This window comes from Gastrolobium bilobum, unplaced genomic scaffold (assembly GCF_033153095.1).
Source record: "Gastrolobium bilobum isolate Gb01-03AN ecotype WA unplaced genomic scaffold, APGP_CSIRO_Gbil_v1 utg9052, whole genome shotgun sequence".
Classification (NCBI taxonomy): Eukaryota; Viridiplantae; Streptophyta; class Magnoliopsida; order Fabales; family Fabaceae; genus Gastrolobium; species Gastrolobium bilobum.
This window is the reverse complement of record NW_026897360.1, coordinates 55,465-127,553: the sequence shown is the minus strand read 5'-3', so window position 1 is coordinate 127,553 and position 72,089 is coordinate 55,465. Positions and strand designations below refer to the sequence as shown.

Below are 72,089 nucleotides of genomic sequence, written 5' to 3'. Positions count from 1 at the left end.
CAGTTACCAAAAGCAGAAAAATAAGTAACGTTGATCATTACAGTATTTTAGACAGAAGAAAATGCAGAAAGTGGTGAGTTTCTGAATAAAGTAGAAGAAGCTTAGAAGAACAATGTGGATATTTATACATAATATTTCTTACATAACTCATATAATATTATGGAAAATGAATTTGTGACCTTAAAATGACAAATGAATAATTATTATGTTAAGAAAAAGATAAATTATATAATATTAAAAAGTAAGATGACATATTATTCAATAAATTTATATTATCTTTTTATTTACATAATAATTATTCATTCATTATGCAACTTGACAAATGTATTTTCCTAACATTATTAATCAAAATCTTTTCTTCCTTTCTTTCTTCTTGTCTTTTTTTCCTCGTCAAAATTAATGACTCACAGAGTCACAATCCCTTCACATTCACACACGAGTTATAAATTATAAATATCTGTGCAGCTAATATAGCTCTTTCTAAAATTATATGTATTAATTACAATCATTATATATTCAGGTATCCATCAATTATGTAAGGTTATAACGTAATAAATATTGAATTAGCTATGAAAAACAAAACTTTTCAACATCGTTCTCTAGCTTTGGATCTATTTCGTACACGCTTTTCATCTCAATTGTCACCATCAATCAGTTAGTGATTTAATCATATAGTCATTTATTTATGGGGCATACATATTTTAAACTGGGAAGGTTTTCTTTTATAGACATCAATTTGGGCAGAAAAATAACAAAAGGTTTTTCTTTTCTTATGTTATATAAAATAAGGGTATATTTTTATTAGGATACGCGTCTGGATCCTAACGTATTTTTTTTTTTAGGCCAGGATACGATCATGTATCCTAATATTAATAATTTGTTGTAACTTTTCTCATCAACAGCGAAAGGAAAAATGACGAACCCATAAAGTAATATCTCTTATGTCATAGACATAATAATTGATTGAGCTCATCACTTATTAAAAAAATAAATCACTTATTTAAAAAATAAAAAAAAATAGCTCAAATTTTAATACCTCACAACATAATAAAGCAATTTCAAACAATATAAAAAAATAATTTCCCAATAACAAATGCACCATTAATAATCAGAAGGTTTCATTTTTCTGTCACCTTTAAAAAATGTGTTCAAGTTGAAAGGTGCCTCCGATAAATGGTATTAAAAATTTGTCATTGTTAACAACCTATTATAGTTTACAAATACAAGGCATTTTTTTTAAGGCCAAAATCTAGTTATCCCACGCACATATTATTTTAAATCTCATATCTACACTACAAGAAAATTTTATTTTTTTGAAAAACAAATATTGCAAAAAGTCAAAAACATTAAAATGTACCAAATAATAATACTTTTCGACGTGCCGATAAAGACCACATCAAAAATATAATTTGCCAGGGTTCTGTCAGTTAAAGGTGGGCACAGTTGGCTAAGAGTTTGGTCCATATCTCTCAAGAGCCGCTGGCCGATGTGAAGACTTTGTTGGTGGGTGATATGTAATCCTTTCCAAAAATCCTCAAAGAGGTTGGGGGTCTTCCCTGACCCTAGTGGAATACCGGTGTCTAACCCCGCTTAAAATTTTTTGTATTAAAAAAAAAAAATTGCCATGTGCTGTCAGCTAAAAATTTCTAATTTCTAAACTGTAGGAGTGATTTTTTCAATCGGACAATTCAAGCAAATTGAGACCACATAAAATTTTGGCCAAAAATATAGTATTAAATATGAGATAGGACATTCTTACTACCAAATGTTTCTATTACCAATTGATAAGACGTAAATTCGTTCCCATCTAAGCCTATTTTGATGGAAAATATCATACGTTCCCTTATCTGATGAGCAACTTCAGCATGAAAATTACTTGTTTTACACATTTGTGACAAAAACACAGTGGGGGAATGGATGGTAACGTGTTCCTTTAAAATATATTAAAAGGAGAACGGACTGAGAAGTATTTAATGCACCTGCTCCATTCATTTAATGCTTCTGTACACTTTGCAGGTAACGTAGAGTTAAAGACTTCTAAAAAGCAAGGCGGTGCACCTACTGAGCAGCTGGAAACGTGAAGAGCAGAGAATCAAGAGTTCTCATTGGCTGAAAACAGAAGCAAAACATGGGAAGGGAATTAGCTCCAAGGGAATCAAGAGTTCTCACCAAACCTTGTTCCATTCAGCAATTCACGCAAGCTTCACACTCTGCTGCCACTGTCCCGTCCCCTCAGTCAAGCAACTAGCTCCAAGGGAATTACAGTCTTGCCACTCCTCTTCTAGCTATAAATAGGACCACCCTCACACAAAAACATCATCGAATCCTGGAGGGTTTGCAGTCCGAAAGGAAGAGATCACTTAGGAGTAGTTAGTAACTTAGTTTAATTTTCAGTTGTAACTGTAGTTAAGTGACAACCCTTTTTCTCTTCTCTGTAAACAACCATCAAGACTCCTCACGAGCAAATACCCATTTTTCTCCATTTTATGTTTCTTTTTGTAAATTGTCTTTTAAATTAATATAAGTGTTTTTCTCTTTGTTCCAATCGTTATCTCTTGACTGAATCTCGGGTCTATGTGATCTCAGTTGAGAATAATTATGTTTAAACTATCAGCCATGAGCTGAACTATCTGTGGAACGGGTAAACTGTGAAACTCTTAAAGAACTGTTTTCAAAACTCTTGACCGAAGCTTTTTGTATTTCTTTGGCTAAGTAAGCTATATTCATTGTGCGCCAATGGAAATTGGTACATACTGAGAATGGAACTTCCGTAAGGAAGGGATTTCAGACAGCTTAGCCATTGGGGGAAGGTAGATGTCATGGCAAAAACGCTACTGGTCACCTTAGGAATAAGGGGCCAACTCGTCCATTTTAAGGTTCTGAACTAAGTACCTATTGGAGTCAAGGGAGCCATAGAAATATGAAAACTTGTGAGCCATCTAGACCATGACCTGAGGAATCAGAGTTGGCAGGCAAAGAAACTGGGACAAAGCCAAAAGGTGCTAAGTCTTGAGCAGAGAAAACAGCCCCTTTAAGAGTGAAGCAGTGAATCTGTTCCTTCTGTTAAACTGTTTTAACCACCACCATGTTGTCTCTTGATTATAGTTATTTCTGTTTTAGTAGTTTTATTTTATTTCATTTAGTACTTATAAAAACTCCAATGATTGTTATCTCACCTTCTTCTAAACAGGAAGGATCATATACATAACGCAGCGAGCAACTGTTTGCCATCAGATTGAACCTACTGTTCCTGAGGAACGTTGTCAAGACAGTAGGGAACGTTATACCTAACAGTTCATTTACTAACTTTTCTTCTCATTTTCACTCTTTATAAACAGTGATAAAACAATAATTAGCATTCTATCTTCGTGGGAACGATAATTTGGGCATTAATACTCCATTTATTACTTGATGCGTGCACTTGCGCACTTGGGTTGGAACTAAGGGACGAATCTGTGTTCTGCAAGAACAGAGGAACGTCCCCTATCAGAACTTATATTTTTCAACCCTCAGCAAACCACCCAACACTAATCTATTATCATTTAATCACCGTTGGATTCCACCTTTTAGAGATAATTTCTCTTTTTCTCTCTCTCTCTCTCTCTCTTCATAGATTGTCTGCTGAAAGGTGGAAACTAACGGTAATTAGATGATATATAGTAGGAATATTTGGTAGTAAAAATATCCTACCTCATTAAATATTAGCACCCGTGTGTAAATTATAGATGAAACTAAAAGGGTATTAATGTTTCTCACATTGTAGAAGATAAACATTTCTTATACACACATAAAAGTGTGCGGAGCTCATATGAGGCCATGTGAAGGGAAGAAAAAAAAATAGACCTCACACTTAGGATATAAAATTATCTCTTATAGCATGAGAAACACTAATCTCAACCAAAAAAATACAAAAAACTTGTTTTGAAGAAACAGACAAATAGAAACAGCACTTAAATATAATCGAACACACAAATTCTAAGTCCAATCGGAATTGTTCCCTTGAAGTGAATTTGTCCTCTTTACCGGTGTCAAAGAATAGTGGACAATCATCTCGTAAGATAGAATGAAATTGTAACAACCCACACCGTTAAATTAGAAAGAAAGTAAATTATTAAACAATTATGATTTTAGGAATTTATATAAGAAAGAAAGTATAATTATTTAAAGTAAATCACTTTTGGGGAAAAAGTGTAAATGATTTGTATTTCGCAGTAAAAATATGTACCGGCGAAATAACTCGCAACCTAAAAAATAAATTAGTGATTATTACTTGAAAAAATATTAAGTTAGTCAAATAAAATTTGAAAGAAAGATGAGTATTAGAGGTATTAGAACTAATACATGTGGATTAAGTGAGCACATTTAAAATGACTAAAACATTCTCTCCCCTCTCATTTCATGTTTTCTTCTATGTAGAACACCCAACACACACCTAGAGTTGCTCTTTCTTCCTCTCCAATCAAGCTTGAGTTTTTACTTATGGAATCATTCTAAGACTCTATCTTTCTTCACCTCTCTTCCTCTTTATCACATTAAACACTTCAAAGCTTGTATCTTGAGGGGGGAAATTGAGTCTTGGAGGATTTATGTTGTTGTCTTGGAGTGTGGGGAGTGATCCTTATTGGTTTGAGAGATTGAACCATCATCAAGCTTGTTTTGAGGCTCTTGGTGATGAAAGAACCAAGTTTTTCCAAGTTATTTTTGTGCAACCTCTGGACATAGTTATGAAGTGGGTCAAGAACATCAAAGCCTCTTCCTTTTTCTGTTTTGGAAGCCTTGGGTATATGTCTTAACCCTTTCTCTTGAATTTCCATGAAAAGATTGAGTCTTGGATATGTTTAATGAGAAAATTAAGTAAGCAATATGTCTAGTAGCCTAAACATGTATAAAAATGGTAGCTTAGACCTCTGTTAGTAGTAAAAACGTGTCCTTGAAGGATATTTTTGCATAAAATGCAATTCTCCATTTCTATCGAGAAATATCTGGATATTGATATCCGGATATGCCTTTGAGAAATATCTGGATATGTCTTCGATGAATACTCAGATATTTTACTATTTTCGAGTTTTATTATAACACCTCGCAATTCTAAATTATATATTAAAATATTAACCATGAATTAAAGGGAAGGATTAGTGAAAATTCTGAAAATTAGGTCAAATACAAAGGAAAGGTAAAACGGTAATTAGCCAACACGCAACCCTAGGAAGATAAAAATTGAGTAGAAGGTCTCAGATGATAAAAATAACCCTGGAAATGGATTCAGAACAAAAAATTGAGTGGTTAGGCAAGTTTCAGAAAATTCAGTGAATAGTATTTTTACCGGTAAAAGTATCGCGGTACGATTGCACCGTAAAACGTGCTGATTGAGCTTTGAGCTCTAGGTTTTAAATACAAGTTATAAATGGTTTATAGAACTAGGAAATATGATTTCTGATGAAATTTGACAAAAATTAGTAAGTTTGGGGAAGCGTGCCTGCGGTGCGTGCAACAGCTTAAAACAACATTTTTTCCGAACGACCGGAAAACTCAGGATTCATCTGATCAAGGGTAATTAAAGGACAATGGTTAATGTTAAAAATTAGAGTTTCTAAATAGGTTATGAATGTATGGACGTTTAGTAGAATCGGAGGGAATTTTGAATTCATTTGAAATCGCGTGAGGTGGTGGTGGGGCCCACCTCACTTAAGTCACTTAAGACATGTGACACCATTTCACTATTCTCTCATCTCCTTCCTTTCTCTCTCTCCCTACCTGCGGCCTCCATTGCTCTTTGTGTAAGTTTTTGCACAAAACTTGCTTAGCTCCTAACTCCATCATTTCTCCACCAAATCAAGTAAAACTTGTCACCAAACTTGTTGCAAATCACCATCCAAACCTATTGGTAGTAGTCTCAAGCCTTGAATCCCTCTAGATTTCGAGAAAATCCATCCCCTAGGACGCGGCTCATTGTTGGAGATTTGTGCTCATGTTGTTGATTGATGCTCCAATGGTTTAGTATGATGTAGAGGAGCCCTATACCTACCTTTTGAGTAAGTTTCCTTGCATTCCAATGGTTTGATTCATGGATTCCATTTCATGAACCCTAAGCTATGTTTTGATGATGTGTGTTGTTAGAGAGCTCAAATGGAAAATGTTTGTACATGAATATGTCTTAGAATGATGTGTAGGAGCCATAAATGCAATAAAAATTATTGGTGAAAAATGAGTTTTAACTTACGAAATTTTTGGATTGAGGCCATGACTTTGTGTTTTGGAATAGTGTTAGGATTGTGTTGGTGAGTTGTTGTATAATTGAATTATGTTATAATGGGATTGTATGAGGTGTGGAATGGTTAGAGTTGATTGAAAATACCTTGGGCTTGGCTTATGTTGAATTCGGCCATGTGAGGAAATGAGAGGAATTGATGTTCTAAAATTATTTGAATGATGTGTTGTGTATTGTGAGGTAATTAGAAGGGTTGTGTGGTGGTTGGAAGATTGGAAAACCAATGGAAAAATAATTGATAATGTTGAGTAGTGTAATGGAACCTAGAGCAAAATATTAGGCAAAACGATATTTGAATGACGTAAAATGAAAAGTGGCACTTGATATGACCTTTTGGTAACCTAAGGATGCCTAAGAAAATGAGAAAGAAAATTTAGAAAAATAAATTGTAAAATAACACTATGAAGGCCGAACCTACCTTGTGTGGGGGAGGATTTTTGACATTTTTCATATTTTGATAGATTTGTCGTGTATTGATGATTTGTACATGGTTGTTGTAGGTTGTCGTACGTAGATTTGAACCCCGAACCGTGAGTTCGGTGGATTGCCCTTAGTCTCGGACCAAGTGGAATTGAGGTGAGTAATTGGAACCATGCTTGTATAATTGGTAACTTGCATGTGTTTGTATGAATTGTAAGTAATTGGGAATGTCCTATGTGCAGGCATTTCTGTTGTGTAACGAGCTCGGGGAATATATTACCTTGGAGCTAATTAGAGAGGATTATACAGGTAACATCTTGGTACTGGGGCTTGATCCCCTTGTGTGTTCCACCATGCCCGTTGAGGGTGATGGTAGGAAGTGTATGTAAGTAATGTAGGATAACATGTTCATGCATTTATTATGTATGTTAGTGGTACACTGGATGTACCGAGTCTCTGGCCAGTAGACAGTTTGCCTTCGGGCGTTACAGACTTCCACTGGATAGGTCTCCGAGAGGGAGTTCCAGTTGACCTAGGGTCGTGGTGTGTGATCCGGATAGGAGTACACTAGGAAGTCACGGGTGTATATGGATAGAGGGTGCCTTGGTTAGATGTTCTAGGAACACGCCTTGGTTGAGACCCGTAGGCTTATTTGTCGAGCCAATAGGCTGGACGTTGCATGGTATTGGCATCGACCATTCCAGCTTCGTCGTATTTTGTATCCCTATGCTCCCTTATTTCACTAAATCTCTTGCTTTATCCCGTTTTCAAGATGTTATTGTATGTTATTTATGTGCATCGCAATGAACCATTGGGCGGAGTATTCTCCAGAACCTCTGGGTTACTGAGATATATTCGTATATCTCACCCCGTCTTGGGGGCATTATTTCAGGAGGTAGCAGTGGTGCAGGAGCGGTGGGCAAGAAGCCCGTAGGATGATTACCTGGAGGACTTTATATTTTGTATTTTGATGGCCATTGGGTCTAGGCTAGACTTAGGGCATGAACATTGCATATGTATTTGGGAGGTGATTCAGTGTCATATTTGTTCATGTCGTTTTGCCTAAGTCTAGTTACATATGTCATTTTAAGAGTTATTCTTTATGTTGTAATTGAAGATTATGAATTGTAAGTTGTAATATGTAATTAAGAAGTTGTAAATTGTACATGAATACTTGATGTAATATGGAAGCATATAATATGATGAAAAGACAATAGACCTATTTTAGGATTATGATTATGTGTATGTTTATAAAATGCTTGCAAATGGACCTTGATGATTGAAATGTGTTAAGTATTAACAAAGTAAGCGATGTGATATGATTTAAGCTATTTAATATAAACTGTGAAGGGTTGTAAGAGCCCCAAGGCATTGCTGGTCCTTGTGTGTGCCACCCTATGATTATTAGGTACAAAATGAGGTCTTAGATCACTTTGCAAATTTGGTGATTTTTGTAAAAACAAAGGAAACTCTGGCAAAATTTCTAGAAATTGGCATAATTTAGGAGAACTTCGGGAGAGCATATCTCCCTGCACAGAAGTCCGATTGGAACGTACCATACATCGTTTTAAAGGATGAGATGTCCTCTATCTTGTGGTAAAATTTGGTAAAAATATGGGTTATGAGTCAGCCAGTAGAAGGCAGTGAACACAGAATGTCTATTTGCTTACTGCACATGTGGTAGTTCTGGACCGGTATTGGGAAATTTATTCCCGCTTCTTTTCTTGGTCATATTAGGTGTATGATATATCAAATTTAAGGTTGAGGTGTCTATTATTTGGTATAAAAATTTAAGAGCAATTGGATGAGTGGATTTTCTGCAGTAAATTGTTTAGTGAAGGATGTTTGGAGCAGTTTTGGGGTTGGCTGGCAGATTTGCTTATCCAAATTCAAACGGCGATATCCGGAGCAAACGAGAACTTTATGACTCGTGTGATAGCTTCCTAGAAAGGTAATTGAGTCTAGAATAACATACTAAAAGATGAGGAGCGCGCATCATGCGATTTGTCTGCAGAAAAATAAAGAGCGATCCATATTCGAATAGGTAGAAAATGTAAAAGTGAGACTTTGGCTAAGTGGGTTTATTGGAACCCCTTAGTGACTTGAGAGATGTAAAATAAGTTATAAAAGTAGTTTAAATAATTATTCCGCAAAGAGTTTACAGTTACGGTCATAGCTTTTATTTATTACGCTTTTTATTATTTTAAACGTTCGCGTAATAAACGGAAAAAGTTTACCCTCATTTTTATAAATGAACTGCTGTGATTTTCACTGCGCTTAATATCATAATTAATGTTAACAATACCGGTGTACAACGGGCTGTTACATTTATGCTTTGTCCGAACAGAACCCTTGTAAATGACATAGGACCTTTAAATGAATAGTATGGACCCCAGTAAAATAAGTTTAAGTCAGAACCTAAAAATAAGTTTAAGTCGTGATCTAAGAGACTAAGTACTTGTGGTTTTTGAAAAAACCTTAAGTGTGATAATTAGAAATGAGTTAGAGTATTTTTACATATTATGGACTAGAACATATTTATTAATTGTATGTACACTGTGGAAACAAATTGTGATATTGTTAGATACCGTGTTGGTGATCTCTTGGACACCAAGATTTTGTTGGAGAACCAATCGGCGACAAGTAATCTTTCGGTTCTTAAGGTTAATCCTTTATTTGTTCCACCAAAACTCCATGAGAAGATAGTTTTGGTGTATGTGTGATATATTATTGCCTTGTTAAATTGAGATATTAAGCATGTATGTGAATGATTGTCGACTAGAGATATTATGCATGTGGTTATTGATTATAATTTGAGATATTAATATAATGCAGTCATATGTATGCATGTTGGTGTGTTACCATCCTAGGTGGTGTCCCATAAGTGTGGCATCACGAGATTGGGAACACCTAGTGTGGGGTATCAGGGGAATCCCAATACTTGTATGTAGCAAGACATTACGTAAATCATACAGTGTGTCCATGGCTAGTAGGATTTATCATTGCACACGCATGAGTATTACATTATGATGCATTATGATGTTTATTATTATGCACTATTTTATGATGATTATATTAATTTACCATGATTATATTTAAAGTGAACTTCGGGGGCGGAGGAATCCTTCGAGAACCCCTAGTTTACTGAGATTGTCATCTCACCCCATTGGATAATATTTTTCAGGTGCTGAGATCCATGAGATGGGTCCATGAGATGGGTGCATCTAGTGGCAAGAGGTCGGTCTAGAGATATTGATATGATGCATTGTTTGCATTTGATATTTATAGCCTCATCCGAGACATGATTCTTATTTCTTATATTGCATAAGTTTATATTGAATGTGAGCATAGGGGTTGTCTATGCCATGATTAAATAATCTTACTTATTGTTGATTTGAGAATCTGTATAAGCTTACACCATTGAGTATGGGTGTTGTCAGGATTACTTGATGTAATACCATGACTAGTCATGTTGTTTATTGATATGATACATGTTATGTATTTCTGGTTATGATGCCTTATACCATGGATGATTAGGCATGCTTGATTATAGCATGAGTATGTTATCATTACTTAGGTTATGCTTCTAAGAGCTTTCGACATTTATTTAATTAAACATGTTGTGCATAGTATCATATGTATGTTAATACACTAGTGGTCGACGAGGTGTTACAGGAACCATCTCGAGAACAATGACATTACTAATTATGAACCCTGACTGACACAACCATATGCTTGATGATTGAAGTATGAAAATTGCAAAAAAAAATTGGAAAAGTGATAGTATTGGGATTAGAAAAGTGAGTAAATTTTTTGAAGCCTTTGGCTTTATAAATCAACATCAAACGGTCATAAAAAACGCACCAGTTTTACAATGAAATGACATTGGCAATCCATCGCGTCCAATTGGTTTGAAAATGGCAACAAATTTATGACGGTTAAGGGGAAAAAATGTTAAGGGATAGTTTTGGAATTTCCAATTAAAGTAGGGGCATTTTGGACCAAAAAATATAATTTTTAAATATTTTTTTCCATGCGCGCAGACTGGTGGTAGTGGTGAACCACACATCACCTAGGTTCTTCCCCTTCATATAAATAGGATGCCCTAAGGGGATTTTTAAAGGGATGAGGCTAGGCTTTATATAACCTTCTTCGCCTCCCTCTCCCTCCTATATGGGACTCCTTAAATCTCACTTCCTTTATCTATTTCATTTCATTCATTTCCAACTTTCTATTCATCACCCATGGATTCTTACATTAAATACCTACAAGCTCTTTGAGATTTTACAATTATGATTATCTTTTACGTTTACTAATTGTAAGGATGACGAGAATTCTAGTAATAAAGATTTTTAAGCGATAAGTTTGATAGAAAGCTTCAATTCTATCTCTTATGAAGAGGTGAAAGAAAAGAAGATACAAAACTAGAAAGTAGAAAATTATACTACTAATAAAAAATGCGCATTTTTATATAACTTTTTCTAAAGAAGAAAGACTTGTGTGGATTAGTTAGGTATTAAAATAAAGACAGGAGCGAGTGAAACTTGGGCTTATTGACCTTTCTACGGTAATTTCATCATTTAATTGATAATTTAGGGTTGGTGGAGGGAAATATTTACCAAAGGAGCGGTTAATAGTGCATATCACCATGTGACATTACCTTTTTATTAAGTTTTTTTCATAAAAATAAAATGAATGTGGCACAGTCTAGTTGGCTCATTAATTTCCACAATCTACTTTTTGTAAAGTATCTTTTAGGAATGTGACTTATATACTCAAGAGCAGGTGAATTGTATATTACAAGATTTTAGCAAATGCCCCATTCTTGTTTCTAAATTATCATTTTAACCAAACTTTGATATACAATATGATTATTAATACATTCAAATAATCCATTATATATAATCCATGACAGTTGTACAACCTATATTAACACATACAAGATATCAAAGAACAAGTAAAGTGCTAGAAAATAAATAGCTAAGGGTTAGGAAGAATGTAAACTCTATTTATCTTGCTTCATCCAACATAACTTGTGACCTACATCAAGACTGCAACCACTCAAAAGTTTTCCAATATTTCACCAAGCTTTGATGGGTACTTGATAAACCACTACAGTCTCCAAGCTTCTGGATACTTGAAAACCTTAAAATCCACTAACCTTCACGAGTGCTTAGAAACCTATACACTTTCGGGCTTCATTACCCTCAATCCAAAATTCAATGGAAGAAGTGTTTGAATAAGGATTTACACTCTCAAAGTATGGATATTACAAGTCGAAGGGACTATGTGTATATGGATTTTCAAGATATGAGGTCAAATATGAGTAATATTTGAAATATATGAAAGAATATGAAAATGTTATGTAGAAGCTCTCAAATTATCTTTAAGATACGTATAAATATTGATCAAAATGTTTTTGAGCCATTGGGAATGTATATGTAGTGATTTTGCACAAAACAAGCCATTTATGGCCCTTTTTTATTTCTAGTTAGGAATCGATTCACAATATTTTCAGTATGAGGGAATTTGTTCTCGTCATGAGAGAATCAATTCCCAACCTTATTGAAGGTCAACAACTTTAGCTAAACTCATTTTTTTCCATCCAAACTTGTTTCTAACACTTAGAAACATAAAAATGACTACTGAAAATATGTTTATAAAATTAAAACATGTTAAAACATATTTTATCTATGTTTGAGAGCTATTTCCAAAACTTTCATTCAATTTGAAATATATAACATAAAAAATAATTTGATCTCACGAAATGCAATCTACCATATACCCTTACAATTATATCTAAGTTCTAAAAGTGTATTCTAATAGGGAATTCGACATGGCTTGTTAATTTCAATCTTGCATCTTGATTCTTCACTTGATCTTGATGTTTGACTTGTATATCAATAGTTTATATTATGTTGTACTTGATCCTATTTTTCCATGGTTTGTGACATTAGCTTCTCTTGAAGGTTGTCCATAGTTTGTTTTCATTCATCTTAGTTTTGTTCTTGATCCAATGCTCTTAACTCATTGCTTTCTTTCATCCAAGCTCACCCATGTTCTAGCCACTTTGTTATGTCATCACTCTTCTTGTGTGGCTACAACATGCATCTTTGATCTCCACACATGGTTAATATTTTTTTCTCTTGATAAAGGCTTTTTTTTTTGCCTATTTATTATCATCAAAATATATTTTTTATCCACAATATCCACATCCCAACACTTATTTATGAACTTCAAATACTACATAATTTAAATTATTAATTGTTATATTAACATTTATCAATCACTACTAATGACTGATTAGTTGTTAATAACTACAAATAATAATTATTAATCACTAATCATTAATAAATACTAACTTGGAATAATTTGGTTGGCACAATTCAATTTTTTTATGAAAAAAATGAAAGGAATGAAGGTAATATTCCATGTGGGATGCGTCACTCGTTTGATAAATATTCCCCCTACCTAGATTAACACTTAAAGGGTGAAGTCACCCTAAAGATATCAATGAGCCATGATACTTGCATAAAGAAAAGATGACGACAGTGAATGTACTCTAATATCACCATTGAAATAAAATTGTTAAAGAAACTTTAAGCTCAAAATCTCTTGATTGAAGTAGTTAACAATTAAAAATATAGTATCAAAATTACTTTGAGTTTCTATAAGCACTAAAAGTATGTGTGTAACATCCTCTATATCTAACTAGTATAGAGAATATCACATTATTTCTTAAACCATACCTCAACAATAAGAATAATTACATAGAGAATATAAACATCGATACCAACTTTCTAAGTTACTTTATACATGGTACAAAGTTAAGTACATATGTTTTACATTCAAACTATTTTACACAAGTTGTAACATCCTCTATATCTAACTAGTATAGAGAATATCACATTATTTCTTAAACCATACCTCAACAATAAGAACAATTACATAGAGATTATAAACATCGATACCAACTTTCTAAGTTTTTTTTTTTTTTTTTATAAATATACCAACTTTCTAAGTTACTTTATACATGGTACCATGTTAAGTACATATATTTTACATTCAAACTATTTTACATCAGTTTCTACTTCCTAGATATATTACATAAGACAAATACATATATTACATCTCAACTACTGAAGTCACAAGTTGTACACAAATTCAGCTTCATCTAATCTACTATATATATATATATATATATATATATATATATATATATATATATGTATATATATAGGTTTATACACAAATTCAGTTTCAACTTCCTGATTCCCCACCACAATATAAAATTTAGAACGATCTTTAAAGAAATACATGGATATCCCCCATCCTTGACCAGTGAAACACATGTTAGGCATGATGATTCTCGGGAAAGGTTAGCATAAGACAAAACACACGTGAAAAAATCTCAGTAATATTGAGGTTTTCTAACTGAACAAGGTGAAACATGTACGTTTTGTCTTATGATTCTCGGGAAAGGTTAGCATAAGAAAAAACACGTTAGCATAAGATATCCCCCATCCCCCAACCGTAATAACGAAAAATCTTATTCTGTTAAGTAGTTTCATAAAATGAAGTAATATCAGAAATAACAATAAATAGTAAATTGTGTAATATTTAACTGAAATTAATTAAATGCCCAATTTTGTAGGTCTATGCATGTGAAAAGTTTTATATGGCGGAGCTCAAGCCAAGCAAGGCGTCCCTTACAGTATTGTCATCTGAACCCAAATCTTTGTGAGTCAGTTCACATGAGAAACTTACAGTTAAAATTTACACATTCTAATAACATTCATTTGGTACCAAAAAAAATATTGGTTTTATGACCAACTTCATAGAAATAAAATTAGAAGATAAAACTAAAGATAAAAATAAAATAGAATAAAGCCAAGTAGAAAAGAACTCAAGAAGAGTTTGACAGGGTAGCATTACCATTACATAAAAATTCAACCTTAAATTATAAAGAAGAAAAATAAAAGAGTAAGTTAATCCATCAACATTACCTTTTCTACTTGGTGGTTTATAATTTTACTATTATTATGTTCTCATGAGATATGGAAGAATTAAATTTGGTATCATGTTCAAATTAGGCAAGTGTGTTTGGCCGCAAAATACCACCCCTACTATATACTTGAAATTTAGGAGGTTGAATGACTGCGACTAGGTAAAAGACATCTAGAGTATTTAGTTTTAGGGAAAATCACTTCTCGTGTTAAAGGAGAAGTCACTTATTCTGCCGTTGAGAGCTCGAATGTTGTGCCTTACTTTTTTTGTTTTTTGTTTTAAATGTTTCCCCCATTTTTGGTTCTCTCTGCTGGAATCTTATCACTTTTCCTCTTCTCCTTTGAAAGGAGAAATGTAAAGCCCTTAGTTTTATAATAGGTTTCTTAAACTAAGAGTTTTCAAATAGGTGAAAGCCCAATTTATAGCCATTAATTTAGGGAAAATCATACTCTCATGTCGTATGAGATTGATCGGAACAATGATCAAAGTGCCACGCTTCACCAAATTATTTACCAAATTGTCATGCCAACAGTAAAAATTTCCGAAATGCCACGCGACATAATTCCCTACAATGTGTAGCGAATTATGATTGCTGATGTGGCACGTCTCAATTGGAGGAATAATTCGCTACACAATGTAGCGAAATACGTGGTCAAAATGTCAGAGTGCAAAGTCAGCAACAGAACACGTGTCAAGCCAGCAATAATTCGCTACACTGTGTAGCGAATTATGCAAGATGATGTGGCAAAGTTCTGTTGGTTAAGTAATTCGCTACACAGTGTAGCGAATTACTGCTGGCTTAACACGTGTCCAGTTGCTGACTGTGCAATCTGACATTTTGATCACGTATTTCGCTACATTGTGTAGCGAATTATGCTGCGTGGCATTCCGGAAATTTTTACTGTTAGCGTGGCAGTCTGGTAAATAATTTGGTGAAGCGTGGCAAAATGGTCATTTTCCAGATTGATCTCTCATCTCAGATCGAAAAATGTGTCTTTTTTAAAATTGGTGGACCCCATTTATCTCTTTCTTAATATGAGAGAATTTTTCTCCTACTATACGAGAGAAGTAATCCCCTTAATTTAGACTTATATAAATTCATCTTGACAATTGTTTGTAATATTCTTATAAGTTATTGAATAATATTATGATCTTATATAAACTTTGGGTTCGCTTTTTCTGCAGTTAATGTAGATAAGTTATCTACATTGAGCTCAAACAACATTTTTTTAGGGCGGAAATTAAGGTATTTTGTAATTATAACTCATTTCAGGGTTATATTAGTCTATCTCATTATAATTTTTTTATTTTTCAACCTAAAACGATATCGTTCTGGAAGGGAATGTAAATAACTTATCTACATTCACTGTAGAAACATTAAACCCATAAACTTTTTATACTCATCCTATTAATTGTCTTTAAATAGTTTAAATTATGCATTTAAATATGTTTAAAAAAAATTATGCACTTACATAATCTGTATAAGTACTCTCTTTTTTAACTTTTTTTCAGTGCCTGTTTGGATCCTCTCTTTTTTAAGCTATAAGCTACTTATAAGCACAAGTAGGCCAAACAAGTTTTGAGAAAAACTCTTATAATGTAAAACTCTTTTTTTTATAATGAAGAAAAAAGTTGAAAGCTAAAAGCTCCTATGAGGAACTTTTTTTAAGCTTTTATCTATGTTTTCTTGAATTGTGTGTTTTTTAAATGAAGAGTTATAAAGATAGAGAGAGATAATTTTTCTGAAATATGTACTTTTATCCCATGAACAGGGATCCAATCTTCTGTATAACATGGAGATATCATCATAGACTGGAAAATAAGAAGAGTAGAGTTGTTGGCTACTGCATCTGGTTTCTAGAAGATTATTCTGACAGTTCCATCTACAGATTTTCTGAAACTCGCCTCATGAGACTGGATGGCCTTACTGGCTTTATGAATCTTTTCATAATTAGTCAGCCATTCTAAAGGGATTAATTCTGTCAATTCTTCACGAGATATCTTTCTCGGAATCTGGATGATAGAAGGTGTATCTTTTGGGTTTTTGGCTATCACAAACAAAGCATCATTATGGCTATTAGGAAACTAGGGAAGATCTACAGCATGATCTTGAAGCCTATAGATCATCTGATGGTGGAGAGTTGTTGCATACCCCTCAGATACTTGATCAGCTCCTGTAAGCTGTATCTGTACCTTCAACCTTTTTGGCAAGGTTCTATCTTTCAGACTTACATTATAATTAGGAAAGATGGTTGAAACCATACTTCCCGCATGAAGAGTTGTCAGCACAGTTCCAATCACAACATTTTCGTAATGGATGAAGCTAGAGTCTAGCAGAGCAATACAAGCTGTAACTGGCAGACCTTTCCTTCCATGGAGTGAAAGGATTAGTTTTATTGCACCAAAATGAAGTGCAGTATAACCTTCTTATCTCCAGTGAGTGATTAACTTAGTAGGAATCTCCAGATCTATGTACTATTCTTGGGAAGTAGCTTGTAGCTCACACTTATCCATTCTGAAAGACTGAACATATTCTTTCATTGTTGGTCTCTTGGTGGAGATCAACTTAGTGATATTTTTAAACACAGATCTTTGCCTTTTGAAGATATTATAGGGACTAAGCAAATATGGTACTATTTCAAGATTTTTGCATCTTCAGGGACATAAGAATACTCTATAAGGTTTTCTATTTTTGAAGATATTTTTGAAGAAATGTGTTTAGGAAGGGACAAGGAAGATTGTAGCATAATAGGCTGGGGATTTTCAGTGTTTGTGTTATCCATGGTTTGAGAAATTCCTCTCCTACTCACCTCATATAATATTATTACTATCTTTACCCTCTCTTTGGAAGAAACTCGAAGAGTTTCCTTAAAGCTGCCTTCATAAGGCAGGGAGCCTGTCATCGTAGTTGACACAGAGGTAGGCTCTGATACCAAGTGGTCGAGAGCCTCACAATCCTTAAGGAGCCATGAATTAGTCTTCCTTTTATCTGAGCATTTCACGGCACCCCTTAGCCTCTTAGCTCTTTCATCGGAGACTATCATTCATGAATCCTTAAAGATGAGAGGACCGTAAGACTAGATCATTACAGAGTCAGTTTTCTGATACACAGGATCCCTTTGCAGGGCAAGTGTAGAGCATACTAACTTTCTCATCCAAAGATTAGTAATTATAGTAAGAACATTATACTGTTTTCGGAGAGAAGAGAGAATTCTTTAGAAAATCATAGGGAAAACACATAAGCTTTTATTTTCTGTAAACTCGTTCTGAGAATACAAGCACACAAGGTTTCCTTTTATAGGCAAGGAAACATTATAACAACAAGCATAGTAAATTACAACTCACCAAACATAATTATACAATAAGACAATCAACTTTTCTAAAAGTTGAATTATTAGCACACACTTTAATTTACAACCGCACACGTGTCCTTCCACTTTAGACATCATCAGTAGTGTCGGTACTAATGGATAAGTTTAAAGCTTTCCTTTCTTCTGTGTGGACATCACCATACATTTCTTTCCACCAAGGTTTGTCTTCTTTGGCTTTTTCTTCAACTATCTCCATCATGACATCAACATTTCGATTCATGAAATCAGCACCTATTGGATCAACAATTAGATCAATTTGCATTGGGTCTAGGCCCTGTGAAGAGCTTGGGCCTGGGTCATACGAAGAGCTTGGCTGATCTTCTGGTTCTTCATACCCGTTAAGTTCTTGGACATGTTTTAATAGGGCTGTCTTGGACCAGGGATCTAATGGATAATCATTAAAATATCCCCAGATATATGCTATATTCGGAGACCAAATAATCCCATCGGGCCTTTGCCAATATGGTCTATGGATGATGAAAATGGAAATGATCTTTGAAATTTCTTCTCCTATTTTTCCTTCTTGTTCCTTTGACAGAATGATCTTGTGCAGTTCCTTTCTCCACCATGGCAATGGAGAATACCATTCTAGCAAGGTCCATAAAAAGTAATCTACAGCATCAGGAGTCATAAGAATCTCATAAGTTCTCTGAATCTTGAGAGCCAGAGGGACTGAATTATTAACTGTGAGACACCATATACTCCAGAGTGTTTTTCTGTAATGTCAAAACCTACACCACAAAAAACTTCTAAGATATGCAAGAAAGGAATTTTTGGGTTAAAGACTAAAGGGATGACATTTTTTGTCTTCATGGTTTCATGGGTGTAATAAAAATAAAAGTCTTTGGCAAACTTTTGGATTTGGTAGACTGAGGTAGGTTGACCTAATTCTAAAGGATAATCTCTTTTGTGCTTGGTTGCTATGGGTAATGGTTCATGCATGAATATAAGAGGAAAATGGACGGTAGATATATTAAAAATGACTTGAACAGGTCGTCTTGGTTTGGAAGGTCTGGATAGGAGGTCAGGGATGATATTGTGGTTTCCTTTGATATGTTTTACAGTGAAATTGTATCTAGAAAACCAATCTTTCAGTCTGAGGATTTGAGGGTCTGCTGGCATTTTATTTTTGAATTCCAAGATCTTTGAAAAGGATGAATTATCCATCTGAACTTCAAAATTGTGACCACGAAGATGGAAATCAAATTTCTTGATTCCATTTTTGACTGCTAAGGCTTCCTTGTAAGTGGTATGATAATGTAATTCTGCATCTGTGAATTGACCACTTGCATGTCCGCAATAATATTTCTTGTTGTCAACTTCTTCTATTAGAACAGCTCCCCAAAAATGATCACTGGCATTTGTCTGAAGAATTCTTTTACCAGTACTGGGAATTTTCAAGGCTGGTGGATTCTAAGCAATCTTTTTTAGTTCTTTGACTGCTTGGGTCTGTTCTGAACTCCAAGGAGGAGGATCTTTTCTTAGAAGCTTTGACAATAGTCTGGTGTACTTTGTTGCATATGGAATAAAATCTTTAACATAATTCACAATTCCTAAGAATTGTTGAATTTGTTTAAAAGTGAGATTTTCATCAGAAAAGCTGGTAAGTCCTTCTGCAATGTGTGGTTGTGGCTGATACATTCCTTTAGAGAAATGCATTCTCAAAAAATCAACTTTAGTTTGGGCAATGTGGATCTTTTTCTCAGCAAGCATGATCCCATATTTATCAGCTAATTCTGCTAACTGATTGATCAATTTTATGTGTTCTTCCATATTTTTGGGAAAAAAAAGAACATCATCAATATAGATAAGAACTGTATCCAGAATTGGATCAAAGATCCTTGTCATTGCTTTTTGGAAAAGGGAAGGAGCCACTTTGAGTCCAAATGGAAGAACTTTCCATTGGTACTGCGCATTTGGAATACAGAAAGTAGTCTTGTATCTGTCAGCAGGGTCTAAACCAAGTTGACAGAAACCTGATTTTAAATCAAACTTGGAAAAGATATGAGCATCTTTAAAAAGATTAGGAAGAGAATCAATCTTTGGAATAGGAAACTTATCGTCTTGCAAGAAATGATTCAGAGGCTTATAATCAATCACTAATCTTTTCTTGCCTTGGATCTTCTCTGATCTTTTTTCCACATAAAAGGCCTGACATGCCCAGGGAGATTTAGTAGGTTCTATCAAACCTTACTTTAAGAGTTCTTGGCATTCTTGTCTTGCCAATTGCAAATCTGAAGGAGACATTCCTAGGTGAGTTGTTTGGTTGGATTGATATCTTCATTGAGCTTGAAAGGAAGCTGTACAAAAAAAATCTTCATTCTTCCACAGAGGATTTGGATGAGAGAATCCTCCATGATTATCTGTACACAGAGGCTGAAATTTTTCTTTAATGTCCTCAAGTTCAGGAGGAGCTTCAGAAAGAGCATACAATCTCAAGGTTTCTAAATAGGACTTGAAGTCTCTTTTGAATCTTATTCCTTGAGGAAGTATCTGAAGTTTGTTAGCTTTGGTATAAACATCCATGCCTATGAGAATATCCTTATTGGGCAAAGGAGTCCCAATAACATTGGTCCAGACCACGCATTCAGGGAAGAATATTATCCCTATTGGTTGTTTAGTGACCAAGTAAGTTCTGAAGACCTTTCCATCATGTAACAGCCCGTTACGTATCAGTATTATTAATATTAATTATGATATTAAGCGCAGTTACAATCACAGCAATTCATTTATAAAAATACGAGTAAACTTTTTCCGTTTTATTACCCGAGCATTTAAAACAATAATTAATAAGGCGTAACAAATAAAAGCTGTGACCGTAACTGAAAAATCTTTACGGAATAATTATTTAAACTACATAAATATCATATAATACCTCTCTCAAGTCACTAAGGGGTTCCCATAAACCCACTTAGCCTAAATTTCACTTTTACGTTTTCTACCTATCCGAACATGGTTCGGTCTTTTAATTACTGCGGAGAATCCGCATGCCGCGAACCTCTAATATTTTAGTATGTTATTCTAGACTTAATTATATTTCTAACGAGCTATCACACAAGTCATAAAGTTCTCGTTTTCTCTGGATATCACCGTTTGAAGTTGGACAAGCAAATCTGCCAGCCAACCCCAACAGGGCTCCGAACAGTCCTCACTCTTTCAATTATTAGGGAAACTACACTAAACCAATTGCTCTAAAAATTTTATATAGTAAAATAGACACCTCAAGCTTCAATTTGACATATCATGCATCTAATTTTCCTAAGAAACGAAGCGGGAATAAATTTTCCAAAAACTGCCAGAGACAGCCCCATGTGCAGGGGCGTTCTGGACAGTCAGTGTTCACAGGCTTCTATAGACCAGCGTGATTCTCCTTTGGTTCTCAAATTTTGACACAAAGTAGTTGACATCTCAAGCTTTAAAAAAGAGTATGGCACGTTCCTATTGGACTTCTGTGAAGGGAGATATGCTCTCCCAAAGTTTACCTAAATTCTGTCAATTTCTAGAAATTTTGCCAGAGTTTCCTTTGTTTTTTCAATAATTCTCACTTTTGAAGGTGTGTTATCTAACCTCAATTTTGTACCTAATAATCATGGGAGGCACTCAAGGATCAACAATTCCTTGGTGCTCTTACAACCCTTCACAATTTATATTCAATTTGTTCAAGATATATAATCATTGCTTACTTTTTCAAAGTTAACTAATTTCAATCACGAGATCCAATTGCATGCATTCTTTGACATAAAACATAAATCAAATCCTAGAATAGGCCTATTGCCCTTTCATCATATAGCATGCTTCATCATTACATTAAGTTTCCATAATACAAATTACAAGCCTCTTTCCAAATATTACAACAATTCTCCAAATATACATAACGAGCCACCAAAATAAACCATGATAAATCAATGACTAAACTTAGGCAAAAGTGACATGAACAAGGATGACAGATAATAATCCTAACTCAATACGATGTTCATGCCCTAAGTCTAGCCTAGGCCATGTGACCCAAAATACCAAAATCCACCATAAGTCCATGAGCTCATCCTACGGGCCTCTCGTCCGCCGCTCCAACTCCACTGGCACTACCTGAAATAAAGTCCCCAAAGCGGGGTGAGATATACGGATATATCTCAGTAACCCAGAGGTTCTAGAGAATACTCCGCCCAATGGCTCACTTCGATGCATATCAACAACATAATATAACATTTAAAACAGGATAAAGCAAGGGATTTAGTGAAGTAGGGAAGCATAGCGAACAAAATACGATGAAGCTGGAATGCTCGATACTCACCTTAGGCTATGTGACGAGGCCACTAGGCCGGATGTTGCGTGGTATTGGCATCGAGCATTATTATGTGTCATGGACAATTAAGCAGAAATAACATAATCAGCTAAGCTCCGGCCTCCTGCCGCCTGAGGCATCAGTACCCATACTACCTGATCCTGAAATAAGCATTCTCCAAACGTGGGGTAAGATCTCTAAACTAGAAATCTCAGTAAGTCAGTGAGTCCTCAAGGATCTTCCACCCCAAGCTCACTTACATGTGCAATATAAGTTCAAAAGCAGTTTATCATTTATCATTTCTAAAACAATGCAATGCAGAAGATAATCATGTCATGTGTGTCAATACTAATCTACTGGCCAGAGACTGTGCAGGTATACGTCTATCACCTACACACCGTGCAAGTACCACTTGCATTCACCCCGGTACACCGTCTTGTATGGCGCTACATACTCAGGGTTCCCGTCAAGATGAAACAACACATACATATTAAAAGCCATTACATGTAAAGTTCAATCAACATATCAAATATCCAAAAGCATGTACACAGCATACATAAACCATACCCCCATGGGACATGGTGGAACCACAACATGGCTAAACCGAGAACACGAAAGCTTACCTTGCAAGCTAACTCCAAAAGCCAAGAGTCCACAGCTCAAAGTCCAAACACAGCAGATTCACAATCTGTTATGGACCAATACTATATCAATAAAAATGCAACACAAGCATAAAACTTAAAGACAACGTCTTTCCTTACGTTTAACGTATTAAGGCTCCATACCAAGCCATAAGTCCTTAATCACTTGATTCTGACTTAGTTTAATTAAAACAGAAGTTCAACTTCATCAATCTAGGGTCCCCAAACCCCCAATAGCCTACTGTCCTCACAGCTACTGTTCTACGAAATCCCAAAATATCCGGATATTCCTCGGGACCATATCCAGATATGCAATATCCGGATATCTCTCTGGACATATCCGGATATACAATATCCGGATATCTATTATCCGGATACTCAAAACCCATATCCGGATATCATATATCCGGATATTCATCGGGCACATATCCGGATATTTCACGACAGAATGCAGAAAATGCATTTCGTGAAGATATCCTTCCAAGGTTGGGTTTTTAACGATTTAAATCACCTAAACATGCATTTCTAGGTGTGTTCAACATTACCCAACAACAAGTTATCATCTTTAAGGCTTAACATGCATCAAGCTTTCATTTTTAAGCATTAAACTCATGATCAAAGGTGACAAGGCTTACCAAAGCTCAAACTCAGAAAAATGGTGCTCTTGGAGCTCACACAACAGCTCCAAGGTTCTGTCTCTCACAGAACACGAAAATACATACCAAGGAGGGTCATTTCTTCACAAAGGTTGCTCCTTGGAGCTCCAACAACTCAAGGAAGAAGCTCACACACTCCCACAAGGCAGTCCAGACTCCAAACAGCCTCCACACAGCCACCACACTCAGGAAAAGAGCTCCTTTCACACTCACAATGATCTCTCCCACTCACCCAAGGTACAAAGTGAAGAGAAAAAGAGGAAGAGAGGTCACAAAGCTCACAAAATGGTGGTAAAGCAATGTAACAGTGGAACCAGCAGCTGACCAGCCCCTCACCCACGTAGAGAAACTGTTTTCTAGGGCTTTGTGCCCTTAATAAGGGTATATATAGCACACTTAAAGATTAACACACAGTATTAACTTTAATGGCTATGCTTAGCATTTTAATCCCAAACTTTGGATTATGAAACTACATAATTTTCTAAGATTTAACATATTTTTCTTATAATTTTCTGAGCACCTTTCCAGTACGCGCTTCTCAAAGCCTGTACCGGTTTCTAGCACCAGTTCTCATTATCTGAACTTGAAACTTGTTTTACAAGTCCTACACATTATTCTAATAATTGTCATGCACTTATTATAATTTTCCGGGATACTTTTTTGGCACGCATTTATACCGACTAGCAGAACCGGTATCTGCACTTTTCTTCCGAAAAGCGACTTTCAGCATTATTACTCACTTACTATAATTATTAAAGCCTCATAATAATTATTAGAGTCAATTATGGAATCATTTTCTAATTTCGCATAATTAATTAATTAAATACCTTAATTAACGGTGTGGGTTCTTACACCCGAAGGCAACTGTCTACTGGCCAGAGACTCGGTACATCCTATGTACCACTAAACATACACAATGCATGAACATGTTATACTACATTATTCATATACACCTACAACGACTACCCTTAACGGGCATGATGAAGCACACACGGGGATCAAACCCCAGTACCAAGGGATTACCTGAATAATCTCCTTCTTACAGCTCCAATTCAATACCTTCCCAAGCTTGGTACAATTAGAAATGCCTACACATAGGACATTTCTCAATTCAATTTCCATTCACCAATGCATATAATTGATTATAAAGGGATTCATGCATAGGTTCAAGACCACTCACCAAAATCCCTTTGGTCCGGGACCAAAGGCAACCCACCAAGCTCAAAGCTCCAAGTTCAATTCCATGGGAGGAAACCTACAATGATCACACGAGGATCATCAATACACGGTGCAATTTACCAACATTACTAAGCACCAAATTCCCACCTCCCACAAGCATAGGTTCCGCCATTTAGGCCTAATTTATCAAACAATTTTTCTTAATTATTTTTCATAGTTCACATGATTTCTTAGGCTTACCCTAACACTAATTCAAGTCCTCAAATTTATTAAAATCATTCAAGCCCCAATTTTCCTAATTTTCCCTAATTGGTTCAAATGCACACTCTCACACACTCCAAGTATTTTTCCTTCAATGTCCAATGCATCAACTCAACACACAACTCATTTAAACACCATTTTTAATCATACAACATCCATTAAATAATTTTTTGCACCATCACACTCAATATACCCTATCATGGCCGAATTCTAGGGGCAAGCATACCAAGGGGCTTCCAATCCAATTCAACACTTCCACACACCTTACAATCCTATAATTAACTCATACAAACTCTCCACAACTCAATTACACAATCATAACACAAAGTCATTTCACAAAGTGTTGAATTCACACATCAAATTTTCCTAAGTTATACAATTATTTCCTCAATAATTTTTATGATTTCTGTCACTCTAAAACATCATTCTAAGTCACTTTTATCTAATACACAATTTCAATTTGAGCTCTCTAACTACATCAATCAAGCATGCAAGCTCTAGGGTTAATGAATTTGGATCCATCAATTCAACCAATCAAAAGTGTGAAAACTTACTCACAAGCAAGGCCTAGGACTCCTCCACAATATACCAAAGCATTGGAGGATCAATCAACTCCAAGAACTCCAAAATTCCTCAAATGGTCGCTGCTGTAAATGTGTGATTTCTCCCAAATGAGTGAGTTTCAAGGGTTGGGAGTAGCATGGTTGCGTCCGGATGATGTTTTACTTCAAATTTCATGTAGTGGAACATTAATTTTGGTGGAGATTTGATGTAGTTTTGGTGAAATGAAGTTTTCAAAGCCATTTTTGCACAATAATAAAGGGGCTGGGGGTTTGGAGAAGAAGGAGGGAGGAATGGGGTGATGCAATGGTGATTTGGCCATGTGGCACAAGTCACTTAAGTGGGGTGAGTCCCACCGCCACCTCACGCGATTCAAACTAATTCAAATCTCCCGCTTAAACCAATAAACGTCCATTAACTCTTAGACTATTTAGAAACTTTAATTTTTAATATTAAACCATTGTCCTTTAATTACCCTTTATAAGATCAATCCGAAGTTTTCCGGTCGTTCGGAGAAATCGCAGTTTTAAGCTGTTATACGCGTTGTGGGCACGCTTCTCTAAACACACTAATTTTCATCAATTTTTTACCAGAAATCATATTTCCTAGTCCTATGTATCATTTATAACTTATATCCAAACCTAGAACTCAAAATTCATTCGACACATTTTACGGTGCAACTCTACCGCGATATTTTTATCTGGTAAAAATACTATTAACCAAATTTTCAGAAATTTGCCTAACCACTCAATTTTTCGTTTGAATCCATTTCCAGGGTTAGTTTTCTCATTTGAGACCTCCTACTCAATCTTACTTTCCTAGGGTTACGTGTTTGGCTAATTACTGTTTTACCCTTCCTTTGGATTTTGACTCTAATTTCAGGATTTTTACTAATCTCCCCTTTTAATCCATATTTAATATATTAATATATGTTTTAGAAATGTGAGCTGTGATACATCAGCTGCTACAAAATAAGTTGTCTCCTTTTTCCATGCTTCAGGAGGTAAGATCTTAGGGTCCATCATTGATCTTTGAGCACCGGTATCCATATAGGCAATCACCTTTTTGGGATGGTTGAATTTGGGTGACAAAATATGAACTTCTACAATGGGCTTAGGTATTTCTGGACTTATATAGAACACTTCATTTATAGCAAAAATTGGGACATCACTGTCAGAAATTTCTGAATCAGAAGAGGAATCTTGTAGTGCAAAGACAGTATCTTCATCTCCAGTACTTTGTTCTGAATATAAGGATTCTGCATCTCCTTCGTCAAGATTTAAAGCAGTTATCATTTTTACTGCTTTATCTAACTTGTTAGGACAGTTCTTTGCATAGTGACCCTTCTTTTTGCAAATAAAACATTTCTGGCCTTTATTCTTCCCACGAAACTTCTTCTTCTTGAAGAACCTGTATTGTTTCTGGGACTTTTTGCCTTTCCGCTTCTGGTTGTACTTCTTGAAATGAGTCTTTTTCTTTGTTTTGCAATCACATTTGTTATCTTTGTATTTTATCTCTAGATAAGACTTCTTACAAGCTTGAGTATATTTTGACCATTGATTCATCAGATCAGTCATATACTTATGCTGCTTACAGAGCTTGTCAACCGCTTCAAGAGTCAGTTGGTGAATCTGACCCATGGTAAGGGCTATGAAATCTTTTCCTTGAGCAATCACCATCCTGTTTAACTCTGGTTGAATCTCTTTAGGAAGAGAAGCCACATAAGTGTTTTTGAGGCTTAGATCATTATATCCATCAAACAAATAAAATCTCTGCATCATTCTTTTAAAATGCTTTTCTAGATCTTTTATCTTCAAAGAGCAGCACTTCATCTTAAAAAATTCTTGCCTGTTTTTCTTATCAATGATGTCTCCATCTCCAATGAATTCTTGGTGGAGGACTCCTAGCATACCAGAGAAAGTACCTACTTGGTGAAGTTGATCTTGTCGGACACTTCCCAAGTTATGATACCTGTAACACCCCGTGTATACCCGATTTGTTAACATGTCATCATATTAAGCCACACTTAATTAAATATGCGGAATATCTTTTTCTTTTCAATTATGACGTCATTATCCTTAGCCAAGTTGGTTACTTAATCATTTTTATAAAACATTGCCTGTATGTAAATTGTAAATAGACAGCTAACTGAAATACCTCAATATATAAATAGTTGTGAGTATCTAAAATCACGGAACTATAACACGTAGCCCAGATATAATCCTGATACATTATAATACAACTCAAATCTAAACTAAGATATAGTCAATCAATGTGGCATGGACAATCCCTATGCTCACCAAATAAGGCAACAAAGCCAAACATAGTCTCAACAACAGCAACATAATAATAACAAGCTAATAGCATATCATCAGCAGATATAATCCAGCATCCAAACATATCATCAAAAAACAGCAATATCAGCTAAGCTTCGGCCTCATGCCGCTAGAGGTCTCAACCCCTGGGTTACCTGAACCTGAAATAAGCGCCCCAAACGTGGGGTGAGATCTCTAAACAGAAATCTCAATAAGGCAAGGGGTCCTCAAGGATCTTCCACCCCAAGCTCACTTACATGTGCAATATAAGTTTCAAAAGCAGTTAAACAGTATAAGTTCTAAAACAGTGCAATGCAGCATATAATCATGTCATGTGTGTTATAACTAATCTACTGGCCAGAGAAATGCAGGAATACGTCTATCACCCACACTAGTGCAAGACGCCCCTTGCACCCACCCACAGTGTCACCGTCTTGTATGACGCCACATACTCAGGTTTACCGTCTAAGTGGAACAACACATACATATTATAAGCGATTGCACATAAAGCTCAACAACACTTTCAATTATCAAAGCATGTAAACACATCATGCATATAAACCATTCCCCCATGGGGTATGTGGAACCACACAATGGCTAAACCGATGACACGAAAGCTTACCTTGTAAGCTAACTATCCAAGCCAAGAGTCCACACAAGCTCAAATTCCACACACAGCAGAATCACAATCTGTTTTGGACCAACAATCATATCAATATTCAAACATACAAGCATATTACATAAAGACAACGCCTTTCCTTTACGTTTAATGTCTTTAGGCTTCTCACAAAGCCACAAGCCCTTAATCACTTTGATTCTGACTTAGATTAATTATTACAGAAGTTCCATTTCATCACTCTAGGGTCCACAACCCCAAACACAGTTCTGTATGAACAGTACAGACACTGTCTCGAAATTCCCAGAATATCCGGATATTTGTCGGGGACATATTCGGATACCCCATATCCGGATATCCATATGCGGATCTCATAGGACCCCATATTCGGATATCAATATCCGGATATTTCGCGACAAAATGCAGTTCTGCATTTTCGCGAAGATATCACTCAAAGGTTCAACTTTTACTACTAACATACATCCAAGACTCCATTTTTAGGCACATAAAGGTTCATATACATGTTGGTTACTTAAACAACTCATTAAACATGCCAAGACTCCACCTTTAACTATCTAAAACTCATGATCAAGGTTGGTAACACTTACCCAAGCTTAAACAGAGCAACAATGGCTCTTGGAGCTCTCACAACAGCTCCTCAAGTTCTAACCTTCAAGAAAAGCGAAAATGGCACCCCAAAGGTTGGTTCTTTGCACCCAAAGATAACTCTTTGAAGCTCAAAGTGTCATTACCAAAGGCTCTCACAACACTTTTACAAAGTCAGCACCTAGACTTCACCAAGACAGTGGTCATAACCCAGAAACAAGGTCAACACTCACCCCCAATGGTAATCCTCACTCACACCAAGTGTTTAGGAGAAGATTTCATGAAGGAAATGACCTCTTGGCTCAAGAAATGGTGAAGGAAAAGCAATGGAACAGTAGGAGAATGCTGGTCAGCCTCCACTCCACGTAAAACAAAAGGTTTCCTAGGGTTTAATGCCAAAACGAGCATATATATAGGCAGTTTAAGTTTAAACGCACAGTATTAGCAGTAATTGCTACGCTTAGCATTTTAATCTCAAATTTAGGATTCTGAACCTACTCATTTTTTTAAGATTTATCATATTTTTATTTTATTTTTCGCAGTACCTTTCCGGTACGCGCTTTTACATAGCCAGTATCAGTTCTTGCACCAGTTCTCATTATTTTGACCTGAAACTTGTTTTACCAGTTCTATATATTATTCTATAAATATTCCCACTCTTATTATAATTTTCTGGGTTACTTCATCGGTACGCATTTATACCGAGTAGTAGAACTGGTATCTGTACTTTTCGTCAGAAAAGCGACTTTCAGCAATATTAATCACTTACCAATATTATTTAAGCCTTCTCATAATTATTATGAATTATGGAATTATTTCTTAATTTCACACAATTAATTAATTAACTTCCTCAATTAATGGTGTGGGTTCTTACAATACCATTCTTTGAGAGAACCAACCATTCTTGAGCAAAACTCTTCCATTACTTTGTAAGGGTCAGCATCAGCTGCTAAGAGCTTAGTATCAATTCATGCTCCAAATTCTAAGAGTCTTTTTCTCCATAGGTTTGGAGAAATATTATCAAGTTTAAACCATGGTCCTGCTGCAGTTGATTTCTTACTATGATTTCTGCTAGTAGCATCACCTGTTTCAGATTCAGGAGAATCATAGTACGACTCAACTCTAGATTTTGCAGTTCTGGCCATCAATATGCCAGTAATATCAGCATAATTTGCTTTTGAAAGATCAGAAGAATCTAACTCATCAGATTGTTCTTCTTCAGAAGTGTCTGGTGTGGTCTCAGGAGTTTGATGATCTAGTTTTGGTTCAAAAGTTTCGTTGGAAGCAATCTTAGAGGAATCAGAACTCTGGGAGGTTGAGGAAGATTCTGTTGTTATAGAGGTTTGGGATTCATCTGTGTCTTGGGGTTCTGTCTGGATGATGGAAAATTGGTCTTTGAGATCTACGATCTCAAAAGTTCTTTTTGAAGAACTAGGATTACTCATATGGTCTGTAGAGTCTGAGGATAAGGAAATAGTTGTTTCCATTCTAGTTCTATATGAATGTTTCCTAGAAATAGAAGGTTGTTTTCCTCTCTCTACTTTCTCTTCTAGTCCTTTGGTCATAAGGCTGGCTAGTAGGAAAAGTCCAAGGTTTTGGAAGATGTGGGTTGGTCCAGAATTCTGATGGTTTTTTGAAAGGAGAATAATAATTTGGCATTGGAGGTGGCAGAAAAGGGTTATAATTTTGTGTTGGTTCTGACTTCTGCTGAGATCTGATGTTTTGTTCAATGATTCTCTCCAAATCTTGGATTTCTGCTTTTAGTCTCCTTATCTTTTTTTCTCTCATATTGGCTTCTGGAGTAAAGCCTAGCTTTCTTATTTCTTCTTCAAGCTGGGCTATTTGCTTCATATTCTCTCGTAATGCTTTCTCATCTTTTTTGAGAGATGTTGCAGACGATCTTCAACTGTATCCATCTGATTACAAATCTTTTCAACCATAGTATCAAGTCTTCTCAGAATAGTATTATGGGCTTGAGCATTCTCAATCTGCCAATTGAGAACTTCTTCAGCTTGGCTTAATGGCTTCAACTTTCCATCTGGCTGGACTTCTCCTTGATTAATTACAAGCTTGGTGGTGATTTTTGTGGTTGGGTCAATATGTATTTCCAAGGGAGGAAAATCATGTTGTGAAAACATCATGCAAGGTATTGGTTCAGGCTGATAGTTTGGAGACCAGGTTAAAAGGTTAGGGTCATTTGGTGGTTCAGGTAGAAGTAATTCTTCTTCTCTCAGAATTTCTAAACCTCTTTTATAGATCCAAAGAGGCTCAGGTTTTTTCTGTGTCTTAAGACCTACCCATGGGCCATTATCTGGGTCAGATCTTCTTTGGACAGGAGGTGGTGGTTTGTAATGCCGTCTGCGACTCCTTATATCTTCTTCTTCACCTTCTTCTTCATCTGAAGTATCTCCTATATGCATCCAACAATCATACTCAGGATCACACATATTAGGATCTGTATCCCATATGAAATGACCATCAATACGATCAGTAAAAGCAGGAGATCCATATGGCATTATCCCATGAACAGGGATCCAATCTTCTGTATAACATGGAGGTATCATCATAGACTGAAAAATAGGAAGAGTAGAGCTGCTAGCTACTGCATCTGGTTTCTTGAAGATTGTTCTGACAGTTCCATCTACAGATTTTCTGAAACTCGCCTCATGAGACTAGATGGGCTTACTGGCTTTATGAATCTTTTCATAATTAGTCAGTCATTTTAAAGGGATTAATTCTGTCAATTCTTCACGAGATATCTTTCTCGAAATCTGAATGATAAAAGATGTATCTTCTGAGTTTTTGGGTATCACACATAGGTAGGCTCTGATAGGAAGTGTATGTTCAATTTTCAAGAATTCCTAAAGACTTGAAATGGAAACGCAAGTCATAACCAAGGAAAGTGAAGCGAGTAAAATTCAAAATCGACGACGGGAAGCTCATAACTAGGGGTGTTCATCAACCGATCCAAACCAATTCAAACCGCGAAAACCGAACCGAAAAATCGAAAACTGAAAACCGAAAAATCGGAAACCGAAAGAAAACCGCAAATTTTAATTGGATTGGATCGGTTTTCGGATGGGTTGATGAAAACCGATCCAATCCAAACCGATCCAATATATTAATTATCCTCTACCTACTTGTCCTTTCTCCAACCATAGCCCAAAAATTTCTAAACTCAAGACCCATTAACTCATCAACTAAACCCAAAAAAAACTTAGTCACGTCTCATCAACTATAATATTGTTTACTGATATTTTTGTATTTCAATTTTTTTTTTTTTACAAAGCCAATATATACAAAAGATGTTATTTGCACAATAATCATGAAACTAATTTTAGGATATTCAAAAAACTGAAAACTGATCCAATCCAAACCGAAAAAAATTGGATTGGATCGGATCGGATTTGAAAAAAAATCTAAACCTAATGGATGATTACATGATCAAACCGAAGGAATTGGATCAGATGAGTTTTGCTTCCAAAACCGATCCAATCCAGACCGCGAACACCCCTACTCATAACTATTTTTTTATGTATATTTTTTTATTTTTAGCTTTTGATAGATGACAGTGATAGCTTAATAAAATATATTGCTGTCTTTTTCTTTTTCTTTTTTATTTACAAAATAATGCATGATAAACAAATTTTATTAAAAAAAGAAAAAACATATTGGCTGCTGGCGAATCTTTTTGGATGATTAAAAAAAGAAAAAGAAAAAGGAAAGGAATGTTAGCCGGTTCAATGTACGCCTCCTCGCTCTGAGTCTCCGTTGATTGCAGCAAACAGAGAGTTAAACCGCTTTTTAAAAACTGAACCCTAAAACACTGAATCTCTTTTGGAAACTGAATCTATGGCTTCTGATTCAAACGAACATGCAACGAGCAACACGCTTCAGTCCATATGCTACAAGCGCGGTTCCCTTCAGCTTCTTGATCAGGTCTATTTATTCCTCATCGTTTTCGTATGTAATTGTAAGTGATGAATGTTGAGAATGGCTAATATGGAATGCTAAAAATGTTTTAGGGCAATTTGTTATGTTTTGTTTCGTGAAAAGTGTTTATTCTTATTAGAATTGTTTTTCCCTTTACATTTTTTTTTTTGGCTGGTAAGTTAGTGTACTCATTCAATGCTTATTTTCTTAATCTTTACTCACGCTGATGATACTTGTTGTGCAGAGAAAGCTACCACTAGATACAATTTACTTGGATATTCGGGATTCAACAGATGGCTGGTAAGATATTATTATAGTTGAGAATTTAATGGGGAGAAAAAACTTTGCTTGGATCATTTCTTATGCTTTGTTTGAATTCTAATACAACAAGGAGTTATAATGTCATTATTGCATTTACATATATAGTTTCTACATTCTAAGTTGATTTTAGTCATGTTACCATAGTTACAGTTTCAGTTGTCAAAATAATTTTGTCTGCGCTTGTAGAAATGAAAAAAAAAAGCCTCTGGAATCTGGAATAGGATCTTCTTGATATTTTCAATTTGTGGATTCGAATATTTAAATGTTCATAATATTCTTAGGAATGCCATACGGGATATGGTGGTCCGGGGTGCACCTGCTATTGCTATTGCAGCAGCACTCTCTTTGGCTGTGGAGTTGTTCAATTTAGATTGTTTTAATGGGTCACCTGGTGATGCTGCTTCCTTCCTGCAGAAGAAATTAGAATATCTTGTCTCGAGGTATTTTCAATTCTCTGCATTGCTAAGAGAGCAATCTGCTTATTTTGATTAATTTAAGTATTCCTTTGCCTGGTTAATAGCATTTGGCATATGGAAGTGTCTCCTTAAGAGTTGAGGTTGTTTTCATGAAGTTCCTTTCAAGAATGAGTTTTAGTTGATTCCTTTCTTCATGCTTCAGTCGGCCGACTGCAGTAAACCTATCAGATGCTGCTACAAAACTTAAAGAAGTCATATCTAAGGCCGCTGCTACCACTTCAGAGGCCAGGAGTGTTTTTCAGGTATTGCTAATATTTATAATGAAGGAATTCTTGCAAATAAATGAAGTCATTTGAACCTGAATATACTGGATTACTCTGTAGGCATATGTAGAAGCTGCTGAAATTATGCTTGAGGATGATGTTGCCTCGAATAGAGCAATTGGTTCTAATGGAGCTAGTTTTATTCAACATCAAACAGAGAAAAAGAAGCTTTCTGTTTTGACCCATTGCAACACTGGAAGGTGCCTGTTTCTGTACTGTCCTTTATTATTATAGTATAAACATAAATATCTCTTGTTTTTAATTTGTTTGATAAATGAAGTAAGAAGGTGTTTGAACCCACTTGCAACTGTGTTTGATTTGTTACTCAGTCTTGCCACAGCTGGATATGGTACTGCTCTGGGTGTAATCCGTTCACTTCACAGTGGAGGAGTTTTAGAAAGTGCTTATTGCACAGAAACACGTCCATTCAATCAAGTGAGTGCATTTTTTCAAAATATAGTTATACCCTTCTTTTGAGAGAAGATGCATCCTCTAAGTTACTTTTCAATAGGATGATCCGTGTAACTTGTAATTTTCTGCAACTTGGATTAATAGCATTGCTTGAAAACAGAAAAACATTGATGATGTACTTACCTTTTGGTTTATGGTCCATCTTCAAAGTTTCAATACTTAACATGGATCGCTGAACAAGAGTACTTGAATTACAGATATTCTTCAATTTGTATCTCGGTGATAGTTAAAGTTTATCTTGTTATTTATATTTCAGCTTAAGTTGTCTGCCCAGCCATTCGTTTAAAAAGGAAAAGGAGAGAAACAAAATTCTTGGAACCCCTTTTAATTATATTTTCGTTAACTGAGTCAGAGAATATCCCCTGGTGATGTTAATGCTGATTATAGCTTCAGTATTTATTTAATTATTTTTTGTATCGTAATTTTTTTTGGGGGATTGAAGACAATGATGGCCAATAGTTTTGCAAGTAGGGGTTTCATGAAGAGGTTTTTTTTTTTAATATCCAAGACAACGATGGAATTGGTTAGCTGATGCCTCAAGTAGTTTTGACATTACATCTCTAACCTTTATCGATGTAGGCTTTTTCCTGCGTCAATGTACAGAATCACATTTACATCAAATGCATCCTATGAAATCAACAAGTTAAAATGATTTGGAGTTTGCGCTTATTAATCATAATGCCTAATTGCAGGGATCTAGACTTACTGCCTTTGAGTTGGTGCATGAAAAAATACCAGCAACCCTTATAGCGGATTCTGCTGCAGCTGCATTAATGAAAGCAGGACGTGTGGATGCTGTTGTTGTTGGGGCAGATCGTGTTGCGTCAAATGGTACTTTGAGTTACAACGAAAATAAACTATAATCTGCTTGTTTTCTAAAGCATGAAAGCTACCATCGGATTTATCTTCTTTTATATGACATTACAGGTGACACAGCCAACAAAATTGGAACTTATAGTGTTGCCTTATGTGCCAAGTTTCATAACGTACCTTTTTATGTGGCTGCACCCCTGACATCCGTTGATCTATCACTTTCTTCTGGACAAGAAATTGTCATTGAGGAGAGATCTCCCAAGGAATTGTTGAACTCACGTGGAGGACTTGGAGAGCAGGTTGCTGCCTCAGGAATTGCTGTCTGGAACCCGGCTTTTGATGTTACACCTGCTAATCTAATATCTGGGATCATCACTGAGAAGGTCTTTTCTCTTGACTTGCATGTTGCATCAGTTGTATGGGTTCGGTTGCATTTTGTTCTCTGACCATTTTATGTTTTCTGAACAGGGTGTCATTACGAAGACATCTACTAGTGATGCTTTTGACATAAAAGCTTTCGTGCAGAAAACTAGTTAAGGGCTGAACCACGGAAGGACTTAGTGCCAATGATCCATGGTGGTGGAGTGAGATTTTTCTCACACGTTAATCCATTGTAGATTTGGTAAGAATTTGTGTTGAAGGGGACTTGTGACTGGAGGATCGGCTTGTTCAATGTATATGTAAGTTTCCCTGAAATTGGGGCCTAGTTAACAAACAGGTGAATAAGAAATTGGTGACTCCCATGCCCTGTATGGGTAAAATAGAACGATGTAGGTTCTTCGAGGGTTTGTTTGGAATGTGTAATAAGATAAGGCGCCATAGTAAAAAGACTTGATGGTATAAGGCCCAGTTATTTAAGAAATTATAAAAATGTAACATACGCAGTGTTTGGTGAGACGTCGAATAAGATATTGTATTATATAAGTTAGTATTAGCATATATTTGGTAGTGTGTTGAATAATATTAGTTAAGATACAATTTTTCTTTGTCTCATCTCTCATCTCTCCCGCTTAATTTTATGACAAAAATGCATTTTTTTCTATAAAAAAAAGTTATTTAAATATATTATTATTATTATTATTATTATTATTATTATTATTATTATTATTATTATATTGGCTGTCGTCCCTATCTTCTCATTTCCATGAAGTGAACTTAATCTATCACTCGGATCACATGCTTTGCTACTTAAACACAATCAAGCATAATGTTATACTTATCCCCCAACCAAGCTTAAAAAGATAATGTGGTGAACACCAGGTAAAAACCAAGTAAACGATTACATCTCATAACATTTGAAATCTATGAACACGTTGATGATGCGGGCACTCCTTTCCAATTGCAGAAACCACAATACTCCACAAATAACACATTGCCACGAGAATTTAGTTTCCTCCTTCTTACAAAACCTTGAAAATGAATACTTAAAAATTGATCTAGCAACTAACAAGCACTTAGATCAACTGATAAGGGGTTGATACATTTTATCTATTGATATCCAGCTTTTATTATAAAGAGTTTTGCCACCATGACATTTTCTTAAAAAATTAAAATTCTGAAAACAAATAAAATTATACAGCTTTGATGGGAAAACGGTGAACACTAATGAATGATAGTATTTTTTGTTTATTTATCAAAATGTGATACTTCTCACCTAAGTATCCCCAAAAATCTAATTTTTAAGTCATCTCCTAATTTTAAAGAGACCAAATTTATAAAAGGAAAATATTATTTGTAAGATAAATTTCAAAAGAATAGCATGAGCATGACTCACATTCACTACTAAGTTAGCATCCCAACAATTCAGAACAATATCATACTTCGAACTATCTAATTTTAAAAGATACAAACTTATATTATTTTAAGAAAGAGATAGAAATAAAGAGATATGAGTCCTATTTTTTTTTGACTTTATTTTTTTTAATGAGACCCACATCTTTTTATATCCAGAGAAAATTTATACTTATTTATATTTGTTTTTACTACTTCTTATTATCAAATTTTAATTGTTAATTTCTGCCAATGTAACAGCTATAATTTAATAGGTCACACTTATTAATTTCCAACAAATTATACTCATTAAATTAATAAAAACCAATAGTTAAGATTTGATAGTAAAAAATAATAATAAATATAACATCTCCCTTAAAACTACCTAAATTTCTAGATAGAATCAGACACTTATCCCCTTTCATCTTGTATCATAAAACTAAAACATTTGTCTTTAAAGGGAAACCACTCCTCTACCCTAAAAAAGAAAAAGAAAAAAAAGGGAAAGCACTCCAAAATACATTTATTTGAGCCGATTTCCGGTTCTCGCAAATTGGAACTTCGAAGGAAAAACAAAAACCTGCGAACGGCTTTGCACTCTTTGATACGCAAAACCCTTCGATCAAAGGTGCGCATTTTTCATTCCTCTTTTGATGCATATTCTAGTTTTTTTTTTTTGGTGATGAATTCGTTGCAGGATGAGCAGAAGATTGATGCTCTGTTTTCGCAGGTTGGAATTGAAATGCAGAAGAAGTCGCTATTGCCACTGAACGACGCCAATGCAAACAAGAAGAAGAAGGTGCCATTGTGCGGCAAGGAAGCATTGGTGAAGCTTCTAAGATGGCATTTTGGGTACCCTGATTTTAGGGGCATGCAATTGGAAGCTATTCAGGCTGTGCTCTCAGGTGCATTTACCTTTTTCCTTTCTAGGTTCTAGCAATATTTCGATTATTGCCACTCAAAAGCATACGAAAACGGAATTCCGATATTTTCCTTCATATTTGGTAGTAATTGACTAATTGGTGCCTTGAACTTCGGTAAATGTTGTTGAGCCTGCAGTTACGGTCTTATAAGATGTAGTTGAGCGTTAAGTAACAATTTCAGCTCTGTTCTTTGCATTAGGAATAGAGAAGTGACTGTTTGCTTGAAAAATTGTAATTTAAGTTGGAATTTTCCATTGATTTTGGGTGAAATTTCACCCGTTTTGCTTGTTTTTTTGGCTGCAGGAAGAGATTGTTTTTGTCTTATGCCAACTGGAGGAGGCAAGTCAATGTGTTATCAGATCCCTGCATTGGCAAAACCTGGAATTGTGCTTGTGGTTTGTCCTTTAATAGGTGAATCATGTTCATCTTTTTTTTAGAGTTTGCATCTTTGGCCGAGCTAAATGCTGCATGATAACTCGCTTGATTTTACATGCTAGGAAACAGTTGTGATTTCTGACTTTTGTTCTGCTGACAGCCTTGATGGTAGGCATCTTTTCAACTCTATCGAATTTATTGTTTTTTCAGACATGTTGAGTTTTTGAGTTTAGAGTTTGTTTTTGCTCATTTGTTCTTTCTATAAGTTAGGAAAACCAAGTAATGGCACTAAAGAAGAAAGGAATTACTGCGGAATTTCTCTCCTCAACGAAAACGGCAGAAGCAAAAAATAAGGTGAATTATTAGAAAGATGATATTTTGTTGCAAATAATATATCTGCATATATCAATGTGAAATAGAAGTTTGGGTAATATAATAATTGCAATAATCTCAATACTATTGTCTTAGTTCCTGGGGTTTATATTGGAGTAAGTTTGGGTTTATATGGACTTTAAAGTATATTTAGTACATTCAAGCTTCTTTGTGAAACCACTAAGATTTCAGGATTTCTTATCCCTGATGTTAATGGCATATTCAATTATAAAATTTTCCCCTTGTTTTGTTTGGGGTAAGGGAAAGGATCCGTGTCAAAATCATTTATATGAATGTGTAACCAATTTCTTACTTGTTCCCAAGTGTTACTAATTCAGGAAAGTGATTTTTCTGTTTTATTTTTTAAGATTCATGAGGACCTTGATTCTGGAAAACCTTCTACAAGGCTGCTATATGTGACTCCAGAGTTGATAGCAACACCTGGGTTTATGTCAAAGCTGTCAAAGATTTATGCTAGGGGGTTGCTAAGTCTCATTGCCATAGATGAGGTGTGACCTAGAAAGACCATTTCAAATTTCTTTTTCTGCTGGAATTTTCTGCTTTACTTAATAATTTCACTTCTCCAAAACTTTCAGGCGCATTGCATCTCAACTTGGGGCCATGATTTCAGGTTTGTCGTACATTCTGCAAGTAGCCAATTGGAGTATGTCCTGCTGGAATTTCATCTTTGTTATCTTATAGGGTCTATATGTTTCTGCTAAGGCAATATAAAGATTACATGGTTAATATTTATTTCCCTAGTGCGTTGCCTAGTTAAATTCAGTCCTCTCTTTTACTCCACTCACATGTATATATGTGTACTTTTTTATTTACTTTTACTCAAATGGAAAAAATGCTGAATATTATTTTTAAATAATACTTTGCATGGATTCATTATGATTTGTAGACCAAACAAAATAGTTACTTGCCTAAAATAACGACAGAAACTATGATAACAGAATACTTTACAATAGTTGCAATGAATTATAGAAAATATTATATGGTAAAATATGTGGGACAGACGTGGAACTACTAAAACACCCCCTCTCAAGCATGTGAATGGATACATATCATTCTCAGTTTGCCAATAAGATCCTGAAACTTCTTTTGTAGGAAGTCCTTTTTATGTACGTAGGAAATCAGGATTCAAATATTTTCCGTTTTTATTTCCTATTAATTAGGATTGATTAGGATTGATTAGTCATCGCTGAGTCATTTTTAGCTATTCAGTCTTGTATAAATACTCCTTATGTAATTTATTCAAATTAATACAAAGAAATACAAAATTCATTATGGTATCAGAGCCTCAGTGTACCGGGTTCGATCCTCACCGCCCCCACTTTCTTTCAAGTGGAATTTCTTTCTTCGCGCAGGTAGGTGGGCCTGTGCATTGTCCACCCTTCAAGCCCAATATGCTCTCATATGAGAGGGCGTGTTGAGATATATAAAACACTTGAATATAAAATAATATGTTGTGTATTAATCTGATACAAAGAGTTACAATATATAAAGACCCTAATGGGCTTAAGTGAGAAGCCCAAAACTAATCCAAAGGAATAATATTTACAGATAGGAAGTAATCTAATCATATCTATTCTAACACTCTCCCTCAAGCTGGTGCTTATATATTGTGAGCACCAAACTTGCTACAAATGAATTCAACCCGAGGACCTCTAAGAGCTTTAGTGAAGACATCCGCTAGTTGATCATTAGAGTTGACAAAAGCTGTCTTAATTTCTCCTGACTGAATCCTTTCTCGAATGAAGTGACAATCAATCTCTATATGTTTGGTTCTCTCATGAAATACAGGATTAGAGGATATATGTAGCGCAACTTGATTATCACAAATGAGTGTCATGGGTTGTTTCTGTTCACAAAGATGAAGCTCCTGAATCAACTGCTTTAACCAGATTAACTCACATGTAGTAATTGCCATTGCACGATATTCAGCTTCTGCACTAGATCGAGCAACAACAGGTTGTTTCTTGCTCTTCCAAGAAATTAAGTTTCCTCCAAAGAAGACACAATAGCCAGAAGTAGAGCGCCTGTCTGAGGGTGATCCTGCCCAATCAGCATCTGAATAACCACAAATTTCTATATTGCCCTGATTTGAATACAAAAAACCTTTTCCAGGTGCTCCTTTGATGTATCGGAGGATCCTCATAGCAGCATCCCAATGAGAATCACAAGGGGAATCAAGGAACTGAATAGCCGTACTAACAGCGAAAGAAATGTCTGGCCTCGTCACCGAAAGATAATTGAGCTTCCCAATTAGCCTCCGATAACGACCAGGATCAGATAACAGCTCCCCCTGTCCGGGCAATAACTTGACATTGGGATCCATGGGTATATCAATTGGTTTACACCCCAACATACCAGTCTTTTCTAGGATATCCAAGGCATACTTCCTTTGACAGATAGAAATGCCCTGTCTAGATTGTGCTACCTCAATTCCCAAGAAGTAACGCAGCTTCCCGAGGTCCTTTGTTTGAAATTGACTGAATAAATACTGTTTTAACTGAAGAATTCCAGCTTGATCACTCCCGGTGAAAATGATGTCATCAATATAGACTAACAAATAGATGCACTTACCAGGAGATGTGATCCTATAAAATATAGAATGGTCAACTTTACTACGAATTAAGCCAAACACCTGAACAACAGAACTGAAGCGACTGAACCATGCCCGAGGAGACTGCTTGAGACCATATAAGGATTTTCGAAGACGACACACCTTCCCAGACTCCCTCTGAGCAACAAAACCAGGTGGTTGTTCCATATAAACTTCTTGTAAATCACCATGAAGAAAGACATTTTTGATGTCAAGTAGAAGGAGTGACCAGTGACGAACAGCAGCAAGAGCAAGAAATAGACGAACTGACGCCATCTTAGCGACCGGAGAGAATGTATCGCTATAATCAAAGCCGAAGATTTGAGTAAAACCCTTTGCAACTAGGCGTGCCTTGAGTCGATCAACATGGCCATCAGGTCCAACTTTCACAGTAAAAACCCAGTGACAACCAACGATAGACTTCTCTGGAGGAGCAGAAACAAGGTCCCAAGTGCCATTAGAATGAAGTGCAGTCATCTCATCAAGCATCGCTTGGCGCCACCCTGGATGGGAAAGTGCTAAAGGTGAAATGAGGTGGAGAAAGACGGTCATAGCTCAAAAAGGTATAAAGAGGATAAGGGTTACGAGTAGTACGTGTACCTTTTCTTTGAGCAATGGGAAGAGCCTCTGGTGAAGGAGCCGGAGGGGAAGAATCAACAGCAGTGGGCGATGAGTCAGCAAGAGTCGAGTCGACAGGAGGCACAGTTTTGCGACACTGATAGGTGAGAAGTGAACGGTCCTCAGGTATAGAAGCAATAGGTTGCTCATCTGGAATAGAAGCACTTGCAGCTGGCAAAGACAAGTCATGAAAAGGAACATGAAGAATATGATCAACCTGTGACAATTGAGATGGGATAGAATTAAAGGGTTGTTGATCAAGAAAGGTGACATCAGCGGAAACTAAGTAACGCTTAAGATCGGGAGAGTAACAACAATAACCTTTTTGAAGACGAGAATAACCAAGAAAAATGCATTTAAAGGCTTTGGATGTTAACTTGTCCTTATCAGGAGTGAGATCATGAACAAAACAGGTACAACCAAAGACATGTGGGGATAGAGGATAGAGAGGAACATCTGGAAGAGTAAATTATAAGGAATGTCATTATTAAGCACAGATGAAGGCATACGGTTGATGAGAAAACAAGAAGCAAGGACTGCATCGGCCCAGAAGTGAAGAGGAACATGCATGTGAATAAGAAGAGTCTGTGCAGTCTCAATGAGATGTCTATTCTTACGTTCAGCTACTCCATTTTGTTGTGGAGTGTGAGGACAAGTAGTTTGGTGTAAAGTACCCTGTGTGGCTAAGAAATTAGAAAAGTCAACAGAAACATATTCCTTAGCATTATCACTACGTAAAATACGAATAGAAGCATCAATTTGAGTATGAATTTCAGCAGAGAATTTTTGATAAATAGAAAATAACTCAGAACAGTTTTTCATTAAATAAATCCAAGTACAACGGAAAAAATCATCAATAAAGGTAACAAAATACCAAAAACCTAAAACAGACACACTACGACTAGGACCCCAAATATCTGAATGAATAATTGAAAAAGGAGCATAAGCTCGTTTATTGACTCAATTAACAAAGGAGGAGCGGATAAAAGAGGAACCATCTTCTATAATTTTGAAAGACTAGGATGCCCGAGGCGACTGTGGATGAGTTGTGGAGATTCTGTGAGAGAACAAGCAACGAAAGGACTCGGCACAACCAGGTAGAACAGACCCCGTGACTCACGGCCCACTCCAATCGTCTTCCCCGTACTCAGGTCCTGCACAGAAACTGAATGGTTTGAGAAGGTGACAATATAGTTAAGAGAGTTGATCAATATACTAACAGATATTAAATTATAAGGGATGTTAGGAATGTAATAGACAGATGTCAAGGTCAATGAGGAGGTTGGACAGATTTGTCCAATCCCATGAACAGGGGCATTAGTGCCATCAGCAAGAGTAAAAGAGGGTAAATTATCAGAATATGTAAGGGATGAAAAAAGTTCCTTATTGCTACAGAGGTGATCAGTAGCACCTGAGTCAAATATCCAAGGACCAAGTGATGCAGAATGAGAAACACAAGCAACGAGATTACCAGTTTTTGAAGCAGAGGCCTGAGACTGAGAAGAGGCCTTCCTGAGAAGGGTCTGGAGTGCTGCATAGTCTTCAGAGGAGAGAGAGACTGTACCATTTGAAGCAGTATCCGATTGAGCTATATTAGCAGCATGAGAAGGTCGCAGGTGAGGATACTTTGTGTAGCAACGTTCCTCATAATGACCAAGTTGCTGACAATAATGACAAAGAGGTTGCTGACCACGTCCTCCTGGGCCACGTCCTCCCTGGCCTCTACCACGACCACGTCCACCTCCAATGTTCCCGCGAAAGTCAGTACGAGAAACTAGAGCAGTGGAATCAACAACAACAGACGATGCAGAAGTAGATTTCTTATTAAGATTCAGAAGCCGCTGATACGTCATTGATAGATCAGGATCCTCAGTAGTCAAGATAGTATCCCAAACATTATCATATTCTTCGGGGAGACCAGACAGTGTGGCAACCATAAAGAGACGTTCCACCTGTTTCCGATATGCAGAAGCATCAGTAGGGTAAGGCAACATATCCAAATATGCCTGCATCAAAGATTGACTTTTGCCAACATATATCTCCATCTGAATGTCAGATGATTTGCTCAGTTCCATAAGCTGAGAAATGATGAAATAGAGCTGCTGAACATCATTAGTGTAGAGGTTTTTTGCTTCCTCCCACACTTCAGTGCAAGTTTGAAAAGAATAGAAGTTGTCCAAGACGACTGGATCAATAGACTGCCAAAGGATACTCAGAAGCTGGTTGTCAATCTTTTCCCAATTAGATTTTTCCTCCTTAGGAACATCAGTAGACTTAGTCGTGAGATGGTTCCCATGTCCCTGTCCAAAGAACCAAACTCGAACAGAGGTGGCCCAGTTCTTGTAATTAACAAAACCCTTCAACTTTGAAGAGGTAATGGACCCAACATTGATGGAGATGATATTGGGAGAACTTTTGACAGGAAATTGACCTCCGAATGAACAGGAGAAGTTGCTGCCATTATATTAAATCACAAAGATATAAACCGAGTAAATAGGAACGAACCTGATCACCGATCAAGAAGAGGCGCGCACAAAAAGTCAGACCCACAGAGAACCAACCACAAATCCGGAAAGAGGAGGAGGAGGCGAGCTTCTCTGTCCAAGACCGACTGGAAAAAGCTGCCGGAACAGTGCACGCGCCGGCAGAAGGTGAGGCGTGAGGCCCACGCGCAAAGGAGATGGGCAGCGCGTGACGGCGCGTGAGGGATGCGTTGGTGGCCAGACTTCCACAGACTTGGTCGCCGGGAGGAGACGGTCTTAATCGCGTGCGGTCTGGGCTGAAAACTCGCCGGAAAACTTCTCCGGCGGCCTGAACAGTGACGGACGGTGGTTTCGGTGACCGTCGGAGGTTCTGACGCGAAATTACTTAGAAGGGGCTTACAGCCCTTGATGGCTTGCCAGAAGGACGCACGACAAAGAAAAGATGACTCCTAAGCAGTGGGCTTAGGTTTTAAAGCGAAAACAAGGTTTTAAGCGGAAGCGAGGGTCCCCAGAACAAAAGAGCTCTAGTACCAACTTGAATATAAAATAATATTTTGTGTATTAATCTGATACAAAGAGTTATAATATATAGAGACCCTAATGGGCTTAAGTGAGAAGCCCAGAACTAATCCAAAGGAATAATATTTACAGATAGGAAGTAATCTAATGATATCTAATCATGTCTATTCTAACAAAAACCATCAAAGTAGCCTCACCCAACAGCTTAAGCTTTTGGGTTGAAGTGGTTCTTTACATAGTATCAGAGCTTGAGTAACTACGAGGTCACGAGTTCGATCCTCACCGCCCCCCACTTTCAGGTGGAATTAAGAAAAACACGAAGCAGACCAAAAAAATGGGGTTGTGCAGCACAAGGCAGAACAATAATGGGCTTGTGCCACATCCACGCTTCAAGCCCAAAGGGCTCTTGCGTGAGGAGGTGTGTTAGAGAATATAATATAAATTATTAAAAAGGCCCTCACCCAACAACACCTTAAGGTTTTGGGTTGAAGTGGTTCTTTAACATTTTATATATCTCAACACGTGTTGAGATATATAAAATGTTAGAGAATATAATATAAATCATTAAAAAGGCCCTTACCCAATAGCTTAAGCTTTTGGGTTGAATTGGTTCTTTACCCTATCCAGCATTCAAAGACTTGATTGACAATTTGGGAATGATCAATATTTACCTCCCAACTTGAGGGGGAGTGTAGGAAATCAGGATTCAAATATTTTCCGTTTTTATTTCCTATTGATTAGGATTGATTGATTAGGATTGATTGGTCATCGCTGAGTCATTCTTAGCTATTCAGTCTTGTATAAATACTCCTTATGTAATTTATTCAAATTAATACAAAGAAATACAAAATTCATTAATGTAACACATCTTCTGGTTGAACCCTTTTGGAAACTTATGTTTTGGCGATCTGTCGATTATCTAGTTTTTCCTTTATGAAATTTAGGTCTATCTTAATATGTTTAGTTATGTCTTGCTGAAACGGATTATAAGCAATGCTAATGGTTGATTTGTTGTCTCAGGACAACTTCATAGGAGTTTCATATTTTATCTCAAGATCATTCAATATAATCTTCATCCATAGCACAATGGCGGACCTACTAATCTTTGTCAGGTCGAGAAATTATGTATATATTTTAAATATTTGTGAAGGGGGGCAAAATCTTTGTGAAAAGTAGAAGCCTTAAGTTCAACTGGTTGAGATGTAAAGTATGGCATTTGAAATTTTTAGGGCGAGGGAGAGTGATAGCAATATAGCATACCCTAGCCCCCCTTTGGTCTTCCCTTGCCATAGCAGCTCACAAATTTTGGTGCCATTGCTCAAAACTTAGTCTTTGTACTTGATTGGGCTACAACATTTTGTTTCTTACTCTTGCTTGTAACTAAATTTCCACCCAAGAACATACAATAACCAAAGGTTGACTTCCTATTAATAACATCCACCCAAGAACATACAATAACCAGAGGTTGACTTCTTATTAATAACATTTTCAGCATATTCAGCATGTACATATTTTTGTGGATAGATTTTCACCCCTTTTGAATAATATTCCTCTATCAGATGTATCTTTAAGATATTGTCCACTACCTGAATGTGTTTCACTCTCGGGTCATGTGTAAAAATGACACAACAACAAATGCTAGGTTTGGTATGTGTTAGGTATATCACATATAAGGCCTACCTCAACTTACATATCTTATTTCCTTGTATCTAGGTGAAATCTCCATATGAACTTCCTCCTCCAATTTTTAATATCAATTTGTTGCAATTCCTCTCATGATAAGCAGTTATGTAGCATCGACACTGACACACAACACACGATACGACACTGTATGACACTCTGATACGTCAATTCTAAAAAAATCTATATTCAACATGTTGGGACACATTTTAATATTAAATAATATTTTTAATATATATAGTGTATATCTATGAAGAACGGACACTTCAAAAAACTTGAAGAGTCGGTGTCGGACACCCGACAATCCGACACGCTCTGAGACGGTGTTCGCCATGTGGTCAACATTCCCGACACGCAAATTTGATCATGTCCGACACGGTCAAATGGCAAATTTGTAATAAAATTATAATTTTTGAAAAATTAAAATATATTAATAATATTATAATTTTATAAGATTTAAAATACATTTAAAAAAAGTTAAAAACTTTAACTTTCCTTCCCTTCCCACCAGCAATAGATGACTCATTTCTACCCTTTCAAAATTAAAAACAAAACCTTAACTCATACCTTCAAACGGTGGTGCGGCGAATGGCAGTGGCGAGCAGGCAAGCATGAGTTTTAGATATTGGAAGTTGCGAGTGTGCACGGCGAGGTGAAGGAAGCACTACTCTCTCTTCTTGCTTCTTTTCTTCTTCTGTTGATTTCCTTCCACTGTAGTTATAGAGGAAAAATATAGTTATAGAGGAATGCACATGTCCAATCTGAACTTTTATCTAGCTATCTACCTAATTATTTTTTAATGTAGTTTTTTTTTTTTTTTATTTAGAGAATGGATTAAAGTATTGCAAGTAGTGCATCTCAGTCAAATTCAGGGATGATGAATCTCTAAGTAAACCATTATGGAAATATGTTACGAAAGTAGACACCGGAACAAAAGCAGGAGGGATATATATCTTGGAAATGCAATATTTGGGGACACGATTATAAAAGTTCCTATACTAGAGTAAGGGCTTATTTGTTAAAATTATCGGGTAAAGGAATTGCAAAATTTTTACTTGTGTAGACAAAAGACTTGCTAGAGATAGAAAAATTTGAACAGGAAGCTAGTGAGAGATTGAATAAAGCAACCAAAAATGTACCTTTACCTTTATCCCATTCTAGCTTTTCTATAGATTCAAACTTGAACAAAAGAAGAAGTGAGAGTGAGGGTGGAAGTTCAACTAGGAGTCCTCTTGAGAGGCATCCAATGTTGGGGCGTGGGAAGAATTAAATAACTTGATTGCTAGAATGTTTTATTCAACATGATTGCTATTCAATTTAGCAAAGAACCCATACTTTCTATAACTCGTTGCGAACCACTCTTTTGCAGAAAGAGAAGGAAAATACTGATTAGTTGTGTGCACCTATTCGAGCTGGATGAAATGAGAAGGATGTTAGTATTGATAGTGATGGATGAAGTGATTCATAAAGGAAGCCACTTATTAATTTCATGGCAGTATCTGATGGTGAAGCTATGTTTTTGAAATTAGTTGATTGTTCAGAAAATACTAAGGATAGACATTTTATTTTTAGGTTGTTAAAAGAAGTAATCCAAGAAGTTGGGCATGAAAAAGTGGTTCAAGTAATCACAGATAATGCTGCAAATTGTAAGGGAGCAGGGCAACTTATCGAGCAAGAATTTTTTTCTATTACTTAGGCACCATGTGTTGTTCACACGTCGAATTTAGCTGTGAAAAACATTTGTGCTGCTAAAAATGTGGAGAATAATCAAATAGCTTATGAGGAATTTAGTTGGATTTCTGAAATTGTTGGAGATGTTACTACAATAAAAAACTTCATAATTCCATGAGACTATCATTGTTTAATGAGTTTGTGGGATTGAAGTTGCTTTCTATAGCTGAAACCCATTTTGCTTCCATGATTGTGATGTGATGCTAAAGAGATTCAAATTAATAAAAAGTGGTCTCCAAAATATGGTAATTAGTGAAAATGGAGTGTTTATAAAGATGATAATCTAGGGAGGGTGAGATTTGTTAAGGATAAGATTTTGGATGATCTTTGGTGGGATTCAATTGATTACATACTTGCTTTCACCTCTTCCATTTATGATATGATCAAGATTTGTGACCTTGATAAACCTTGTCTTCATTTGATTTATGATGTGGGTTGAGATGATTAAGAAAGGAAGAAAAGTATATGCTTTCATAAAATGAAGAGGATGAATGAGACCTCAACTTCTTTTTATAAGGTGGTGCATGCTTTGAATCCATAGTAAGTTTTTGAATATGAATGGTTTCAATTGTAACACCCTGTTCTAGAACCGGTTTGTTAACATCGCATTATGATATTAAGCGCAGTTACAATCACATTGGCTCAATTAAAAATTTGGATAAATTTTTCTTTTTAGAACGATGCCGAATTTAAAATATCCAATTGCGTGATCATAACCATATTACTTTGCGGAATCAGATAAACCAAGCTTAACATCATGTTCTTGTTCCATTTTTAAACCATTAATTTACTTCTTATTTATTTCCCAACTTCTACTATATTGTAGATCTCTTCGTTAGCTACTCGTGGTTTCAAACCGCTTCTCATTTGGAGCTCTGTAGCTCAAGTTATGACAATTTTACTAACTCAGGTGTATTCTGAAAAACTACGCGGGCAGGGCGCTTAAGCGCGCTCCAGGGCGCTTAAGCGCCCACAGACAGAGGGAATTTACATTTTTTAGCCACCAAGGGCGCTTAAGCTCGCTCCATGGCGCTTAAGCGCGCTACCTGGGCGCTTAAGCCCCCATTTTGGGCGCTAAAGCCCCAGGCGGCAGAGAGCTTTTGGTCTTCACAGGTGCATCAGGGCGCTTAAGCCCCCTCATGAGCGCTTAAGCCCCCTGAGCAGGCTTAAGCCTCCATTTGCAGGTTTAAGCCCCCTCTTCTGGGCAATTTCCTATACTCATATTTTTCATGTATCTTTCTTGGGGAATCAATCCTACACATTTTACAACCTATTTAACAAGCTTGCGATATCCCTATATCATTGCTTAACTCTCATCCTCTCATCATTGATTTAACAGAAATTGGGCAGCATAACCTTTGTTTTTTCAACGTTTTCCAATCTAGCAGCTTAGCTCCTAATAGACAATTCAGCTCAACATTTCCAATATTCATCATGCATTCATAACCTTGAAGTAAATAGCATTAATACAAGTTTAATTACATAACGGGGAACTTAGCTACAAAAGGCTATGATCATCCCTTGGCTCTCATCAACAAAAGAGATATCCAATGGCATGATCATAGGCTAAGTCCATCAAATATAACGAGATATACATACGTCAATGCTATCAATGATCAATCCTATACATGTAAATCTACAAAATAACATGTATGATCTCAAAACATCATTTTCATCATGCATGATCTACTGCAAATAAGGCCACTTGCCACCAGAGGCTCCTGCAGCTTCCTTACCTGAAAGGGGGTCCCCATAACACGGGGTGAGATATACGAATATATCACAGTAAACCAGAGGTCCTTGGAGATCACTCCACCCTAAGGTTCACTTTCGATGTACACATAATCATAATAGCTTAACACATTCTTATCAGCCAGCATCACATGGACTTCCAAGAGAGATCCACTAAGGGCTGTTTCTCTTAGGCTCTTACCACATGGAGATCCACATAGGGCTGTTTCCAAGGAAAGTCCTTTCCTCAATCTATTCCAAGAGAGATCCTCAAAGGGCTGTTTCTTTTAGGCTCTTACCACATGGAGATCCACCTAGGGCTGTTTCCAAGGGAAGTCTTTTCCTCAATCTAGGAACCTCAAAGAGGGATCCACATAGGGCTGTTCCTCTTAGGCTCTAACCACATGGAGATCCACATAGGGCTGTTTCCAAGGGAAGTTCCTACCAGTTATCCTCATCATAATACTATCACTCATAACCTCAATCACAATCCTCAACCATTACCTCATTCATTATTGCTACTTCTATAACCATTCCTCAATTACTCTTAAACAATCAAACATCAACCAATAATCATCAATCAATCATAACATGTATCAATGCATGAATCAATGCATGAGCATACAATTACTATCATAATTACATATCATATCTCATAAACCATTTCTCCTTAATGGAGTATGGTGGAACACTCAATGGGATCAACCCCAAGGTCCAAAGGTTTACCTTGCTCTTGAGTTTTCCTCAATTGCACACAACCCCAAGGGTTGGTCACTCCACTTGGTCCTCTTGCCTCAATCCTATCAACACAAGGAATACAATCAAACAATGCTAACAATGCAAGGAAATCCATAGTTCCAAGCCTAGATTTCTCTAAACATCAAAGCATACTAAAATAACACTATAAACTCATTTCTATCGATTAAATGTCATTCCTAGCATTTTTTACAACATACTCTAAGCCTCATTCTTCCTTGAACATAGTCAATCTACTCACATTTCATAAAAACCCTAAAACACTATTCATTAAACCCTAACCATGAAATTTTCCAAGAAAACAAGGTTCAAGGGTTAGAATCTTACCACCAATGGTCACACAACCAAGGATTGATGGCTCCTCAAGCTTCAATGGAGGTTGAAGCTCTCAAACACCTCAATTTCTCCAATGGGCCGAATTTTTGGAGGAGGATATCCCACTCCACAATGCTCCCCACTGAAAACTAAGCTAGGATTATGAAAGAGGAGAAGATTTGGAGTGGTTTAGGCTTTTGAATCGCTCCAATCGGTTGAGAATAGCTCTCTCTCTCTCTCTCTTCCTCCCTTCCTTCTCCCTCCTTTCTCCTTCTTCTTCTTTCTCCTCCTTTTCTTTCTGCTCGACGGGAAATTGGGGGGTTTTTGGGTTCTTTTAATAGGTTAGTCACTTAACATAAGTTAAGTGGTAACAAGTGGGTTTTAGTTCGTCTATCTATTCAACTCCATTAATTACCAAACTTTACCCAAAAGTCTGGAACATTATTCTAGGAATATTTACAATTTTACTTTTATATTTTGGGTACTTTTGCCTACATCCATTTATACCCCTTAATTTTTACTGAGTACACTTTTTACCTCAAAAGTGGCCCCAACTCACTTAATTAGGCCATATACTTAATTTTACTCACTAATACGTACTTAATTACTTAATTAAAATTAATCAATTAAATGCTTAAGTTTGGGGTATTATATCAATGCTTCTCTTAATTCATATAATTTGTTAATTATTTTCTTTTTTTCTTATAGATACTATAGTGAACAATGGCTTAATCAAGATTCTAGTCGAGTTCCTCCACTTAAGGATCAAGAGATTAATCAATAAACACAGTAATGCATGAAGAGATACTTTCCTAACTTGGAGGACCAAAATAAATTAAATTTGGAGTATGTGGATTTTGCTAGTATGAGTGGGGGTTTTAGAGATTATAATGCCATCCAAAATCGATAATCTATGTAGTCTAAAACTTGGTGGATGCTTTATGGTGCTTGCGCACCTATGCTTTAAAAAATAGCATTGCGACTCATTGCACAACCCTCTTCTTCATCATGTGCTGAACGCAATTGGAATATTTTTCTTTTGTGCGGAGGAATACTTATTCTTTTGTGAGGAGGAATAAGATGACTCTAAAATGTGCTAAAGACTTGGTTTATATACATGGCAATCTTCGACTCTTATCAAGAAAAAGTCCACGTTATGCACAAGAAGATAATAAAATGTGGGACATTGGTGGAGATACATTTGATAGATTCGAAGATGTTGGAATTCTTGAAGTTGCTACTCTTTCTTGATAAAAGTCGAGAAGGTTGCTATGTATATAAACCAAGTCTTCAACACGTTTTGGAGTCATCTTATTCTTTCTCGCAGAATGTACAAAAGAATAAGTACTCTGATTGCGTTTAGCACATGATGAAGAAGAGGGTTGTGCAATGAGTGCAATGCTATCTTTTGAAGCATAGATGCACAAGCACCATGAAGCACCTGCCAAGCTTTGGGTGCTATAGAATATCGATTTTGAATGACATCATAGTCTCTAAAACCCCTCTCATACTAGCAAAATCCACATACTCCAAATTTATTTTATTTCGGTCCTCCAACTTAGGAAAGTATCTCTCTGCATTTTTGTCTTTCTTGATTAATCTCTTGATTCTTGTGTTGAGCAACTCGACTAGAATCTTCGTTAAGGCATCGTTAACTATAATATCTAAAAGAAAAAAAATAATACAATTAACAAATTATATCAATTAAGAGAAGTATCAAACCCAGTCATTTAAAAGCTTACTTGGGATTCAAAGCATGCGCTAAACAATGAAGTGAAGTTGAATTTTTGGTCCAACGATCCACAAACCACCTCAACAAAAGTTGAGGTCTCGTCCATCCTCTTCATTTCGTGAAAGTATATAATTTTCTTCAATTTCTCAATTATCTCATCCCACATATCTTAAATCAAATGAAAACAAGGTTTATTAGTGTCACAAATTTGATCATATCACAAATGGGAGCAGTGAAAGCAAATATGTAATCAATTGATCCCCACCAAAGATCATCCAATATTATTTTCCTTAAAAAATCTCGCCCTCCCTAGATTATCGTCTTTATAAACACTCCATTTTTCATTGATCACCAAGTTATAAAAAACAAATTCAATCCCACAAATTCATTAAACATTGATAGTCTCATAGAATGATTTATTTTGAAGTTCTTTATTGTAGAAACATCTCCAACAATTTCAGAATTCCAACTACGTTCCTCATATGCTATTTGATTATTCTCCACATTTGTAGAGCATAAATGTTTTTCACAGCTTAATTCAGTGTGTGAACAACACATGGTATCCAACTAATAGAAGAAAATTCTTGCTCAATAAGTTGCCCTGCTCCCTTACAATTTGAAGCATTATCTGAACCACTTTTTCATGCTCAGCTTCTTGAATTACTTCTTTTAACTTCTTGAAAATAAAACGTCTATCCTTAGTCTCTCTTGAACAATCAAACTGATTTCAAAAATATAGATTCACCATCAGATACTGCCATGAAATTAATAAATGGTCTCCTTTGTGAATCACTCCATCCATCACTCACAATACTAACACCCTTCTCATTCCATCCACCTTGAATAGGTGCACACAACCTATCAATATTTTCCTTCTCTTTTTGTAAAAGAGTGGTTCGCAACGAGTTGTATCCTGGTGGCAAACTCCAATATTATGATCCGCGGCATAAGTGAAAGCGGCTTGAAAATATGGGTTTCTTGCTCAATTGAATGACTGCCCTGTTGAATAAAGTATCCTAGCAATTGAGTGATTTAATTCTTCCCATGCCCCAAACATTGAATGCACTCTCAGAAGGACTTCTAGTTGAACTTCCACCCTCACTCCCACTTCTTGTTTTCGAGTTGGAATCTATGAAAAAGCTAGAAGGGGATAAAGGTAAAGTTTTTGGTGCATTATTCTTCAATCTCTCATTAGCTTCTTGTTCTAATTTTTCTATATCTAGCAAGTCTTTTGTTTCGACATATAAACATTTTGCAATTCCTTTACTTGATAATTTTAACAAATGAGCCCTTACTCTAGTATACGAACTTCTATATTGTTTGCACAAAATTGCATTTCCAAGGTATATTCCCTCATGCTTCCGTTACAGTGTTTACTTTGGTAACGTATTTCCATAATAATTTACATAGAGTTTCATCATCCGCTGAATTTGGCTGAGATGCACTACTCACAATAATTGAATCCATTCTATAAAAGTAAAATAAAACACTACATAAAATAAACTAGGTAGATAGCCAGATAAAAGTTAAATTTCAGATTGGACATGTGCATTCCTCTATAACTAGATTTTTCGTTATTTTTCTTCCTCGGCCAACTAGGTAGATACCACGGCCAGGGATCGCTGTACCTAACATGAATAAAAACACGGAATTACATTCTCATCTATGAATAAATAAAGTAAACAATTTAAGTTGAGACTTCATGGTGTAACAAGAGAGACATTAGAAAGGTAAGGTGATTGGGCATTATTTTTCATTTTATTTCATGTTTTTCAATCTCTATTTTCACCTTCACCAAACTCTAGATAAAAAGAATCAATGATTCATAATTAGACTATTAGCAAAGTGTTTCTCACCAGCTAGACGATATTTACATATCAATGCATATTATTATGAAAATCTTATTATTCAAACCAACGTAACAGACAATCAATGTGCATTTTACATGTGTCTAAGAGGGTTAGTTAATGATCCAAATCATTCAGATACCATTCTATGCCTTATAATATAATATAAAATAACATAATATAACGCGTAAGATAAAAAGAAAAAAGAAGGGAAAGAGAAACAAAAAAAAGTAAGAAGAAGGAAATGAAACAGTGGAAATTGAAAATGAATAAGTGCCTGTTTGGATCCTCTCTTTTTTAAGCTAGAAGTAATTTATAAGCATAAGCTAAGCCAAACAGGTTTTGAGAAAAGTTCTTATAAAGAAAAACTCTTTTTTTTATAATGAAGAAAAAAGTTAAGAGCTAAAAAATGCCAGGAGGGACTTTTTTATAAGCTTTTATCTGCTTTTCTTGAATTGTGTGTTTTTTAAAAAAATGAAGAGCTATAAAGAGAGAGAGATATAATTTTCTTGAAATATGTGCTTTTAAGTAACTTTTAAGCTAAAATTTGTATGTAATTACTACACAGCTTCTAGCTTTTTTTTTTTAAGCTTTAACTTATAAGTAGTTTCTAGCTTAAAAAAGAGAGGATCCAAACAGGCTCTAAGCAGAAGAGAAGAAAGAAGAAAGATAAAAAGAAGAAAGAAGGGAAAGAGGAAAAAAAAGTAAGAAGAAGGAAACGAAAGAGTGGAAATCGAAAACAAAGAAGAGAAGAACTTCATTCCAAATGCTATCAATGACTTTGATGCCTTCTTGACCTTCTTCAGAACACGATCTATCTCTCCCTGAAGCTTTCGACTATGATGTTATCGCAGCTTCCGTTGCTTGCGCCCTCATTGTCTCGTCCTTCAGCCACCCTTCGTCGTAGTCGCAGGAATCATTAGCCGCCGCACCAAGGTTTGAGTTAGGGACATAGGGTTTCATTTTTGAGAGGGGAGAAATGGGTTGGTCTCTCGCTGGTGGGAAGTAGGGAAGGGAAGGAAACACTGAAAGTTTTTAACTTTTCATTAAATGTATTTTTTTAAAAATTCTAATTTTGTTACAAAAATGTCATTTGACCTTGTTGAACATGGTCAAATTCACGTGTCGGATTGGTCAACGTGTCGGAAATATTGACCACGTGTCGGATACATGTCGGATCATGTCATATGTCTACACTTACTCTTCAGGTTTTTCGAAGTGTCCATGCTTCATAGATGAGCTGCAAGAGAGAGTAAATTCTTCCAGCATTCATCATGGCCACGGAAGCAATGTTTCCTTGTAACAGAATATTTTACAATGATTTGCAGAAAATATCATCTGGTAAAGGATGCGAGACAGATGTGGGACTATTACAACACTTTTTCTCCTAATGCTAAAAGTAAAACATTAATTTTGGTAGTACTTGATTTTATTTGAGTAGGGTCCAACTAAATTCTAGTACTTCTTTGTCTGTTATCTTTTACTTATTAAGCTTTCTTTATCCAGCATCTGATGGTGTAATTGGGTTTGTGGGACTGGTTGCATCTGTTTAGTTTCCCTTATATGCAAATGCGGCTTAGAGTTTATTCTCATGATACACAATTTCTTTTCCTTCTCGATTTGGCAACAGACCTAGCTATCGTAAGCTTTCATCTTTAAGAAGCCGCCTACCAGATGTACCAGTATTAGCTCTGACCGCCACTGCTGTTCCTAAGTGAGTCTCCTTAATTTATTTTCTTTAATAAATTAGTTTCTTTGTGCTATATTTTAATTTTGTACATGAATGTATTTCTCATTCAAACGTGTTTTTGCAACCTTATCTATTATTTTGAAAAATAAATTTCCAATTGTTGTGGAGTTCTCCAATAGTTATTCCCCTGTAGGTAGTATATATAAACATATCAATAGCAACTTCATGATATATTATGTATCGTGAGATGATTGTTTTTTTATTATGGAACTGTCAAATTATTTTTTGCTAGTTGCTATGCTTATATTATCATTTCGCATTTTGTGTAATATTTTTGGAGCAGGAATTCACTTCGTTCAATTTTTTACGTATTGAGGGGTGAGAAATAAGAATCACGTTGTGGCATTGAATCCTTAGTTATTTGATTTCTTCAGGGTTCAGAAGGATGTCGTAGATTCCTTGCAGATGCAAAATCCATTAATACTGAAATCTTCTTTTAATCGTCCTAATATATATTATGAAGGTCAGTCCTGTTTGCAGTGTGATTCACAGCTCTTAATCAGTTCAGCTTAGTTTCACCCTACTTGTATTTCATAATTTGCATGTTAGTACTGTTGAAGCATTACTGTCCTGTATTACATGTAATGTGACTTGCACATGAATATCAAACCAATCCACTCACTACATAAATGTTTGCGCCTGCTAACTTATGTTTGGAGATGAAGGTACAATGTCGAAGATAGAAGAAAGCAAAAGAATTGCATGCAAATTTCTATTTAAGAAAAAAAAAAGATCTTCATGAAAATAGATAGGATGCAAATATCAACATCTTTGAGAAAATCCTTCCAATACCAAACCAGTAGATTTAGGGTTATTTAAGCATTCTAGTTACTTGCATGAGTTTTATTGATGAATTACTCTACATGTTGATTTTGCATGAGATGCAGCTACTTAACAAATTCAAACAAATCTGACTATATTTCTAAATGATACAGTTAGATACAAAAATCTATTGGATGATGCTTATGCTGATTTATGTAATACACTCAAATCTAAGGGAGATGTCTGTGCAATAATTTATTGCCTTGAACGTTCAATGTGTGATGACTTGTCGGCTAATCTATCCCAAAGTGGCATTTCCTGTGCTGGTAATATTTTTCATATTTTTTGCTGCTTTTGCAAATTGATTCACAACAATTATCAGTTTATACGATATTCATATTATATTTGGTATTTTCAGCTTATCATGCAGGATTGAATAATAAAATGCGAACTTCTGTGTTAGATGATTGGATTTCTTCCAAGATAAAAGTTGTTGTTGCCACTGTTGCTTTTGGGTATGTTTTGCCTTTTCGTGTTTGTATGAAGTAGCATGCTTTTGTTGTCCTCTCTCAATTTTTTCATTGACAATCCTAGTCGAGGATATATAGCCATATTTTGCATTTGAAATGCTTTAACATTGACATACATGATGCATAATACTTGCTGAGTGACCTTATTCTAGGATTAAACGTTACAATGTTTTCAGTGGTGTAGTTTAAGTCTTTTAGTAGTACTAGTTTGATTTCAAAACTAGCGAAAAGGAGAATGTGACAAACATCACTACTGCCCTTAGACTCGGTTGTCTTTCTTTATTTGAGAGCATTAGTCAGAAAATTTTAATATTGCAATCTGCCCATTGCAATTACCTAGATTTTATCCCATGCAAGTAGAATTCTGGGAGTGTAGCTTGTAGTTGCCAGTGCCTTGCCAGACCTTTGGACCTGCATTTGATTTCCCGAGTTTGTTGTTGTCCAGTGTCCTGATGTATAGTTCATTCTTGTTTAAGAGTGTAAAGAATCATTTCAACCCAAAAGTTTAAGCTATTAGGTGAAGACACATTAATGGTTTTTATTTCTCTAACATACCCCTCACATAAGAACTCATTGGGCTTAAAAGGTAGACAATGTATAGGGCTACCTACCTGTATTATGAAATTCTACAATATTAATTATTTATGAATATAATGGGGGCGGTGAGAATCATACTTGTGACCACTTGGTCATAGAGGTTTTGATATCATATGAACCATTTCAACTTAAAAGCTTAAACTGTTAGGTAAAGTCACATTAATGGTTTTATATTTCTGTAAAATAGAGGAACACTTCTCATGGGAGTAGTGGACTAGCTTCATTGAATGACCAAGTAATTTCTTTTGAAGGAAGTATTTCATAAAGCCAATTTCAACAACCCCCCTCCCCCTTATGAATGTCTATTTTTTTTTTTAATTGTTACAAATATTTCAACATTAATTTTATGCTTAGTGCTCTTATAGTGACAAGGGTTCTTAGTGCTGTAGCAAGTAGTGCTTAGCATAGCACACACTACATTAATGACATCTATATCCAAGTAAAACCACTAATGTGTATTGAAAACTAAACTGACATTGAAAATATAAGTCAGACAACTCAATAACAACCCTATGTTTAACTGAAATTAACCATAAAACACAAGTGCTGTTGCATTGCATGGATGCGGGTGCGAGGATCTGTTACAATATAACGCTCAGATATGATAACTTTTTTAAAAATTTTTTGAGAAATGAGTATGGCAACATATATTAAACATTTATATTTATATGTGTAAAATGATAAAATAAAATTTATCCATCTGTGATGATGGCAACCTGATTCCGATGTGTTCTTCCTCTTCCTCAAACACTTTCGGCCCTTGCCATGTGCTCTCTCCTGCTCTCATTGAGCCCCTACTCCACTGTGTCATCCCCACGTACCATCAAGGTTGTCATCATCATAATAGCTCTTTGGTGAGGATGAAAATCTGTTGTTCTTTGCGATGATTTTAAGGACAAGTTTAAGAATATGCTTTGAGGGAGGTAACCGGTGAGTACAAGATTTGAATCCATATCTTGAATTTTCTTATTAACAGTACTTTGAGGGTGGTGGATGTTCATAAAAAGGGATATGCTGAAAATATGAATGCAGGTATCATGTATCATACGAGTGTTCTTATTAGATTAAATCATAAATACTTCACCATTGAGTTTTGCTAGAAGTAGAACTCATTTTGCAGGAACCTAAATCAGGGAGGAGACAATGAAGAAATGGAGAAGAGAAGAGAGAATGAAGAAACAGAATAGGCTGAAAAATTACTTTATTGAAAAAAAAAATGTAATAGATATGAAAGACACGTGAGAGCTATGCAAGGTATGGGAGATTTGTTTTTAATAGGAAACTGGGAAAGTCATAGAGAGTATGTATGGGTAGTTACTTGTCTAGCAAGCTCTTATGGTTATAAATACTTATATTAGGTAATTGTTTGAGGTATGAGAAGGCTTGGATTGAGAGCCCTAGTAGAGATGTAGGGATAATGTTGAGAAGTTGTGGGATAAATTATATTGAGAGTACCCACAGAAATTATCCTGTAATTTATACCACGTTAAACTGTGTGTGATGTTCTGCTTTTCCTTAATTAATAGTATTTATAAAGGCTCATGTAGAACCCCAACAGTAAATTGTGGGGATAGCTTGCACCATTGCCACACAGTTTAGAAATTGCAATGACACAGGTATAGCAAAGAGGAACTGCTGCTAGGGAAAGCTACAGCACTATAGTGAGTGACTGTTATTGCATGCTATTTATAACTGTTTTTGTACCAACGTTTAAGGGAGTCTGGCATTTTCTGTCAATATTTAATGGTATACTACAAAGAGTTTAATCTGTTTAATTAGAAAAGGAGGGTAGCAAAATGAGCACGATTCTTATTGCAGGGGTTTAATATTTCTCCTACAAGTTGGAGATAAAATATCTCGGGCAAACATAAGAGATTTTGTGGGGTCCTGCGAGGAGGAGAGAGAGAGAGAGAGAGAGAGAGAGAGAGAGAGAGAGGGGGGGGGGGGGTGAACCCACCCATTTCTGTTTCTGCAGGAGAAACATTAAATCCTTAATTATTCAAAGCATTTTCTAATTTTAGTGTGATGCTAAGAACTTATGATTTATTCGAGATTGTGATGTATTCCTTTCTTTTCTTTTAATACTGTGCATGGAGCTGTTCTGTTGCTTACAGTTACTGAAACTTGATGTTCATTCAGAATGGTAAGTGCCCATTTACTATTAATTTGATTTAAGCTTCGATACTCATATGATTTGCTAGTAATAGCTAAAGATCAAATTTACCAGGGCATTGATAGAAAGGATGTCAGAATTGTGTGCCACTTCAATATTCCCAAGTCAATGGAAGCATTCTATCAAGAGTCAGGCAGAGCAGGTCGTGATCAATTGCCTTCAACAAGTCTGTTGTACTATGGGGTAGATGATCGCAAAAGAATGGTTGGTTCACTTAACTTGATACTTTGATTTGATATTGTTTGTCTTTTTAGATTTGTTTTCTCTAATTATAATCTGTGTCAGGAATTTATATTAAGCAACTCAGGGAGCAAGAAGTTACAGTCATCAAATTCACAAGAAGAATCATCCAGAGTGTCCCTGACTGCTTTCAATCAGGTGACATCTGAACCCCTACATTTTTTTTTAAATACAGTATCTATGCACTATGCCATTATGTATTTAAGTAATGGAATCTATATGTAAATATGTAGATGGTTGAATATTGCGAAGGATCTGGATGTCGTAGAAAAAGAATTCTCGAGAGTTTTGGAGAACAGGTAATGAAATATATGTATATGGCTCTATGTAATATATGTTAACCCAAGTGGATAATTTATTGTCTTTGTTCTAAGCAGGTAACTGCGTCACTATGTGGAAAAACATGTGATTCCTGCAGACATCCAAACTTAGTTGCCAGATATTTGGAGGATCTCACAACTGCCTGTGCTCTACGGCAGAAAAATGGTTCTTCTCGAGTTTTTATCACCAGGTGCCATATTATTCATGTGTAACTAACCCTCTTGAACCTACTTCTTTGAATAATAAAGCTGTTCTTCTTTTTGTTGTTGTGTGCAATCTCTTTTTTTTCTGTTCACTTGAATTTTCAAGCTTTAAACAGACCCAGGGCTGTAACAAACTTTAGCCGCTTAACTGTTCTAACTAACTACTCTTTGACCCTATCATACCATGTGATATTCCCCTATCATGCATAGACCCGAATACTGGAAAGGATAAGAAAAAATAAAAGGAACTTAAAAAAAATGAGTAGTTTTTCCTCCAGCATGAGGATTGTGTGGTCTGACTCTTGTTAACACTTAATGGTTATTCCTGTTTATCTTGTAATTGGTTTGATGGCAATTGCCTTATACTATGTCTATATTAATTAGAGCAGTTAAATGATGCCTAGTTTTCTGATTTACCCACTTTTCATTTTTCAGTTCCACTGATGCAATCAACGAAAAACAGTTATCTGAATTCTGGAATCGGGATGAGGAAGGAAGTGGATCAGAGGAGGATATTTCTGACTCAGATGGTGGTAACAAATTTATTTCAGTTATCTGTGTTTTACTCGAGGTGGAATGGTTATTAAACTATTCATTCACTTAGATGAGTTGTCATTGGCAGATGGTAATGAGATTGTCAACAACCTAACCAGGTCAAAGCGTCATTCCAGATTGGGAGTAAATGAAAAGCTTTCTTTGTTACAACGGGCAGAAGAAAACTTCTATCGAAACAAGAACACTGATAAACAGGTTTATCTTTGATGAATTATACCCATATTGTTAGTTAAAAAGTACATATTCTCCATTTTCACCTACGCCTCATCCTATTTTCCATGGCTAGAACCTAGGCAGCATGGACACTCCAAAAAATTGAGAGTATTGTGTCCGACGAGCCGACACGCTCCGACACGGTGTCCGACACGCGGTCAACATTTCCGACACGTTGACCATTTTGACTGTGTTCGACACGGTCAAATGGCGTTTTCGTAAAAATATTATATTTTCTAATTTTTTTTTTTTTAAATTAAAATATATTAGTTTCCACCTGATCATATCAATTTTTTTTTTACCTTTTTTCCCCTTAAGTAGATAATAGATCATCTCAGCACCATCGTTGTCATTTCTGTTACGCTCTTATTGTGTTTCCTTCTCTATGATCTCTCTCTCTCTCTCTCTCTCTCTCTCTCTCATCCCAGTTCCTGTTTTTTTATTAAAGCTTCCACCTTTGTAACGTGTTGATGGGTATTATTAATTTAGTTTTATTTTTTTGTTAAATTATTGAATATTGTTGAGATATATAGTCCCACATTGGTTGTATGTGCAACTAATGTGGAGTTTATAAGGTCTTGGGCACTCCCACCCTTTGAGCTAGCTTTTGGGGTGGTGACCTCAAGGTTCTTAACATGGTATCAGAGCCTCGCCGCCCCCCACTTTCTCTTGTGGCATTTCTTAGCACAGGTAGGCTGGACCTGTTGCATTGTCCACTCTTCAAGCCCAATGGGCTCTCGTGTGAGGGGGCGTGTTGAGATATATAGTCCCACATTGGTTGTATGTGCAACTAATGTGGAGTTTATAAGGTCTTGGACACTCCCACCCTTTGAGCTAGCTTTTGGGGTGGTGACCTCAAGGTTCTTAACAAATATTAAATGAAATGTACACTATATAAATTAAAAATATTATTTAATATTAAAACGTGTTCCAACGTGTCGAAATCCATATTTTTTTAGGATTGACGTGTCGGAGTGTCGTGGCACGTGTTGCGTGTCATGTTGGTGCTACATAGGCTAGAACCTTTGGATGGTACCATAATAGAACTTTTGTGATTAGCAATCTGTCCTGGGAAAGGCAGGACAGTTCTTTTCTAAACCCTGCTTATATTCTTGGCTCAGTACTGTTAAGATCAATGCAGCCGAAAATTGTTACCCCCCACTCTAGTCTCCCCCCTTTCCTGTCTGTATACCCACTTATCTAATTTGATTTGCAGAGCATCAAAGTTGACAAGAATGCTATTTCCGATACGATGCGAGGAGCAAGCAGGCAAAGACTGCAGAATGCTCTAAATCAGGCTCAGCAACGGCTTGACGACTTCAAGTATGCTTAGCATCCTTCTTGATTGTTTGATTTCTTTTCTCTATCACCCCACTCCCTCTGCCATTACCAATAAACCATCCACTCAAAATATATCAACATCTGCTTGCTGTAACAAATGTGCAACTTATTTGACATGATCACGTCATTCTTGTGCTATAGGTTAACTATTTAAATACCACAATTAAATCTTTCACCAAAATAATAATAATAATAATAATAATAATAAATTCCACTACTAAATTATATGACAGCTAAAGCATAAGTTCTCAACCCAAAAGTTATTAGTGTAGTGGCGTACCAGTTAGAATCCAGGATTTGACCTACCCAAAGGATTATTGAGGGTCGTAACTCCTGAGAAGGGTGGAGAGGCTCAAACCTTAAATCAGATTAGTCAGGGCCGTTAGGGTTTTAGATCCAAATTGTTTCTACCAAAAAAAGAAAAGCGCAAGTTCTCAAGAGTCAAGTTCCAAGTCCTTGTTTATTAGGATATTCCTCGTGTTTGGTGCACCTTGCCTCCCCCTGACCAGCTAGAAGCAGCAATGATAGTTTAGATGTGAGCTGTTTCCTTATTTCTTAGTTTAAAACATTTATTCAGGATTGAAATGGAAACATCAGCATCTTTCCTCGAAGATGAATGCTACAAGAAATATGGCAAGGCTGGCAAGTCTTTCTATTATTCACAAGTGGCAAGTACTGTAAGGTGGCTGACGACTACAAGTTCTACCAATCTGATGAACCGACTTTGTGAAATTAATGCTTCCACATCAATGAATGTCTTGTCTGAAACTGAACATGCCCTCACACCACCACCTGCTTTAGATCCTTGTGCAAAAGAAGATACTGGCAATGAACTCTCGGGCAATGCTAGATCAGAAACTTCCCCAGGTGTGCCAATGGAAAGTTCTTTGAATGCGAAGTTGCCACAAATACCATCCTTCTCTGAATTCGTAAACAGTAGGAAAGCAAAGGGGGACCAATCAAATGACTCAAAAAAACATTCATCAAGAGTAGAAAAGAAGATGAGGGTACAATAAATTGACTCTTTCGTAGGCTACTATTAATTTGTTTGAATATTAGTTGCAATATATTGTCAAGTGCCAACTTTGGTTTTTGTAAAACAAATAGCTCTCTAGTTTTCAATCATTTTCGTATTGTTCATAAAAATATGTAAAAATTCCATTTGAGCTTTCAAAGCACCGTTGTGTGCAGTGGTTTTGTTGGAGCAAAGCCTCGTGCCCTCATGTAAGTAATAAGCATTAAGGAAACAGTCCTGCAGCAGCTGTGATTAAATTCTAGTACGCCTGTCACGAGAAGCAATCATGTTTGGGTCTTGTGTTTTAGTTTTGCAATTTTTTTAATTTTTTTGGTAATTGTGCAAAAATTATTTTTAAGTTAATAATTAACTCAACGTAAATATTTCAATGTTTTGTGTGTGTGTGTGTGTAAATTTATGACTTTGTTTTTCTCTTCCAGTCCTTTAAATAATATTTTTTGTTTTTTTTTTTGGTGTTGAATAAGAACCACATGTAACCTCCCCTTTTAGAAGTTATTTATATTTTTGTTAGCAAAGCACAATGACGTAGAGTTAACAATTTTAAATTTTTAAGAGATGAAATTGCACTCTAATACTATTTATATAAGGAGATGGATTAACTCATGTACAGATATAAGTAAAATCAACTATGGTTTAGGCCTTTTGTTTATCAAAATAAAAATAAACTATTATCATTATTAGTGTAAGTTACAATAGTATAAAATAATAGTGTCCCTCTATGAAAAATTAGAAAAATTAAATTTTGTTATGAATGATACTATCAAATTTTGTTTGTCTTCTACTAATTGACGACTTAACAAAATTGAATATTTAAAAAAAGATAAAAATGTTTGTTATTATTAATTAATAATAATCTGTACATTACAGTAAAAGTTTGATCTTATGATTTCTTTTTAATTAAAAAGTAAAAAGATGATATGAGAAATGGTATGAAGATGATTATAACTCATATTTCTTACTTGAACAATTAATATAACTATTTTTTCAGTTTTGTTTCATTTGTTGACTCGTCTGACTAAATTTTGTAAACAAAGTTATACTTTTAATTATTATTTTTTATTTTCATTCTTTTATTTTTAGAAGTTTGTGCATGACTTATTTACAATTTTTTTAGCATTACAGATAACAACTAAGTCTAGAACCCTAAAGTTTCGAATTTACAAAATTTTATCCAACATTCAAAAGCATGAATATTTAAAATCAAATAATATTTTGAGCAACTTTGAATCCAAACTCTCAACTAATATCACCATATATTTAAACAAACTTACATTCAAATATATTAAACTTGGACCGATTACTTACTAAATCAGGGTATTAGGTCAATGAGAAATTGGTTCAACCAGTAAATTATTAATTAAATCATTTGAATTGCATTTATATAAAAGTATGTAATAAATATGTCACGAAAAGTATGTAATAAATATATTAATAGAAAGATTATAACAAACATAATGATATGGCTTAGTGGTTAATGTTAATGTTACACACAATAATTCTTAGAAATCGGTTCAATTGAAAAACCAAAATTGGTTTAGCACCGGTTAAACCAAATTTAAGAATGGTTTGAGGCTCCTGGCCAATTTATTTTGTATGGCCATGGACTGGTTGGTAGTCTAATTAAAGGTGATAAAACGGATCCAGCACATCAGGTTGGCCTATTTAACCCGCCACAAACAGCGAGTTGAGTTGAGTTGAGATTTTCAATCCGTCAACCTGTTTCAACCCACCTTACACACACACACACATATATAATTATAACATCAAAAAAAAATATACGTATAATTTTGCTCCCCTCATCAAATTTTTTTGGCTATAACATAGTTAATTATAACTTAAAAAAAATATATACGTATAATTTTGCTCCCCTCGTCAAATTTTTTTGGCTCCGCCATTTTTGATGGATAATTCTAAGCGAGTTTTGAAGAGGGATAGGCCAAGAAATGCTTGTGAGACAAAGTAGAGTTTGAATAGGATTAAAATGTTTGAATATTTAACTATCAAGACCAAGTAATTAATCTTATATGATGTGGTTATTTACATTATGCATATACATTTCTTTCTTAATTCATTATTGAAAGTGATATAAAGATTTTCATATCTGATGAGAGTTGAAATGGAATTGGGAAGTACTACGTGTTAGAATTTAACTGTTTAACACAATTCACCCCTTTTGGTACATTGAGAAGTACTATAGTTTTAGCATTCAGGTGATAGGGCAATCTCATTGATGGTCTCTTATTTTTCTGACCTCTTAATTTTTCCTTAGTTCTTGTTCATTCAATGACATAATACTAGTTCCAGAACTCACAAGAAATGAACAACAAATTTGCATAACAGGGGCAGTACATTCTCCTAGATATATGTACTTGGTCTGAATCATGCAAATCATAAGATGCTTCCATTGCTTGATGCAAGTGAAGACACACCCCTTGATCAATGAGAGCTGAACTCCACTATTTGGGTGCACTATGCAAAGGTAATTTTCCAACAAAGTTGGAATTTAGACTACCTAGGTAAAGATGGTCCTCAAATTCCAAAGCTGAAGTCACAAAGGTAATCACCTTCCCATTACTATCATCAAACTTTCTGATTATCTTGCCGTCAGTTGCCACATTCACCACCGTTGCCATCTTTGTTGCTCCGTTGACAAGTTTAATTAGCCTTGGAAATGAAGCAAGCAAGTGCTTGGATAACCTTGATGTGTGCACAAACTCCATTCCTTCAGAAGTAAACTGTGGCATCAATATTGTAGAAAATTAATTCAACATCATGCCTTAATAGTTTGAAGATTCAAGTTTAATGATTATTATAATCTTTATGTTTTATATGGCCAATAATTCATATTAATATTACCTGAACCAAAGCAATCCAGAAAGACCCATCAGGAGCAAGATTAATATTATCAGGTCCACCAGGGAGGTTTTCAATAAAAATCTCTCTTTTGCCTTTGTTTTCTCCTTTCAGCCAATACCTCAGACACCTACATCTAATACACAATAAAATAGAAAATAGAAAATAATTGTAAAGATGATAGAAAGAAGTTATTTCTACGAGGAAGGTTACGTTTACAAATTTTTTGTTTACAAACTCTTACAAACTATATTAAGTATGACCGGTCATAGTTCAATCAAGAGTGTATGACCGGCCATACTTAGTGTAATTTGTAAAAAAAATTTGTAAACGGGTCATTTCCCTATTTCTATACCTAAACTCATATACTCATTCTTTTTAGAAAAAGTTTCAAAATACCCTACTTTTTGTAGTAAATTTTCAGTATACTACATACTCCTTTAGTAATTTGCTTACTTCCAAGATTCACAGACCACAAGATAATCTTCGTCCTTGGAGAGTGCAACACCATTGGCAAAGGCCAAGTTATCAAGGACAATGACTGTCTCATTTGACGTGGGATTATACTTGAGAAGCTGTCCATGAGGTCTTGCCTCTAACACATCCAGATACCAATTGTCAAGATCAAATTTGGTACTAGCAACACTGAAATATATGTTCCCATCCGAAGCTTCTATCACATCATCTGCAAACCTGGTTCAAGTTCTACCATTAGAAAAATTCATTGCTATATAGCCTATGCTGGTGGCTGCATTAATAAATTTAGGGTAAGTTAAATAATCACCCTACACTTAGGTTCTTTTTATAGAAATTTATTGGTAGTGACGGCACGGAAGTAGGGGTTCATAAATAGGGACAAGGAAAACATTTTTTTTTTTTTTTTTTTTTGATAACAGAAAAACATTTTTTCATGTGGTAGGAGAATTGTTTTCTCCTAGTGATCTTTTGATTTTCGTGCAATATTTTTTTTATTTTTAATAGATGTGGACCCTGCACAAGATATGTGAGAAAATTAAAACCCATAGGGATATTCTTGTCTTACAATTAAGTGATACGTTTAATTGTTGTTTGGGTTGGGTACTTGTCTGTACCGGATCCAATCCAAGTATTAAACTTAGGATCCATGGGAACACTTTCACTTCTTAAAAATAAATATGGGTTCATTTTTTGTGCAGTTACTGCAGATAAGTCATCTGCAGTAAATCTAATACGGCGTCGTTTTGAGGTGGAAATCGTGGTGTTTTTATAATTTTAATTTATTTCAGGATTATCATAGTCTTTATAATTATAATTTTCTAATTTTTCAATCCCAAAACGATGTCGTTTTGGAAATAAATACAGATAACTTATCTGCAATAACTGCAGAAATATTTTTCTGAATAAATATACGAAAAAATATTTCTGCTTTAAATGTATAAAACTTTATCTGCAGTTCACTATGGCTCACCAGTAAAACACTATGTAATACTTACGCGGATTGGATGCCTAACTATATTCTTGATACCGAGCAGGTAGTAGATAAAGTTTTTTGTGAGACCCCTCCTACGGAGATTTATTTATTGTATTTAGCTGATCTCTCTTATGTTGGGAGAGATCATGCTTTAGTCATTGACTAGGTTCTTGTTTTTTGTTTTTTAGGCATTTAGCCTTTTATTTACCCAAAAAAAAAAAAAAAAACACTATGTAATTTTTTTAATTAATGGGTCCCACCTATGTTAAAAAAAAATGTCTTTGGGGAATTTTTTGAAATGAAGCAAATATTTTTGATGAAATGTTAACAAAGTTAGAGCATGTGGAATTCAAACTATGCACGGATATTGATTCATAATCATGTTCTGATGGATCATGACCTGTAAAACTTGGACTACATAGATACTATGCTTGATCTGCAATGCCTTGTGCTTCTCAAAAGAAGGAACATATAAAGAGACCAAGTAATTTTAGGGGAGGCGGTGGCACCCCCTAGCCCCCAGTTCCGCCTGTGTGTGAGAGTGAGACAACTCAGACTAGGAGCGAAAAAAAAAACAAAAAACTTTGGAAGTATTAATCACGTACGCATCTCAAATGGCACCAATCTTTGAAGCATCATCTACAGTCACTGCCAACTCACGGGTAGTGTGAGTGTACAGGCCTCACACAGTAACTTTGCGTACAACTTGTTTAACTCTTTTGTTTTTGTTTTTGTTTTTATCTCTCTCTTTTTTATCAAACCGCTGATATCATCCTACCCAAGTCTTTATACACTTGAACGGGTGACATTAATTTAGTTAAAAAATTTCTTGGCTTGCAAAAGGTACTTTTAAAATAATTTCACATTTAACATATAAAAACAGTAACTATTGCAAGAGAATAAACGGACCCTGTGGTAGAAACAAAGTAAATGAATAATACACAAAAGCAATCTGCATATATGAATTATTTTCCTGCGACCCTAACCTTAATTGAGAACCATTTACTTGTGAAATGAGAACACTGAAACCATCTTCTGTAACTTTGAGCAAACCCTGCAAATCAAAATTATGTTCTTTAGTCTTGCAGCATATATTTTATCCTGAACCCTTTTGTCTTTTTCTTGAGAAAGTTAGAGGCTAGAAAAATAATAACCATGCTCTTCTTGCAACTAATTCAATATCCACACCAGAATATGTCTGACTCGTATATTGATCTTTTACCTTCGCAGTATCACATACAATGAGTCCACCTTCTTTTGCTGTTGTGATTCCTAGCAAAGTATGACTATCAATATGCTTCCAATTCTCCCAATTTCCATTCCTGCGCAATCTTTTAATCCAACCATCTCGAGTAACAGCATAGAGAGTTCCTTCTTTATCCACACAAACATCTTCTGGTTGCTTCAGAAGTCCTTCTCCAAGTTTAATAACATTCTGTTAAAGGAAACAATATTAAAGAGAAAAAAAGTTATAATTAAATACTAATTCTTGAACACCATAAGACCATATAATAAGAAGTGTTAACTTTTTACCTGCAATTGGTTGTTTTTGGTTGATGTTAAAGGTGAAGGTGGTATCTCTAGCAAAACTGGATCAATGGGTGAGAAGTAGAATACTTGAACTGTGAGAGCAACTAAAACTGCCAGAACCAAGCTTGAGCTTACTGTTACACACTTTCCCATAGAGAAATGAATATTAATCAGATTGGAAGCTAAGCTATGTTCTTAGAGCCAGATGCTCTGCTATATATATGCAGTATAGTGAAGAATAAAGAACTATTTCAATCTAAAATTTAGTAGAAAGTGAAGCGTGATGATGATTGAATTCGTGATTTTGTGGTCATTGAAGCTATGATACCATGTAAAGAATTACTTCAATTCAAAATCTTAAGGTGTTAAGTGAGGACTTTTTAATGATTTATATTATTCTCTAACATAAAATTCTACCACGAGAATGATTTTATTTTTGGGAGAGCTAGTCCATTATGACGTAGATGTTACCGACTCGAATACGATTCATGTTTATAAAAAAAAAATTACGATATCAAGTTTTATCCAACATAAAGTTGTATATGGATAACATGTGGATATAAATGAAGTACTTATTTGTTCTGTTATCTCTATCATAATTCAGTCCATAAATAGTTCGACGCAAGGACACCACCACAAGGTTTCTTATTGGACTTGTGTTTCCTTTTCAGGAAAAAAAAATTAATAGTCTTTATAGTTTTAAAATTTATAATAAATAAATTGATCTTTATAGTTTAAAAAAATTCAATTAGATCAGGAGCTAATAATAGACTGGACTCGGTAATACGTACTGTTGATTTATTTTTTTTATTTTTTATCGGAACTCATATATGATGTGGTTAAACTATTGAAATTTTCAAAAGATACGCAGATATTCATATTAATTTGAACTTAATTTTAATATTCACCGATGGAATAAAAAATAATTTTGATTTAAACGCGAAATCTTGTAAGTATGATTTACAATATGAGAACTTTTATTTTTATATTTTTATACTAAGGTTATACTTAAGTTTGAACTTATGAACTCGTGTTGACTATTCAAATCCCTCACCCTAAATCAATCTTAATGTCTTAAGAACTTTTAATTTAAGTGATGAATTTTTCAATAAACTACGTAATAAAAATTTAAGCTACATCATAGCATGAATTCTGAATTACGTCGTTTTCAATTTTCCCCTTTAATTTATAATGTTAAGCAAGTACTTTTTTCTTTTCAAATTAAGATGAAAATTGCTAAATAATCTAAAGATCAGCCTAAGAGTTCTTCTAGTGATTCAACGTTTGAGAGGTTATTTTTGGCTGATGACGAACCTCTTGATACTCTACCCATCTCTGGGCTATTCCCTTCTATTGAGAATGCTAGCATCAGAAACATGGGGCGTTGCCCCTCTACTGAGGAAATTAAGTAGGTTGTCTGGAGCATAGGTGGCCTGAAAGCTCTTGGCCCCGATGGTCTAAACGCCTTATTCTATCAAACTCAATGGCAATCGGTGACTGAGTCTATCTGCAAACTGGTGATCGACATCTTCAATGATCCTGCCAAAGTTGAGAATATCAACCAGACTCTCGTATGTCTCATTCCGAAGGTGGAAAACCCTGTCACCATTAA

At 35.5% G+C, this 72,089-nt stretch overlaps 4 protein-coding genes across 10 annotated transcripts; 3 read left to right on the top strand and 1 right to left on the bottom strand.

Moving 5' to 3' along the window:
- The first annotated feature begins 32,931 nt into the window (after positions 1–32,931).
- On the top strand, positions 32,932–36,412 carry LOC133306251 (methylthioribose-1-phosphate isomerase). The gene is made up of 9 exons (XM_061506544.1): positions 32,932–33,122; positions 33,361–33,416; positions 33,719–33,877; positions 34,056–34,155; positions 34,237–34,376; positions 34,506–34,611; positions 35,340–35,478; positions 35,575–35,843; positions 35,929–36,412. The coding sequence occupies exons 1-9, from the start codon at positions 33,036–33,038 to the stop codon at positions 35,995–35,997; spliced, it is 1,125 nt and encodes a 374-aa protein (XP_061362528.1). The 5' UTR covers positions 32,932–33,035; the 3' UTR covers positions 35,998–36,412.
- Positions 36,413–37,912: 1,500 nt separating this feature from the next.
- Positions 37,913–38,755, top strand: LOC133306237 (ATP-dependent DNA helicase Q-like 3). The gene is made up of 3 exons (XM_061506523.1): positions 37,913–38,135; positions 38,457–38,548; positions 38,651–38,755. The coding sequence occupies exons 1-3, from the start codon at positions 37,913–37,915 to the stop codon at positions 38,753–38,755; spliced, it is 420 nt and encodes a 139-aa protein (XP_061362507.1).
- A 43-nt stretch (positions 38,756–38,798) lies between these two features.
- Positions 38,799–64,769, top strand: LOC133306249 (ATP-dependent DNA helicase Q-like 3). Of its 6 annotated transcripts, none has more exons than XM_061506541.1 (15): positions 38,799–38,882; positions 39,269–39,409; positions 39,497–39,531; positions 56,554–56,637; positions 57,048–57,136; positions 57,609–57,761; positions 57,854–57,954; positions 60,790–60,939; positions 61,021–61,113; positions 61,209–61,274; positions 61,353–61,486; positions 61,935–62,029; positions 62,122–62,249; positions 63,484–63,575; positions 64,168–64,769. In XM_061506541.1, the coding sequence occupies exons 1-15, from the start codon at positions 38,811–38,813 to the stop codon at positions 64,622–64,624; spliced, it is 1,890 nt and encodes a 629-aa protein (XP_061362525.1). In that variant the 5' UTR covers positions 38,799–38,810; the 3' UTR covers positions 64,625–64,769. The 6 variants fall into 6 exon arrangements, with proteins under 6 accessions (XP_061362525.1, XP_061362524.1, XP_061362522.1 ...); XM_061506540.1 differs by having other exon boundaries at positions 63,484–63,590; positions 64,186–64,769; XM_061506538.1 differs by having other exon boundaries at positions 62,104–62,249; positions 63,484–63,590; positions 64,186–64,769.
- Positions 64,770–67,095: 2,326 nt separating this feature from the next.
- LOC133306247 (protein STRICTOSIDINE SYNTHASE-LIKE 4-like) lies at positions 67,096–70,697 on the bottom strand. 2 transcript variants are annotated; one of them, XM_061506536.1, is made up of 6 exons: positions 70,481–70,697; positions 70,170–70,382; positions 69,934–70,001; positions 67,954–68,190; positions 67,501–67,627; positions 67,096–67,379 (listed from the first exon to the last, which is right to left on the bottom strand). In XM_061506536.1, exons 1-6 carry the CDS (start codon positions 70,628–70,630, stop codon positions 67,101–67,103), a joined length of 1,074 nt encoding a protein of 357 aa, XP_061362520.1. In that variant the 5' UTR covers positions 70,631–70,697; the 3' UTR covers positions 67,096–67,100. The 2 variants fall into 2 exon arrangements, with proteins under 2 accessions (XP_061362520.1, XP_061362519.1); XM_061506535.1 differs by having other exon boundaries at positions 67,501–67,633; positions 70,481–70,695.
- Positions 70,698–72,089: the final 1,392 nt, after the last annotated feature.

What these genes read in the sequence shown, in the direction of transcription:
- LOC133306251 (XM_061506544.1), top strand. Translation starts at nt 33,036, where the DNA reads ATGGCTTCTGATTCAAACGAACATGCAACGAGCAACACGCTTCAGTCC. An exon ending in AGATCGTGTTGCGTCAAATG is followed by an intron (nt 35,479 to 35,574) that starts GTACTTTGAGTT and finishes ATGACATTACAG; the next exon opens with GTGACACAGCCAACAAAATT. An exon ending in CTGGGATCATCACTGAGAAG is followed by an intron (nt 35,844 to 35,928) that starts GTCTTTTCTCTT and finishes TTTTCTGAACAG; the next exon opens with GGTGTCATTACGAAGACATC.
- LOC133306237 (XM_061506523.1), top strand. Translation starts at nt 37,913, where the DNA reads ATGAATTCGTTGCAGGATGAGCAGAAGATTGATGCTCTGTTTTCGCAG. An exon ending in TATTCAGGCTGTGCTCTCAG is followed by an intron (nt 38,136 to 38,456) that starts GTGCATTTACCT and finishes TTTTGGCTGCAG; the next exon opens with GAAGAGATTGTTTTTGTCTT. An exon ending in AACCTGGAATTGTGCTTGTG is followed by an intron (nt 38,549 to 38,650) that starts GTTTGTCCTTTA and finishes TTTACATGCTAG; the next exon opens with GAAACAGTTGTGATTTCTGA.
- LOC133306249 (XM_061506538.1), top strand. Translation starts at nt 38,811, where the DNA reads ATGGCACTAAAGAAGAAAGGAATTACTGCGGAATTTCTCTCCTCAACG. An exon ending in TCTCGAGTTTTTATCACCAG is followed by an intron (nt 61,487 to 61,934) that starts GTGCCATATTAT and finishes TTCATTTTTCAG; the next exon opens with TTCCACTGATGCAATCAACG. An exon ending in CAACGGCTTGACGACTTCAA is followed by an intron (nt 63,591 to 64,185) that starts GTATGCTTAGCA and finishes ACATTTATTCAG; the next exon opens with GATTGAAATGGAAACATCAG.
- LOC133306247 (XM_061506535.1), bottom strand. Translation starts at nt 70,630, where the DNA reads ATGGGAAAGTGTGTAACAGTAAGCTCAAGCTTGGTTCTGGCAGTTTTA. An exon ending in CCAAAAACAACCAATTGCAG is followed by an intron (nt 70,383 to 70,480) that starts GTAAAAAGTTAA and finishes TTCCTTTAACAG; the next exon opens with AATGTTATTAAACTTGGAGA. An exon ending in GTAAATGGTTCTCAATTAAG is followed by an intron (nt 68,191 to 69,933) that starts GTTAGGGTCGCA and finishes AACTTGAACCAG; the next exon opens with GTTTGCAGATGATGTGATAG.